This window comes from Macrotis lagotis, chromosome X (genome assembly GCF_037893015.1).
Source record: "Macrotis lagotis isolate mMagLag1 chromosome X, bilby.v1.9.chrom.fasta, whole genome shotgun sequence".
Taxonomy (NCBI): Eukaryota; Metazoa; Chordata; class Mammalia; order Peramelemorphia; family Peramelidae; genus Macrotis; species Macrotis lagotis.
Window position 1 is genome coordinate 111221733 of NC_133666.1, and position 72089 is coordinate 111293821.

General features: G+C 34.3%; 1 long non-coding RNA gene across 1 annotated transcript; it reads left to right on the forward strand.

Moving 5' to 3' along the window:
• Positions 1-8733: 8733 nt before the first annotated feature.
• LOC141499778 (uncharacterized) lies at positions 8734-36828 on the forward strand. Its single transcript, XR_012471763.1, has 4 exons — positions 8734-9246; positions 17130-17403; positions 19612-19794; positions 36644-36828. It is a non-coding gene; the product is annotated as an uncharacterized LOC141499778 (long non-coding RNA).
• Positions 36829-72089: the final 35261 nt, after the last annotated feature.

Here is a 72089-nt window from a genome sequence, read left to right on the forward strand (position 1 = left end):
TATAGATGCAAAAATCTTAAATAAAATTTTAACAAAATGACTACAACAAGTTATCACTAGGATAATACATTATGACCAAATAGGATTTATCCCAGGAATGCAATATTAGGAAAACTCAGTAGTGAATTATCTATAAATTATCTATAAATCTTTATATTTGTGAAATTTTGAATATTTGTGGAAATACAGAAATGAATCAATGGTGAGAGAGACATTGCATTAGATGTACTAAAATGATAAGCAAGACTTTAAAGAAGGTGAGAGGGCATGGGTAATATACAAGAGTATAGTTAGAGAGATTGATATTAATGATAGGTAAGGATAACCTGTGATAAGAGGTAAAGTGGAGAGAATAAATAAGGTTTCAGAGAAACTATCAATAGTGGGAGCTAAGGAAATTACTACTCAAATAAAATCATCTGTTCAAAGTTGTGGCAGTTGGGTTTTAAAAAAAAAGGAAAAAAGTTTACAATATTCATTGTGGTGAATTATATCAATAGCAAACCTATCAGAAATCATATGATTATATCAATAGATGCTGAAAAAGCTTTTGACAAAATACAACACTCATTCCTACTAAAAACACTAGAGAGCCTAGGAATAAATGGATTATTCCTTAGGATAATAAACAGTATCTATCTGAAACCATCAACAAGCATTATATGCAATTGGGATAGGCTAGAGGCATTCCCAATAAGATCGGGGTGAGACAAAGATGTCCACTATCACCACTACTGTTCGATATCATATTAGAATTGTTAGCTTCAGCAATAAGAGAAGAAAAAAGAAATTGAAAGAATTAGAATAGGAAAGGAAGAGACAAAACTCTCACTCTAAAAACTACTAGAAATAATTTGCAACTTTAGCAAAGTCACGGGATATAAAATAAACTCTCATAAATCCTCAACATTTCTATATATGTGACAAGCAATATGTAGCAGAAAGAGCTAGAGAGAGAGAAATCCCATTCAAAGTAACTTCAGACAATATAAAATACCTGGGAGTCTACCTGTCAAGGCAGACTCAGAAACTTTTTGAAAACAATTACAAAACACTTCTCACACAAATAAAATCAGACTTAAATAACTGGGCAAATATTAACTGCTTATGGATAGGCCAAGCGAATATAATAAAAATGACAATTCTACCAAAATTAACTACTTGTTTAGTGACATACCAACAAAAATTCCAATAAATTACTTTAATGAGTTAAAAAAAATTGTAAGTAAATTCATATGGATAAATAAAGTTGAGAATCTCCTGAGATTTAATGAAAAAAGTGCAAAAGAAGGTGACTTAGCCCTACCAGATCTAAAATTATAGTATAAAGTATCAATCATCAAAACTATCTGATATTGGCTAAGAAATAGAATGGTAGATAGTGGTGCAATAGCAGAAAATTATTAGAGTAACATGCTGTTTGATAAACCCAAAGAGTCCAGCTATTGGGATAAAAAGTCTCTCCTTGATAAAAAAAACTGTTGGGGGAAAAATGAAAGTTAGTGTGAAAGAAACTTAGATTAGACCAACACTTCACACCCTCTACCAAGATAAGATCAAAATGGATACAGGATCTAGACATAAAACAATATTATAAATAAGCTAGGAGACCAAGGAATAGTTTACTTGTCAGATCTATGGAAAGGGAAGCAATTTATGACCAAGGAAGAGATGGAGAAGACCATTAAAAATAAACTAGACAATTTTGATTGCATTAAATTAAAAAGCTTTTGCACAGACAAAATCACTATAACTAAGATCAAAAGAAAATGTAGTAAATTGGGAAACAATTTTTATGACTAGTATTTCTGACAAAGGACTCATCTCTAAAATATACAGGGAACTGAGTCAAATTAAAAAAAAAGACAAGCCATTCCCCAATTGATAAATGGTCAAAGGATATGCAAAGGTAATTTATACATGAGGAAATCAAAGCAATCCATAGTCATATGAAAAATTGCTCTAAATAATTACTTATTAGAGAAATACAAATTAAAACATCTCTGAGGTACCACCTCTCACCTCTCAGACTGACCAATATGACCAGAAAAGGACAATGATCGATGTTGGAAGGGATGGGAAATCTGGGACACTAATACATTGTTGGTGGAGCTGTGAACTCATCCAACCTTTCTGGAGAGTAATTTGGAATTATGACCAAAAGACAACAACAACAACAATGTGCACACCTTTTGATCCAGCAATAGCACTATTGGGTCTATAACCTGAAGAGATTATGAAAAAGGGTAAAAATGTCACCTGTACAAAAAGGTTCATAGAAGCTCTGTTTGTGGTGGCAAAGAAATGGAAACTGAGGGAATGTCCATCAATTGGGGAATGGTTGAACAAATTGCTCTATGTGTATGTCATAGGACACTATTGTTCTATTAGGAAACCAGGAGGGATGGGAATTCAGAGAAGCCTGGAAGGATTTGCATGAACTGATGCTGAGAGAGATGAGCAGAACCAGAAGAACATTGTACACTCTATCAGCAACATAGGAGTGATGATCAACTTTAATGGACTTTCTCATGCCAACAGGGCAACAATCAGGCACAATTTTGGGATATCTGATGGAGAATGCCATCTGTAACCTGAGAAGGAATTGTGGAATTTGAACAAAGACCAAAGACTTTCTATGTATCTTTAATTTTAAAAAAATTGTCTTATTATGTAATTCTGCTATATCTCATACTATATGTTTCTTCCTTAAGGATATGATTTCCTCTCTCATCACATTCAACTTAGATCAATGCATCCGATGGGAATGATGTAAAGACTAACAAACTTCCTTCTGTGGGGGGTGGGGTGGACAGAGGGAAGCAAGATGGGGGGGAATTGTAAAACTTAAACTAAATATAACTTTTCTGAAAAAAATAAATAAATGAGAATTTTCTTGTGAAAATACCCCCACAACTTCATAGATTATACCAATATGCAAAATAGTTGGATCTTTCTCATTTTCTCCAAATAGGGCATGGCAAACATTTTAAATGCCTCCTAAAGGGAAAGGCTAATTTGTGTGAGTGCAACCCTATTAAATTAATAGGGTAGTACAATAATACCAATGAATGAAATCTCAGGAAATGAGAATCTGCACTTGGGTAATTCCACAGAGGCACAAACCCTTCTATTTTGGTTATGAAGCACTCCTCCCTCTATAGCTGGAGAAATTTGATATTCTTTTTAATTTGTTCATCTCATTACAGTATCAATTACATCTACTTAATATCTACATTATCTCCATTGATTATTACTGGGGGGAGTCACCTAGGGAAGCATCATAATAATACATTGTAGAAACTAGGCAATGTACCTCACCCTCCAAAGCCTCTAGAATTGTCTTGAACAGTAAAATATACATGAAAATCTTTTTTATTATTTTTTATTTTTTGCTAGGCAGTGGGGTTAAGTGGCTTCCCCAAAGCCACACAGTTAGGTAATTATTAAGTGTCTGAGACCAGATTTGAACTCAGGTACTCCTGACTCCAAGGCCAGTGCTCTATCCACTGTGCCACCTAGCTGCCCAAAAGATACATGAAACTATTAATAAAGATTTAGAATTGGAAGGAAATTTAGAAATCATTTAGACCAAAGATGAACTGAGAACAAAGAAAAAAACCTAAAAAACTGAACCAGATTAAAATGTAATTGGGAAGCAAAATAAATAAAAATACAATAAAACAAGGATATTGTTAATGTCTTGTTTCCTGCAATCTTCTGCTGTATAGATACAACAAAGGGGAACCAGGGAAATGAGATCAATTGCCCAAGGTCAAATAGGTAAATTGACAAGTAGGATTTGAATGCAGGACTTTTAATTCTAAAAATCAGTACTTTTTCTAATGTACTACACTGTTTTTCTTTTTAATCTATAGGTTTGCTTATCCATTCCTTTCCCCTTCCTGTGGTTGTTGTTCAGTAAAGATTCTGGAATATGCCAATTTCTTCTCTAGTTCATTTTACAGATGAGAAAACTGAAACAAAGAGGAATAAATGACATCACCAAGTCACCCAACTAGTAAAGTGTCCAAGACTAGATTTGAATGAACTTAGGTGAATGATTCTCCTGATTCCAGCACTATCTACTGTGGCACAGAACTTCCCTTCCTACTTTGTATTAACCTGGTCATGCTCCTTCTTCTTGCCCTTGTCCTCATTCTCTATCCCCACCTCTCTACCCCCATGAGTTTTTCCCATGGAGGGAGCAAACGTTTTTGAAGTCAGAGACCCTGGATTCAAATTCTGCTCTGCTACACGGGCAAGTTGCTTCCCTTTCCTTTCCTTTCCTCAACTATAAGCTGATGTACTTGAATTTAATAACTTCTGTTACAGCTCTAATTGATTTTTTTCCAGAATGTTCTTGGATTCTTCCTGTAGGAAAGAGTGAGAGGGGGATTGAGAACCAGAGAAGGTGTAAATTCCAGTGAGCTCAATGCAAACCACATAATACAAAATAATAGTTTTGTTTATAGATTGTTTCTAGAGTGCTCAGAAATTACTAACTGTGCAGGACCAACTGCATCAACAGATTTAAAGGAATTTAGAAATGGTGCTGGCTTTGGCAGCAAATTTAGAAGCAAATTATGTTCTATTTAAAACACATATGAATGTACAACAAGAAAAAACCTACTAAAAATCCCCAAGTCTTTCAAGAAGGCTAGAATTTCAGGTTAAAATTATTATTATTATTATTCTTTCTTTGAAATGTCAATTCTGAATTTTAAAAGGCATCAAAAAAACTCATGCTGAGGCATACTCAATGCAGTTCTTTTTTCACAGTTCAATAGTAGAATGTGCCAAGAGTGATTTAAAAAAGGACACAGAAAGAAAAAAAATACCTCAAATTATTTCTTTTTGTTGCAGAAATGCCACAGGTTATTAAACTAACACCAGAAATGGATATAATCAGATCTCATCTATTATTAATGTGGTCTGCCTTAATGTGATCATTATAGGTATGGGTCTTACACCTAGCAGCTATCATCTAACATAATAACAACCTGGAATAATGAGTTGCCTGCATGATATTTTTCTTTTGTGATGGGCATATACCTATAGGGCTGTTTTTTTCATTTCTTATAAAATAGCAACAATAATAAAGTGTAATATTTTAGAAAGAGCAAAGTGTGTTTTATTTATAGTATAATTGTTGTTTAACACCTCTATAGCTAAGATTTGCTACTAAATTAACATAAAAATAATATTAAAATGTACTGTCACTCATTATGTAGATCCAAGTGACCTAAATAGATGGTCAAAAGTCATGCAGAATATGATCTTTTGAGTAGAAATTAGTTCATTTTTTGTATTTCTACTTGCCACTCAACTCTCACTTGTGGCTCCAAGAAACTGTAGCATGCACAGCAGTCACATTCCAGTAAAACCCTCTTGGCAGAGAGGCAAGAGACAGAAATAGAAGCAGGAAGGAAGATTAGAAGGGAAAGCTTTTATACCATATAGATTTGGCCTTAGAATTGTTAGTTATCTTCTCTCTTGCTTCTATTGGATTGGCACTGCCAGAATAACTCATGGAAATAACAGAAAGCAAAGTCAAAGTCTCAGTCATCTGCTGTAAGGTGCAGTACCTTGCAGTTCTTCTAAGCCAAGGCCATCTTGGTACATAACTGATATAGAATGGAGTTGGAAGTCATAGAAATTTAAGATTTAAAAGAATTGTGAAGATAAGGTATAAAAAAGCAATCGTAAATGTGAATGATGGAGTTTCTGAGGATAATGACAGAAAATGGGCTGGAGAAGACTGAATTGAGTCAAAATAAGATAAAATGACATGAAAATATCTAAGAAGAAGGTAGATAATAATGATAATTGGAAGAGGATGATAATGTCTTATTGCTTGAATTTCATAGGAAGAGAAATCATTGTGTGTATAGGAAAGAAAGAGTCTGAAAGAATTAATGGGAAGACAAGAATATGTCAGCTCTGTCTCTACATTCTGTGAGATAGGAAGAATGGGAAAAGAAGCAGCCAGTATTATGGAAGACAGCCAGAGATATTTGAGTTTTATGAGGAAATTAAAATTTTATTTATTTTTATTAATTTTTCCAAATTATATATAAAGATAGTTTCCAACATTCATTTGGTAATTTTCTCCTTCCTATCCTTCCCTTTCCCTGTCCTAAGATAGCAAATAATCTGTTATAGTCTATACATGCACGTTCATGGTACACATAATTCCACATTAGTTATACTATGAAAGAATCAGAATAAAAGAGAAAAACAATGAGAAAGAAAAACAAAAACCAAATTTATAAAAATGAAAGTAGTATGCTTTGATTTTCTTTCAGATTCTACAGTGTTTTCTCTATTTTCCATTATAATTCTTTTAGAATTGCCTTTCATCTTTATATTGTTGGGAAGAACTAAGTCATAGTTGATCATCATACAATGTTTCTATTAATGTGTACAATGTTCTACTATTTCCGTTTTACTTTATTGTATTCTGTTTCACTTACACTTCATGTAAGTGTTTCCAGGTTTTTCTGAAATCCACCTGCTCATAATTTCTTTTAGAATAATAATTACTACATCACAGTCATATGCCACAACTTGTTCAACCATTTCCCATTTGATGATTATATGTCACCACAAAAAGAGCTCTAGGATATTTTTATACATGTACGTCTTTCCCCCTTTTTATGATCTCTTTGGAATATAGACCAAATAGTGGTACTGCTGGATTAAAGAGTATATACAGATTTATAGCATTTTGAACATAATTCCAAATTACTCTCCAGAATGATTGTTACAGTTCACAGCTCCACCAATTATGTGGCTGTGTTCCAGTTTTCCACATCTCTTTCAATATTGGAAATTGAAGTGAAATGGAAAGAGCATGAAAGTTCTAACTCTTGGGGTGTTGGGGGCATGTAGTCTTCATTAAAAGAGATAATCAGTGAAACTGCATTTCACTAAAAAGTACTGTAGACAATGACATAATATCAAAACATTTTACAACCAGTTTCTTTGGCAAAGACTTAATTTTTCCAATATATAAGGAATTAAGTAAATATATATATATGAATAAAAGAACCGTTCACCTATTGATAAATGCTTAAAGGATATGAATAGGACAGAAGAAGAAATTTAAGTTGTCCATAGTACATCACTTAATCATGGATGATTTGAGACATGCAAATTAAAAAAACCCTCTGAAGTATCGCCTCACACCTTTTAGAAATGATATGCTAGAGGAGATGAGGAAAAACAGTTACTCTAAAAAACTGGTGAAGTTGTGAATTGGGTCCAACTATTCTGGAAAACAATTTGGAACTATGGCCAAGGGGCTATAAAACTGTGTACCCTTTGATCTGCAATACCACTGATGGTTCTGTATCTCAAGGAAGAATCAGAAAGAAAAAATGACCCATATGTACAAAAATTTTCATAGCAGCTCTTTTAGTAATGACTAAAAATTGAAAATTGAGGGAATACTCACCAATTGGGGAATGACTGAACAAATTGTGACATATGATTGTGATGGAATACTATTGTGCTACAAGAAATAAGGGACTGGTTTAAAAAATGGCAAAACCAATATTAATTGATGCAGAGTGTAATGAGAACTGGGTGATCATTGTGCACAGTAACAACAATTATGTAGTAATAATCAGTTGTGAAAGACAGTGATCAATTCAATGATCCAAGACAATTCTGAAGTACTCATGAAAAAATGCAATATACCTCCAGAGAAAAAACTGATGAACTCTGAATACAAATTGAATTATTTTATTTTTTGTATTTTTTGTGAACTTTAATTCTAATTGAGGAGACAACACATTTGGGGGAAGCAGTGGTTAGGGAAGGATATTTTCATTTGGAAAGTTTCAGAAATGAGGAATGGAAAAATAGAGGAGTAGATTGATTCACTCTTACCAGAAGCAATGCTAGAGAGGGTCTGTTCATGTTTCCAGAACTGAAAAGTGAGGGGTGAAGGGTACACATGGAGTACATGGCAGTTGGAACAGAAATGTCATGGGAGTGAAGTGAAGCAAGGTTGAAGCAGGGCCTAGATATAAAGGATGATTGAGGTGATTTACCAATCAGATCAGAGGCTCCCAGAATAAGAGAATGTGTAGGAAAAGATTTAGGTTCTTTGGAATTAAATTTCTAGTCTGAACAGTATGGCAGCTGGTGAAAATATGATCAGGAAGTGAATGAACTAACATTCTAAGGTAAGTGGAAAGCCTTATCAGTCCTGTTCCTTCAGAATGTTGATTCTGAGACTACTATCTGCTATGTGGCAAGTTCCCTACTGTAAGAACCAAGGACGATTTTTCAGTACTCCTATTGACCATGATCAATTGGACTTCTAGAAGCAGAATCCTTGAATTTATTCTTTTCTCAAACTGTCATGGAAACAAATGTTTATATGCTTCTGTTGTGAATTGTGACTACTTATACATGGGTGGGGGAGGGTCAGCAAAGATAAAGCCCTTGATTTCTCCTTGATGAATTTGACTGGATGCTTAAGACTGAAGGGAGTCATTAGATGCTTTTTATTGAGAAGCATTAAAAATAGTCTTGCTATTGTCACTTATCTAAATGTAACTCTCAGAGATAATTTCTTTATCATGTTGAGGGGAATAGGGTAAAATTGAGAGTAAAGGTAGAATTCAGTTAAAGTACTTCTGAATCTGTGAAAACTCTTAATCTTGCCAAGAAATTTTTTAGGGAAGGAATAAATAATCAATTCATAGGTAGACTTAAAGCCCTTGATTTCTCCTTGATGAATTTGACTGGATGCTTAAGACTGAAGGGAGTCATTAGAGATTCTTTAAGCTTCCTTCTCAACTATTTCAGAATGAGGTCAGAATCATTTTTATTTGGCCACCAGAGGAATGATTGATGTTCTAAATTGGGGGCAGGGAATATTCTGTCCACCGGCTTTATGGGCCCCAAAAATCATTTGGCCTGATGCTGCCAAGAAAACTGCAGGTGCGACTTGAAATTCAATAAATCCAGGAGCTTTTTAAAAAGTATAAATTAAATGTTTGACCAAATATAGAAGGCTAAGTTTTAAGTTGAAAATTTTGAATGGCCAACGAATGTATAATGATTTCTGCCTTCAAATAGCAGAAAGACATTCCCCATATGTTCTAAACCATATTTCTAAGTGAACTGTTCCCCCTCAGTTACCTTCACTGAATTGTCAACACCTTTTCAAAAATTTAAAGGTAATTTGAAGAACTTTTCCAGTTTGACCAATGGTTTACATATGTTTAGGTAAGTCCTTTATATTCTTTTATTAGGTTGTTTAGAAAAAACTTCAAAACAATCAAAAGCCTGCCCCCCCAAACAAAACAAAACCCTTAAACAAACTTCAAAAGGCAAGTCGGTTCAGTTCTGTGAACTAATCCTGGTAAATGAACATTGTTATTAACACTTTACTGGATTAAAGTAAAGGAACAGAATAACGAAGATGACAAATCAATTCAATTCTTCTCATTGTATCTTTTTTAATATTTAAAGTTGCTGGATACCAAGAACTTGGTTTTTATCAAGTACAAGTTAAGTGGATTACAAGTTCTTCATAATTCACATTTTCCATTTTGTAACTACATAAACTTCCACAACATTTCATGAGTAAGAGTTACAGACCCAATGTTATATATTCTGTTTGTATAGAGAGAGATACAGAGCATGGTTTTGTATGCTAACAACCTACTTAGCTAAATACCATCTGAGAGATCAAACTTTGTTTTGGGCTTGTACAAATATATTACCAGGCATAAGGAACTCCCAGGAGAGTTCTTGCCTATCTCTTTTGTATTGCCTTCTTCCCTACAGAAAATTATAAACAACAATAATAACAGTAACAAACAGTATTTACTCATGTTTTAAAGTGAATTTAAAGTGAATTAAAGTGAATAAAGTTGAAATAAAGTTAACTCTCTTTGATTTTGGCATTGAAAAATAAGTATATTTGACACTCTTGCAAATGAACATTGGAATATTCTCCAATCCATATGATTAGCTGACATTGCCATCATGCACAAGTAGGAGACACTTACTTTATTTCATGGAATGTGGTGTGATTTAGAGGAATCAAAAAAATCTGTGATTGCATCAGTTTGGACTGTCCTTCCAATAATACAAATGCCAACTCATTCATGTTTGTCCATTCTCCTGAATGATATTAAGGAAAATAAAGGATATTATTAGTGGTAAAGAAGGAATATATGGTAAGAGTATATTCAATATAACAAAAGCATGGAGGCAAGAATGAATGAGAATGAAATTTTATATTGAGATTTGGTAGAAGAAGAAGTTTAAGCTTGCTCATTTGGATGAATTAGAAGCACCATAAAAAAGGAAGAGAAAGAAGTGAGACAAGTGAAAATAGAAGGCATAAGAATCAGAAGAGATACATTTAGGAATATTTGAAGAAAATGTTTTTAAAAACTAGATCTCAAAGAATATGAAAACAAATTCAATAAATTTATTAATATTCCTTTTAAAAGTATTTCAACACTATTTAATATGCTTTCCACTAAAAGTACAGAACTCCCTGATTTGAGAACTCAACTGGGACATAATTTTACAATTTCCAGCTCTTCAGAGCTTCTCTAATACCTTACACTACATATAATGTGAGAAATTAATCTATTCCTTCAATTCTGAATATTTATTCATTAAGCAAACAACCTCAAAAAACAAAGAAATGAGTGGTGAAAGCATTGTTAATTTTCCCTCTAACATCAATGTGTTTTTCTTTGGATGACATAGTGATTTCAGGAGCCAGGTGAAGCAAGCTCCTTCTTAGTCCTTCTAACTTCAAAAAAAAAACAAAACAAAACAAACCGCGTTAACTGGCAATGAGTAACTTCAGATTAATTTATAAACTATGCATATGTCTAATGCCAAAGAACATGAGAGACTTTCAAAGGAGATAATAGGAGTTCTCATGTATGTGGAATAATTTTGCTGGAACAAGTCCTATTTAGTGTGCCTTCCTTTCATTCTGGTTGTGGAAGGTTTTGGTTGTAAGAAGAATGTGTGCTAGGGGCAGAGAGGAGACTTAGCAGTATGCTCCTCCTTGCATTTGAACTAGGAATTCACATTTTAGATGGGTCCCATACAAGTAGTTTTTAAATAAAGACTATAGCAGTATCCTTGCTAATATAAATTTTATAGGAAAAGAACTTATTTATGTCTTGTCATCCTTTGACCATGGTTAATTATTAAACTTTTGTTTTCTTGGAATATTGATGAAAAAATTTTGATGCAAAAGTAATTTAAAAATACAAGCAGAGTGACAATAGTAATATATCCAGAAAATAATTCAATATGGCTAGATCGTATCAAAAATGTAAGGATAATTCAATGTTAACAAAAAAAGTAGCTTAAAACAACCAAAAGAAAACCCACATGATTATTTAAATATATCCAGAAAAAGCCCTTGACAAATTTAGCTCTTTTTATGTAAAAAAATAGATTTGGAAGGACCTTTCTTTAATAGAATTAAAATTCAATTAATATGAGACAGAATTGTTTGAAATGTAAAAACACTAAAAGCTTTCCCAATACAAATAAAGGCACAACAAGAATTTAATGTAATTTAATGTAATTTTTGAATTATGAAAATAAAATATAAACATAACATTAACAAGAGAAAATAATCAAAGATATAAATGCTGGCAAAAAAGGAGATAAAATTAACTCTATTTTCAGATGAAATGGTATACTTAGAAAGCCCAGTGATGAAATCAATGAATAAAATAGCTTCAGTAAAAGAATTAGATAAAAAATAAATTCATAAAAATCAGTATTTCTGTGTAATACTAATAATAACAGGAAGAAATGGTAATAGGGAAAATTGTTTAAAATAACTATAGACTGTATCATATATTCAGTAACTTACTAATATATTCATACACAAGATCTTTTTTGTAATTTTATAACTAAAATTGTGGTCATAAATAAAACCACAAAAAACTTTTTATAGAGAAAAAGGAAAATAAATCAGTAAAGTGGCCATTCATGGTTGGTCTTGCAAATATAATAAAAAAGACAACACTATCTTTTAATTAATTTATAGACTTGATATTTATGCCAATCAAATTATCAGGGGAATGGGTTATAAAAAGATACAAAACAATAAGAAATACTTTGAAGGAAAAATGGTCTACAATCTTGAGGGAAATTTTTAAAAAGGCCTGAAGGAGACTTTGAAATATATTATGAAGTATTTATTATAAAATAGAAGTCATACCCACTATTCAATATTAGATGAGCCAAATAGACTATATAGAAAGAAATGAAAGTAGTAGAAAACAGTAGCCCAGTGTTTACTAATCCCTGGACAAATATGACCAGAGGAAGACTTCTTTTTTTGGTTGAGAACTGCTGACAAAAGTGGAAAGCAGTTTGGCATTAATTAGGTTGAGACCAAAACTTATTACCATATATGCCTAAAATAATATAGGATACTTTCTTTTCAATCTCCTTTTTTAATAATTTAAAAAACAAATTATAAATACATATATAAATAATATCAAGTTGTATATAAGGGATTTTCAATTTCATGTGCAATTTTTTTTATTCTATATTATGGGAATTCTTATTTTATCCCATAAATCAAAATGACCTTAATATATTTATTCCCTCATTTATCTTTCTTGTGTTATTGTATAATGCAATACAATAAATTATATATTATAGTATGATTTAGGTGATATAGACTTGGTTTCTTAATATGTAAAAATGAGGATAATAGTACCTATATACAAGGGTTGTTGTAAAGATCAAACAAAATATTTGTAAAGTGCTTTGCAAATCTTAAGTGTTATGCAGTGTGATTATTACTACTATTATTATTGCTATAGTTGGCAATTCTAGCAATATTAAAAAAAAACAGTAGTGATGATAATGGTTATCCCTGTTCTCAGAAATCCCTCTAGCTTATCTTCATTACATATAATGCTTTCTCTGATTTTTTTCCTACCTCATTTTCCCCAAGTTCCAGATCCTATTCTGAATCTAGGCAACACAAGTGCAGACTTGCTCCAATAGAGAGTTGCTGACCTAGCACTTCTTAGTTAGCTGGAAGGCTTTTCATATTAGAGTGATATGGAAGATGGAGAAAATGGACTGAATAGGCAATCTCTGCTCTGGGGTCAGAGTAACAATGCTGAAACTATAAGGTCTACCTCTGATCCGAGCTTAGGGCCTGAATTCATTATCTTTCACTGGAGTCAGTTTGCTAGAACTGCAGGCCTACTTCTGTTCATTTCTTAGTTCCTACACTGGTAGCTTGCTTGAGGTTTAAATTCATGATCTTTGCTGGAAAGAATAGCCTACTATATTTTTTCCTTGAATTTTTTTTTGTCATTATTGCATTTGGTGCTATTTTGGATCTTTGTTAGAATAGTTATATGGGAAATACATTGTATTGCTTTCTCCTACTTTATCATTTTTGCTGGTCTCCAAAACTAATACACTTTAGTGAATTAGACCAACTATTCCAAAAACCAATTTGGAATTATGTAAGAAAAAATGACCTATTGATTTTGCTACTGTGTGTCTGCCTCAAGGAGGTTTAAAGCAAACAAAAAGTTCCAATAAATAACAAAACTTTCACATCATCACTCTTTGTGGTAGGAAAGAACTGGAAACACAATAGGAAACAATCTACTCTCCCCACAGTTAATGATCTCTTTATTGCCAAATCTAAAGATTTTTTTTTCAATTATCATCCTTTTTGAGAATTGTAGTTGACCATTCTCTCCTCTTATGTATTCTCACTTTTCTGGATTTTTGTGTCACCATTCTTTCCTGGTTCTCCTCCTACCTCACTACTTCTCAGTCTTCTTTTTTTCATCATCATTCATGTCAGGTCTATCAACTTTGTGTATACTCTAAAGATTTGTTTTGGGCCTTTTTTCTTTCTACCCTTTTCACTTGGGAGCTTCATCATCACCTGTAGTTTCATTTATCATCTCAATGTAGATGCTCCCAGTTCTATTTATCTAGCCTGAGTCTTTCATCTAACATCCTAATACACCTTATTATCTTCTTGTTAAACACTGAGAAATGGATTTTTCATTGGCATTTCAAACTCAACTTATCCAAAGCCAAACTCAACATCCTTGCTCTCAAACCCTCTTTTCTTCTGAATTTCCTTATTGTCATCAAGGGTATCACCATCCTTCTAGTCATTCAGATTTTTCAGCCTTGGTGTCATCTTCAACTTCTCCTTTTCACTCACTCTGCACATCCAGTTACTACTCAGAGTCTGTCATTTTCAGGTCCACAGAAACTCTGTTTTACTTCTCTTTTCTCTGGACCTAATTCAGGCCCTCATTACTTCTCTCCTGTAATATTATTGTTATCTTTTTTGGTCTTCCTATATCATCTCTTCTGATTTAAAAAAAACCCAAGTAATATTCCTAAAGCACAGGTCTTATCTCTACACTCAGTAAATTCTAGTGTCTCCTTAGTGTCTTTAGGATCAAATATAAACTTTTATGTCTTTGCTAGCTCTTAAAAAAAATACCCCTTTCTACTTTTTTTAAACCTCCTTACAAATTGTTCTACTTATGCAATCACAAATTATCTATTGTGATAGGATCACACTTCTCTTTTGTACCCTAGATTTTTCCCCTGAAATCTTGATTGGCCCCAGAAGTGAGTAAAGATTCAAGTTGCGTCTGCCTTGATGGAATTTTCTGGTGACCGCTGGCTATATTAACATGGGTTCCTTGGTTACTTAGTACTCTTCAGACTTGGCCAATGCTTGAGGACCATGTGAGTCACCACATCCCACCTTCCCTAACAGAGACATTTCCATATAGAGACAAATCAACAAACAATTATAAAATATTATTATGTTTTAGGTACTGTACTAAGTGTTGGAGTCAAGAGGACCTCATTTTCTGAAGATAAGTATTGCTGTATTCTTGTTGAATAGCCTTGTTATACTGGGGCTAAGTATGCTTCCTTTTGCTAATGTTTCAGTGACCTATGAATACTTCATTTTATTCCATCATTGAAATGACTCTAAGTTGGTGCCAGCATCAAGTTTGTCTTTCACCTCCTTACTGGCCTATTTGATGTTCCTCACTCACTTTGCTTAATCTTACATCTCCATGCTTTTCTACTGACTGTCTTCATTGACTGGAAAAGTCTTTTTCCTCACTCTTCCCTTGTGTAATCCCTAGTCTCTTTTAGAACTCTGTTCAAGCAAGACCTTTAATAATACTTTGTTAGCTGCTATTCTTCTTTTCAAAATTGCCTTATATTCCTGGGGTAAAAGTTCTATCTATTCTTATACCCATCTAGGGAAACTTTTTCTGCCATGGACCATTTGCATATTTATAATATCATTTGTGAGCCATATGAAATTATTGATTTAAAAATTAGCCTGCTATATTTGGTTCAACATTTAATTAATTCATCCCTAAAAAGTTCGTAGATTTATTGAATTTTGAGTCCCACCTGTGGTTGCCTTGGCAGCACCAGACCAAATGATTATGCAGACCAGATTCAGTCTGTGGCTGGACATTCTTCATAGAATATATGTTCTAAAAGGGTAGGGGCTGTTTCAGTTTTGTCTTTTTATTCCTATAAATTAGCAAAATGCGTGGCACACAGATGACACTTAAAATGCTAATTCAGTAATTGATTGGCTCTAGAGAACAGATAATGTTTTATACCTCAGTCTTCACAGCAAAGAGATGAACAATTTCTAGAGTGCTATATACATTGTGAGATTCAGATGTGGTCATTGCATCAGATTTTTCTTGTCCTCTTTGTTTTAAGGAAAGTTCAATGGTGGTGGTGAGGTTGTTTTTCCAGAAATGATTGTGATATAAATACAAAAGTTATAAATAAAATACATACATGAAATAGCATTGTATTCCTTATCATTGGAAGTTTTTAAGTTGGTTGACCATTTATGGTAGGGTGGAAAAAATATTGGATTTGATGACTAAGGGTTTCACTTTGAATCCTGCTTTACTACCAGACTCTATGACTAATCTTAAGCAAATCCTTTTATTTCTCTGTTCCCAAGTTTTTCATCTGAAAAATGAAAGTCATTGGACTAATTGAACTCTAAAGTTTTTTCATTTCTGATTCTGTGATTCTGAGATCACTCCTCTCTAATCTTTTCCTCTACTAGCTTATTTTCCATAGTGTTTTCAGAGTAACCTTTCTAATATGTCATTTTTCATTTATTTCATTCTAATAAACTTTACTGGTGCTTACTATTTGAAAGGCATCATTGTAGATTAAAAGTAAAAATGACACAGTTCTGAAAACCTGAGACTTTTTTTAGAAACCCAATATATAAACTGTAACAGGTAGGAAGGAAGCTATGGAAGTTGAAGATTAGCTGGCATTTTCTATCAACATTTCATTAATTATAATGTAGACTTAGTATAGTGCCATAATTATTATCAGTTAATTATACCTTAAAATGTATCTTTGATAACACTACTGGCATTTAATCATGTAACAGGTAACGTATGAACATTATTAGGGGGACATATGACTACAGTGAAGCATAATTAAATTCCTTTTTGTTTCCTGATATCTTACTGATTGTGATAATAGTCTTGCAATTAATATACAGCTGACATGGAAGTGAAGGTAACATCAAATTAATAGTCTGTAAAACAATTACATATTTCAGCAAAATGTTTTAAAAGCTTATTAAAAAGAAGGCACAGAAAATAGTAGGTGATCCTTCCTGTTGTCATTTGGCATAGCTGTACAATAAATAAACTGTCTAGTTTTAAATCCATATTATACAATCTATGAAATGGTACCCAAGAGTGAATGCCAAGAACACTTTAGGAAATGAAAGCTAATTTCTACTCTTGGAAAATGGAGAGAAAAATCCCAATCAAAATAAATTTATACCTAAAAATGGCAGGTAAATGGAATGATATTTTAATTGAAATAAGCATTTGAATGAAATGCACAACATCACAGCTATAGTTAGAACCTTGGGAAATTAGGACTTTGTCCTACTAAATCAAAATTGAGAGGGTGCAAAGTTTAACACTTATATTTACTCTTCAGTTAAACAGAAGTCACTATATAAACTAATTTTCCCTCCCACCCAACTGAATTTATCTTAATTTCTTTCATTATTTTCACAGCATGACTTATGAACTTGATTTGATGAAGAATTTCAAGCTGCTTGTCCAAGTTTTGTTATGTATTGCTTGCCCCGGGTAACAAAATTACTAGTTATAGCTCAGCATGCTGAATCTTTTTATAAAGAGGAAGAGTTGTTATCTGTTATATGCCTCTCTCTGAATAATAGCTGGAATTCAGAAGAAAAACTTCGTATGCTATAGAATGCTTGGAAGAGTTCTTTGCACAGAGTGGATGTTCAATCAATATTTGTTGCCTGTTAAATGTATGAACATGGTAAATCCAATTTCTTCTGCCTTTGTTATCTAAGAAGACTTCGTCTATTAGAATATAAGCTCCATGAGAGAAGGAATTGTTTCATTCTGTGACTTCACTCTTTTATCATCTATACCCCACTGGAAACTTGGACTCCTTCCCTTGATTCCCAGTGTGGCTAAAAATCTCCCCTTTACCCATCCTTCTTGGAATTGGACCTTCATGTCAGTTCCTCAAGTCACCGCCATTTGTCCCCTGCAGCTATTTTTCCTACAGCTTTTCCAGAGCTCCTTTATAAGCTATCTTTTCTCATTAGAATGTTGAGGATGGGTATTGTCTTGTTTTTCTTGTTATTGTCTCTCAGCACTTAGCACACAGTATCTGGCATGTTGTTTATATGTGTGTATGTGTATGTATGTATGTATTTCTCTCTCTCTCGCTCTCTCTCTCTCTCTCTCTGACTCCCCCCATCTCCCACACTTCACTCCCCATTTCTCTCTCTCTCTCTGCATTGAGGCAAGAATGAATGAGAATGAAGTTTTATATTGAGATTTGGTAGAAGAAGTTTAAGCTTGCTCTTTGTTGTTCCTCTGTGTTCTCTGTGTCTCTCTTTGTCTCTGTCTACCTATCTGTGGGTCTGTCTGCTTGTCTCTGTCTCTGTATGTATGTCTCTCTGTTTCTTTTATCCAGCACAGTTTAATTTTTTGATTCTTTAGCTCCTGGTCCAATATTTGAAATTAACATGTGTTTAAGAAATATTTGTTGAAAAGAGTTTATTGAATTCCTTTAGAAACCAATTCAATATTCTTATATGTAAGGAACACCATAAGGATAATGGATTGGTGACTCTGAAAGTGCACTAAAAACCTTTTTGATATTATACCAGTTGAAAATTTTTGTATAACAGGAAAATTATTTTAATGATAATACTCAGTGAGTAAATGTACTTTTGATTTAAAATGAAACATTTTGAATTTGGGATTTATCTAAGACAGATTAATGCATTAGCATTCATTATTTCAGTTCTTGGTTCTATTTAATAAGACAAAAAATTAACTAAAGTTTCAATTACATTTCAATAACTGATGAAGAAACCTATTGTCAAGGCCTCTAGAAAAGAAATCATATAGATAAGGTTCATCTGTTAGAAACTGAAAGCATTCCACTTGTAAACATGATTTTCATTTTTTCTATTAGAATTAAAAGCAAATCCATTTTAAATCATCATGTTCTGATAATTTATCTTTGCCATTCCAACTACAGCTGATGGACAATGGCTTCCTTTTTTTTTTTTGGTGATACAAATGCCTCCTTGTTTTTTCTAAATTTCAACAACAGTCATATACAATATTAGAACACTCATGGAAGGGACTTAGTTTCCTGGCATGGCACTGGAAGACTGTCCAGGTTTCACAGGCATGCTACAGTGAGGTCAGCACAATGGTCTTGTAGACCTTCAATTTAGTAGGCAGGCTAATACCTCTCTCACATTTTTCTTTGGAGTCCCCTAAACACTGAGCTAGTTCTGATGCGTCAGCTTCATCATCTATGTGTACATCCCTGGAAAGTATACTGCCCAAAAAATTGAACTTAACACAGCATTCAAAATTTTTCCATTTGATATAACCAGTGTTTCCATATCTGGACGATGCTGACTAGTGAAGAATTCTACATAGTAAATTCATTTTGTTTCTCCTTGAGCACAAAGGGCAGTTATCATTAGAAAGTTCATATAAACTATGATGGAAAGGTACTAAACTCTTCACTTTTTTCTCCCCCAAACCAATAATATTTGGAGAGCAAAGCATTCTTTTGTTTTATAGATTACTTGACTTTAAGTCCTGGAATGGGTTGAGATATGATAATTATAATAACTGTGAAATTCCTCCCTATGAAGAAGGGAAGTATTAAATTAGCTTCATGAATAATTATAAAAAAGGATGATAAATTCAAGGAACAATGCTATAAAAAATAAATAAAAGATTTTGAGCATCCATAGATTTAAAATAAATTACTAACAAAGGTAGTACAGGAATGCATTTGAAGAATAGTAAAATGTAGGATCATTAATATATCTGTGGCATGAATAGCAAAAGGCCCAGGGCATGGGAATAATCTAGATTTTCTGTACTTAGTTTATCTGTGGCTGCATAGGTGTCTTTTACCTGGCTATGTATAGTAAGTTCTGCCATCATACCTTTAATTCTGCCCTTATCATTGTTCTCCAAGGGAACCTCTGAGTTAAACAAGTACAAATGAAGTGTAATTTGAGATCGAAGAAGATAAAATTCCTTTTGTCTGATGAGATGGAGGAGGTGGTCTTTGACCTGGAGTTTGACCTTGGAAGATGAAAAGACTTCAACAGAAAGAAGTTGGAAATAGAGACATGAAAGAGATGGGAAAGGTAGAGAGGTAAGAGAGCATAGGAGAGAGCATAGAAGTGGGGATATACAAGGTGTTGAATGGATTAGCTTGGTGGAATTCTGCATATATATGGCAGTTTAGTGGGTGGAGTGGCACCAGGAGTTAGTGCAAATCTTGTCTCATTTACTAACCCTATGATCTGGGTCAAGTCACTATCTTAGCCTCAGTTTCCTTCTTTGTAAAAGAGGACCAATAATAGTGCCTTCTCTACTAGGGTTGTTTTGGTGATCAAATGAAATATCACATAAAATACTTTGTGAACCATAAAGTTCTATATAAATGCTATTATTAGCCAAAGAGGAATGAATTGAACCTGAGGAGTAGGATTAATATAGCTAATCTATCTAACCAGAGATTGTAGTGTAGGACAAGATCATAAGGATTTATATCTTATATCTTGGTTAGTAAAACTGGACAATAAGAATTAGAAAACTAACAGGATAGGGTAATAACCGGATTTGCTTGTTAGCAGTAGGGGAGGGCCTTAGAATAAAAAGAATTTAGACAGTAAAGGGACTTGCTACCATATATTCGCTTAATGGATTGTTTCCCTACTGATAGCAGTTGTGCATTTTTCAGGGACATTTTGATGGTGACTGGCCTCTCCTGAGAAGAAAGGAATGAAGGTAGTAAAATGCCTCTTCTACAGCATAAATCTACTTTAATTTGATTTAGAGGCAACCTAGAAAATAACAAAATTAGGAATACCCGTGATTTAATCCTGCCCCAGACACTTACTAGCTGTGTTACCCCAGGAAAATTACCTAACTTTTCTGGACCTCATCTGAAAAATAAAGACATTAGATGTGATAACTTCTAATGTTTTTTTCCACATCTGAATATATGATCCTATGAGAAATTGGTCCATCTAGCTGTGCCTGAGTTGGTTTATTTTCCTCTGACTCTGCCTCTCTGTAAAAAGATCAAATCCAGGATTATTTCTGTAAAAAGACAGAAAATTTTAGAAGATGGGGGATTAAATCCTGAAGGAAACCTAGCACCCAGAAGTGCCTAGAATCTTGACTTTCAAGCTTCTCAGACTTTTAATAACTCCCTAATTGGTAGAGATATCTCATTAAGTAGTGATTAATGGATTTTTATTACTCTTTTGGATACCTGAACTACAGTTACTAGAGATTGTTGCAATATGCAATTTTAATTGAATTGGTAATATTTATTAATATAGGTAGCCGATAAATCTAAGCTATTTTATTAACATGCAAATTGTTTGACCTTCAGGGAATACTGGAAAACCACAGTGAAAGCTTTACTAGACAGTCATAATTGAACCAGGTTTTATAAACAGCCAATTGAGTAAAATATAAAATAACAAGAGAATTGTTTTAGGTCTGGCTTTAATTGTCCTGTCTGGAAGACCTTAGAAAAGTCACAACTATTGTCTGTTCTTTATCTCTAAAATAATGTATATAAAAGACTATGAAAACTTTATAGCACAATATGAATACCAGTTAATAGTGATGATGTTTATTATTAAATTATCAAATAAGGAGTTTGGACTAAATAATCTTTTAACATTCCAGGCTTTATGAACTATATGAACCTATATGAACTAGGTAGAGGCAGGAAAAAAGAATTAAAGCCTTTCTTTTCCTGTTTAAGAAGTGGTTGCTGCCACCTAGCTTCAATGATGTGACATTAAATTCCATGAATATTATCTTTCCTTAACCCCAAACATGCATTTATATACATTAACAATGGCATGAATATAAAAAACTGTAGTCCAGAGGCCACTGAAAGTAATTCATTTCAGAGGAAATCACACATAATTTGGCTCAATTAAACTTGTCTTTAATCTTTTACTTTGATTTATGTGATTAAGACACTGAAAGAAGTGGTTTTCAAAAGCATGATTGAAATACTTTGAGGAGGTGCAGTGAAAAGAGCACTGTCCCTGGAGTCAGGAGGACCTGAGTTCAAATATGGCCTCAGACACTTAATGGTTACCTAGCTGTGTGACCTTGGGCAAGTCAGTTAACCTCATTGCCTTACAAAAAAAATAACCCTAAAAAAATCACTTTGAGGAAAAAATGTTTGACTTCAAGTACCCAGTAGGTATTTTTTCAAGTGTGTGTCCTTCTTTATCAAAATAGAAAATAGAGGAACACTGACTTTTAAGAATTCTCTTAGATTTTGGCAAGGGACTGGAGTCCAGAAGCATAAAAGTTAAAATTCTAGCAGATTTCTTTCATTTTAAAAATTAACAACCCAAGAGATCTAAGTAAAGACAATCATGGTCACATACAAAGTAAAAGAAAATTGTGTATATAAATCATTTTTAAAATGTGTAATAAATTTAGCATGAGAACTCTAGAACTGTCCTACCTGTCTTTTTGAACTTTCATCTCTTAAATTTCTATATTTTATGAATATTTCATTGACATTCTTTTAGGTGTACAGTGGATAGAATACCAAGCCTGAAGTTAGGAAGATGTCAGTTAAAATCTAACCTCAGACACTTAATAGCTTAATAACCTGGGAAAATCACTTAACCTCTTTTTGCCTAATTTTATTCATCTGTAAAATGGGGATGATAACGAGGGCACATACCTCCTGAGGTTGTTGTATTGATCAAATGAGATAAAAATTATGAAGCATTTAGCACATTTCCTGGCATGTAGTAAACACTTTAATATAATTATTGCTATTATTGTTATTATTGTCATCATTATCACTACCTTCCCTTTCCATTCCCCCTCATCCTAATAATAAATTCTTTCTTCTGTACAAATAAATTTAATCAGTAATAAGTGATCAATTAATTGGTTGTGCCTGAAAATATATATCTCATTCTTCACCTCTAGTTCATCACTTCTATGCCAAGAGGTTAGAATTATCTTTCATTATCTATCTTCTGGAGTTATGGTTATTTATTCTATTTAGCTTAAAACCTTTTAAAGTTTTTTCCTTTACAATACAATACAGAGTATATATAGTTATACTTATTCTGCTTTCTTCAAACTGAATCAGTTCATATCTTTCCAAATTTCTTTGAGTCCATTCATTACAATATTTTCTAAGGTACAGTATTGTATTACATTCAGATATCATTATTTGTTCATTCATTACCTAACTGAGGCAAGGACTCTTCTCTCAGGTAGAAGTTTAGTAGTAGTTTCATTGGGTCAAGGAGTATAAACATTTAATGGATTTCTTTTTATTATTGTTCCAAATTTCTCTCTAGTATAATTGAAACATTTCACAGATCTGTCATTAGCACATTAGTGCAATTTTCTCCCACAGACCTTCTAAAAATTTTCATTTTCTTTTTTTTGTTCATCTTTGGCAAAACCGAATGGGTATAAGGTGGAGCCCTAAAGTTGTTGAATATAAATTTCTCTTATTACTAAGGATTTGGAGCACTTTTTCATTTGGATGTTGATTAGCTTCCATTTTTTCTCCTGGGAACTGTTTCTTATCCTTTGACCCTGTATCTATTCAGAAACGCTCTATGTATAAATTAATTTTCTAAATTTTTAAAATCTACATTAAAATATATGAAATATAGCTTAAACTTTTAAGCTTTCTATTCATGGTTGCATATACAAAACCTTTTTAAGTTAATATAATCAAAATTATCCATTTTGCATTTTGTAATTTATTTGGACATATATTCCTCCCTTCTCCATAGATCTGACAGGTAAGCTATTCCTTCTGATTTGCTTATGGTATCACCCTTTATTTTAAATCTTATACCAATTTTGACCTTATTTTGGTATAGGGTATGAAATGTTGGTCTATAAGTGAAATGATTTCTGATAATTTTCTTTATTTCCTTTAATTTGTTGTGCATTCTCCTTTTTCATTTTGTTAGTCATCATATATTGTTATTCATTTTGCTGTCATATTTATTTTGTTATTAGCTATCCTTTCTTTTTTTTAGGTTTTTTTTTTTTTTTGCAAGGCAAGCAGGGTTAAGTGGCTTGCCCAAGGCCACACAGCCAGGTAATTATTAAGTATCTGAGACCGGATTTGAAGCCAGGTACTCCTGACTCCAAGGCCAGTGCTTTATCCACTATGGCACCTAGCCGCCCCTGTCCTTTTTTTTAAGGATCAGATTAACTAATGGTATATTTAATTATTTTTTAAACAGCTTATTGTTTTATTTACTAATTTAATCTTTTAAAGGTCTTTAATTTTGTTTATATTTTCTTTAATTTTAAGTTTTTTTTAATTGAGGGATTTTCCCTACACTGCATAAAGAAATAGTTAATTTTTTTTCTCTTTTCTTTAAGGAAGTGTTTAAATATATAAAGTTTAACCTGAGAGCTGTTTTGATTTTATGCTCAAATTTTAGTATGTTATATAATTATTATTTTCAATGATGAAATCACCTATTTTTTCTATAATTTAACCTAATTCAGTCTACCAAATTATTTAGGAGTAAATTATTTTTGTTTATAATAAATCTCCTTTATTGATTATTGATTATCACTTATTGCATTGTGCTCAATTAAGAGTGTGCTTAATATTTCTACTTTTTAGCATTTGTTTATGAGATTTTATTCCCCAGAAAATGATTAGTTTTTATAATGGTATCATTCAGGGAGGGGAAGGAAGGGAGAAGTGAAGGGAAGGAAAAAGACATTTATGGCACCTACTTGTGTGCTAAATATTGTGCTAAACCCTAGAAATATCATTGATTTTTTAGAAAAAAATTAATAAGATTGGTGATGTTATTAACACCATTTTACAGTTGAGGAAATAGAAAAGAAGTCCAATAGATTTCTGAGGCTGGATGTGAAGGTTTTCCTCACTCCAGGCTTAGGGCTCTATCCACCAGGTCAAGTAGCTTGCGGAGATAAGAAATATGTCAAGGAAAGAATGAAAGAGAGAAGGTGAAAGATGAAGAGAAGAGAAAATGAAGAGTCAACACGTATTTATTAAGTTTATTTCATGCACTATGTATGATAAGTACTGAGGATACAACTACAAAAAGAAATTTAGTCCATATCCTAAAGAAGTTTGCATTTTTATGGAGGAAGACAATATGTAGAAGGCTTTTGAAAAGGTAGGAGTGGTAAGTGGATGAAGTTACCTTATATTGAAAAATCTAGAGAATCTGGAGTGCAGTGTGAAGAAGAATGAAGACTTGGCTGGCCTTGGCATCCTCTTTAGAATGGAAGTTTTAGGAGGATCTGATTAGTGAAGGCAAAGGCCACAGGCCAAGAAGCTCAATATGAGAAAGTGGAATAAACTCCTAGGTTGAAGAGGCTTGCTGTGGTTCAGCCATTTCGGTTGTCTTATTCTTTGTGACCCCATTTGGGATTTTCTTGGCAAAGATATTAGAATGTTTTGCCATTTCCTGCTCTACCTCATTTTATAGATGAGGAAACTAAAGCAGAGTTAAGTGACTTGACCAGGGTTAAACAGTTAGTAATGAATTTGAACTTAGGTCTTCCTGACTCCAGGCATAGCATTCTATCCACTGTGTGAGGTTACCATGACATAAGAGAGAAATTCTGGAAAGGCTGGAGTGCAACCTAGAGAGGAGTGAAGATATGGTCAATAAGTCTATTACTTTCTCCCATTTTTTTAATTGTTAGAAATCAGTCATCTTTAAATTTTCTAAAATGCTATTCAGATCCCTAACTTATCCTTCCAGATCCTTGCTTATAATTTAATTGTATTTATCTAGTTCTGAAAAGGTCATATTTGTGTTCCCAATTATTGGAATTTTGTTATTTATCTTTGTAATTCAGCTAGCTTTCATTTGAGTACTTAGATGCTTATGCCATTTTATTGCAAGTACATACAATTAAGTTTTGATGTTACATTAGTGAGTATTAGCACATTAGAAATATTGATCTTCTCTATCTAGCATAAGATAGCTACCCTACCATCTTAATTATTAATTTTAATGTGGTTTTATCTAAAATCAAGATTGCTATCCCTATTTTTTAACTTACCTAAAGCATAATTTGATTCTGCTCCAACTCCTAATTTTAAATATATGAATCTTTGTGTTTCATATTTATTTTTTTGTAGACAATATATTGTTTGTAATTTTTCTTGCTTTCCCCCGTTTAATGGGTAAGTTCCTCCCATTCACATTTAGTTATAACTATTATTTATGTGTTTTCCCCAGCATATCTTCTTACACATTTCCCCTCTCTTTCTCCACTTCTTTTTGTAAGTAAAAAGATGGAAAGTATCTGATTGATACTAATTTTTTTAGTTGAAATTTTCTGTTTCTCTTCCTCTGCTCTGATCACTTCCTTCATCAGTAGTGATTGTATGTCCTCTATTTTATGAAAGATCTATTTTCTCCCTATAACATTTTACTCAGATTTATAGAATAAATTGCTCTTGGTAATAAGCCTTTATCTTTTGAAATATTATTTTCCAAAATATACATTCTGGTTTTTTTCTTTCTTATGTAGTTGCATCATAGTCTTGTGTGACATTTGTTGGTGGCTTCCTGCTACTGGAACTTCTTTTTCTTTTAAAGAAAACCCTAGTGTGGTCACAGAAAATTGGACATGACTGAAACAATACAACAACAGTGACCATAAGAATATCTGGAATTTGACTGTGCCAATCCTTGGTTAATGCACATGTTATTCTTTTCTATATAGCTATGCTTGTATTTACTGTATAATTACAGAAGGATTTTTTGCCTGGAGTCACCTTTTGAGTTTTCCTCCTTTCTCCTTCCTCCTCCTTCTTCATTGCTTGAAGACTTAAGGTCAACTTCCCATGTCTTGTCAAGGAGAGAGTTTTTGTCTTTTGTTCTGGAAGAAGACCATGACATCAGGGATGTGATATCATGACAAGCACAGGTATTTGATTTCATAAAAGAATGCTATGCTATGCTAAGTCACTAGTCTCACTTTCTCTGCCCTGTGAGTCCAGTGAAGAGATATAAATCAGGACAACTGGAGATGGCCCTGGATGCGAGGCAATCAGAGTGAAGTGACTTGCCCATGATTGAACAGTTAGTAAATGTTAAGTGTCTGAGGCTGAATTCAAACTCCTATCCTCCTCATTCCAAAGTTAGTGTTCTATCCACTGTACCACCTAGCTGTCCTGTGCTGGCACAGGAAGCATATATGGCAAAAGTAGAATGGTACAAAGAAGATGAGTGAGGCATCTGCCCTAGTCAAGTAGCATTGATCACAGCCCACAGATTCTGAAGCCTTCCTTCCTTTTCTTGTACTAGTTTCTATGGAATGAACCCTTGTTCACCTTTTGTTAAATTCTAGCCAACTTTTTGTTTAGTTTTTAGCTTGATAGAGAAGGTTACTTCTATTACTCTTTAGTATTCTTTTGTTGATATATTTGTTGGAATCCTGGGTTCATCTACAACCTCTATATTTTCTTTTTAGCTATACTTGGGAGATAATGGACTAATGATCTCAGTTCTAGTCTGAGTCTTTTTTTTTGGGGGGGTTGCTAGGTGAGGGAAGGAAAGGAGTAGGAAGTTGACTGGTACATTTTTGCCCTCTTCTCTTGTGACTCATGGGCATCTAGTGAGTGGAAATGAGATAGCAGCAGAAATTTGCGTCTTCAGTCACAACATAGTTGTTTCTGATACCTCTTGTGGTAGCTTCTTCATAGATTCCGTGTAATTTCTCTTTCACTTAAAAAATGCTTGTTGACTGCTTTACTGTTTTCCTTGTTTTCTGAAACACTACTGCCATTAGACATACTATCATGGATGTATAATTAGACATGACCTTAGAAGTCATTTACCTAAGCTCTTTATTTTATAGATTAGGAAAATGACACTCAGGGAGTTTAAGTTATTTATTCAAGGATGTCTTCAGTGAGTTTCAATAAGTGAAATTCTAAAAAAAAAGGTGCCTCAAAACAAAATTAATTTTAAAAAATAATTCATGTCATATCACATTTGAGGGTGTGTGTGTGTGTGTGTGTGTGTGTGTGTGTGAGAGAGAGAGAGAGAGAGAGAGAGAGAGAGAGAAACAGAGAGGAGAAAGACAATCTTAAAATGTGTCACAAAAATTCACCTATCCATCACCAATATATTTTCTGTAAATGATATTCCTTTTGTCTTTTATTTGTTATTATTTAAACTTTAAATTTTGTCACCTTTTGTTATTGCTCTAGTATTTAGAGGTAGCATAGTACAGTGGAAAGAACTGGTTTGGAGGCTGGCTCTGTAGCCACTTCACAGCAGTCCCAGTGCAAACCTTTAAAGGTTGACTGTCTTTGCTCTGAATTTTTTTTCTTTGCACACTTTCTTGGAAATAAGAGTCTTTTTTGTCTCTGTCCTACAGCACTTTATATATTAGCAAAAAGGGAGTGAGTAGGTTGAGCTTGATCCATTCAGGATTACAGCTCACTGAGTAGTGATTAACATTTAAAATGTGTGCTATCTTGCCTCCTAATTAAAGTCGAATAATATAAGTCTTTTGAACCTATTCAATGCCTTTGGAAATAATCAGAGATAGAGGTTTCATGTCATGAAAAAGTCATTATAGTCAATGATCAAACTCCCTTCCCCTCCTACTTTGGAGCTACCTAAAATTATTCTCCAGTGAGGGCCTTTGCAATTGGGGCACAGAGTAGACAAATTTCTTGTAGTAACTTCAATTGGTATGTAAATTAACTTGGATACAGAAGAATTAAAATCACCTTGTTCCTATCAGAACTGAACCTCTAGTATAATCTTGACCTGAGGTGGTGGGAGATTATAGTAGACATTCTAAGGGGTTCATGGTTCTGCAGAACCAGAAGAGACTTAGATGTTTGATTTCTAAAGAGATCATGTGGTAAATGGTGAAACAAAGGTTATTTGAATAGGGAACACTGGTCTTCTCTGCTTGGCTCCTTCCTTTATACTTCCCTCCTCCTCATCTTTAATATCTGCTGTCATACCATTAAAACGAGTGCTTGTTAAATTAGTTTTAATTATATTGTCAATCACATCATGCCCTCTATGTTCAATTGAGGTATAAGTAGTGTGTCTCACACTATTAAAAGGAAAGCTTTTAAATAGGTGTTATCTTTGACACTCCCCCTCCCCCTTTCAATTTAGGATAAATATACTTCAATGATTAATTTATTCAGCACATATGCCTACAGGGTATTGAATGCCTGTGCTAGGCCCCAGGGAAAATACAAAGTTTTGAAAAGACATAGTTCCTGATCTTGTGTGTAATAATAATAATAACAATTTTTATTAATGTCAGCCAGCATTTATATAGTGATTTAAGGTTTGCTAAGCATTTCACAACAGTGCTGGGAGTAAGGTATTATTATTATTATTAGCATCTGAAGAAATTGAGGATAATAAAGGTTATAATTTGCCCAAGATCACAAAACTAGTAAGACTTCCAGGACCAGTATTCTATTCAATGCCTCATGGAGCCTATAGTCTTGCAGGGGGGGACTGTGAATACAAACATAAATTGCAATAATATCTCACCGTACATAAGAGTATTCGAGATGGAAACCAAATAAAGAATTATGTACCTGAAAAAGGCCAGAAGGAGTAGAGATTAGGGAAGACTTGATGAAGTCCATGGCATTTGAATTGGGCTTTAAAGAGTTAGTAGAAGTGAAACAGGTGAAGAAGGAGAGGAAGGACATTCCAGACTTAGGAGATAATGTGAGCATGATTGTTGTTCTAGAGTGACTTTCTGTTCTTTAAGGCTCTACTGGGTAGCAAGCACAAACTCTGGAAGGTCCTTTGAATAAGGACTGGGTCTGGATTTTATGTCCATTTTAGTTGTTTTAAAAAGCTCATTTATTAAAAAAAAGACTGACATTCAAGTGATATATATATATATATACATATATATGTATATATATGCATATATATACATATATATGTATATATATATATATATATATATATATATATATATATATATATATATAGTAAAATTTATGGTAGTTACTTTAATTGGTGTATAAATTTCATTTCTTGGCAAAGATAGGTTTGCCATTTCCTTCTCCAATGGCAGCCCATGTTACAGATAAGGAAATGGGCAGACACTGAGAGGTCCAGGGTCACATAGTGTGAAGGGTTCTTCCAAAAAATGAGAAAGGGTCCTCACTGAATTTTGACCTTAAAATAATAATTAGATTAAATATGAGATAATCTCCAGAGTTTATCCTAATAAAGGACAAAAGTCAACTTCAAGCTTGATCTTGAAAGAACAAAGCAGAATTAGGTTATTATCAAATGTATTAATTAATGTTTTTCTAAGTTTGCAGATTACAAAATCATTCATGAGCAAATCTGTCTAGAGAACTCCAACCCCACCCCCCCAATGGAACCTTACAATGGGGATTTTTGAATATCAAAAGGTGGGATCTGAAATGTCACCTCATACTTATCCAATCAAAGAAGAGTATGGCCCTCTGACCTAAGTAAAGGTGGGGCAACTCAGAATGATGGACAGTAAAATGAGTACCCTTATCAGTTAGCCTAAGGATTTCAAATCAATGGAGATAGCTACCTGGGACTATTTTAATGGGATTTAGGAAGGCAAGCCTTTGTTTATAAGTTGACATTCATACATTCAAACTTGTATCTTTTTTTCTGTTTTTACAAGGCAATGCAGTTAGTGTCTTGCTCAAGGTCACACAGCTAAGTAAGTATTAAGTGTTAGGCCAGTGCTATCCATTGTGCCACTTAACTGCTCCTTGTATCTCTTCTTAAAGACAAGATTTATATTTTATAGTTGATCTGATTATCAGGAGCCTTTGTATGTGAAAGGTGACTTTAAAAAAAACAAACAAACCACTTTTGACTCCAGGTTAGGCACTTGTATTTACTGTGCCACCTAGATGCATCATGGATCTTTTGGTGGATTATAATATGGATAATAATATCAGTACTTTAAAATTTGCAATGCATTTTAAATGCATTTTCTCATATTGAGTCATATAATAACCTTGTGAAATAAGTATCATTATCATCTTTATGTTATAGATGTGGAAACTAGACTGAATAAAATTAAGTGACTTTTTTAGGGTTGGACTGTTAATAAATACCATATTTTCCCATGTAGAAGACTCACTGTTTTTCAAAAAAAAATTGGTATCTAAAAACTGGGAATGTCTTATACAGTGGTTGTAGATTTTTTACTTGCACTTTCCACTTTTTCACACTTGTTGTCTTTGTGCTCATTGCTTCTCATTTGTTAGTGGTATATTAGGTTATGTTTTGCCACATTCTGCCCAGAAATGTCTCAGAAGAGATTTTTATACAATTCTGAATTCAAATTCAAAGTGATCCAGTTTGCAAAAGTGAATGGGCATTATGCTGCTGAACTTCAGTTTAGTTTTCCTCCAACTGAGAAAACAATCCTAGACTAAGGGAAGAAGAAATCTTACTGAAAATGCCTGGCAGAAGAAGACCACGAAAGAGGCAAGTCAGCAAAATGTCCTGAGTTAGAGAGGGAATTGAAAAGATAGCTTGAAGAGCAAAGGACCATTGGAACTCCTGTGTCCACAAAGGACACAGCAGGAGGCAAGAAGAACTGCTGATGAAAAAGAAGTGATTGGTTTCAAAGGAGGACACAATTGGTGCTTCAGGTTCATGAAACAGAATGGACCAAAGCATGTGTATATGTACCAGGCTTGCTCCCAAAATGTCTGAAAGCTATGAGCAGAAGGTCCTTGAATTTCATGATGAATAAAACTTGAGTTCAATAACTTTATATAATACATTCCCCCCCCCCCCAAATGTTGGGCATCTTATACATGGGGAAATATGATATTTCAAGTAGGATTTGTACTCAGGTCTTCCTGACTTCAGGTCCAACATTCAGTATATCACCTATCTGGTTAGAAGACTTCATACAAAGTGGGGGATTAAAACTTTAAATTATAGGTTTGGGTTGCTTTAGAACATGAATGAAATTATGGAAGTTTTTCGAAAAGGTGTGTTGTGTGATGAAGGAAGTATGAAGCAATGGAAATATTTAAGGAGTGAAGGTATATGTTTAGACCATACCATGGTAGAGAATTCTCTTTTAACCTCTTGGGAGAGGCATATTCATTAGGGAGTGTTTGTTGACTGTGGGTCAAAGACAGGTCAAATTGAAAGTAATTCAATTAGGATTAGGAATCTGTTCACACTGTTAGCAAATTCATAATTCCTAAGATTCAGATTTGGTTTTTATAATCCTTACAACCCATTTATAATACACAGTCCACTGGGAGCATTCTGTGGAAACAGATTAGAAAAGTAAAAATATTTTACCCAGTCAAGAGAGAAAAAAGGTAGTATTTGCTCTGCAAATGGGAGAATTATTATCAAAATAAGAAAATATTCCCTATTCAAAGTCAGAAGATGAGGGGAAGAGAGCAAATCTTTTACAATTGTGAAAACAATCTTTTTAGAGAAAAAAACCAGGGTCTTTTATCTAAGGTTAATAAATAGTTATTACAACAGTGAATAACAACATTTAATTACCATACTCTTGTATAGGGTTTTAGAATTTTCTTATAACAGTCCACCAAGTAGTTGGAGAATTTCTGTGCCATTAATCTCTTAAACTGTTGTGAAATGATTATGTTTCTCATCATCCCTCTCCCACCCCATGTTCCCACTGCACTCTACTCAACAATACAATTAGGATTGGAAATTTATTAAATATGAGGGAAAAAGTGATGGAAAAAAAGAGACAGATTAAGAGATAGAGAGAGAGAAAGAGAGAGAGAAACAGAGAAAGAATTATGGGAGAGAAAGAGTGAGAATTAGGGAACCTTCATATTCAGGCAAAAAGTTATCTCAAAATTATATATTTCATCTATATATCTCAATATATTTATGCCTCTGATTTATGCCTATATATTATATATATATATATGCCTCTGATTTCAGTAGTGAATTGTAAATAACTCTCACCTTCCAAAACAGATCAATATACTTAGAATTTGCAGTCTTTAGAAAGACATTATATACTTGTGAAAATAAAATAATATTTTTCAAGAGCTTTTCAAATCATAAAATGCTATATAAACACTAGTTGTTTATTATTATTGCTATGGGTAATAGTTATTTTCCAGGGTTGGGTTTAGAACCCAGTTTTTCCTGACTCCGAGATCAACTATTTATCCCCTGTGCCAATTCTGCCTTTCTTCAGAATGTAAGCCACATGTATTAGTTGGATAATAAACTTGTTACAAAAAACATCTTACTATGGGAGAGATTTGATTGTATTTTCAGTTACATCATGCCCTCTGTATATGTAGTAATATATAAATGGTGCATTTCTCTTGTAATTACAAGGAAAGTTTGTAAGTGGAGTGTTATACTTTCCTTTAACACCTTGGGATCCTAATGAAATAGTTATCTCTTAACTTTAGCACTTTTATTCCCATTGCCATTTTTTCCTGTGAGATCTAAAAAAATTTTTTTTGCAAGGCAAATGGGGTTAAGTGGCTTGCCCAAGGCCACACAGATAGTTAATTATTAAGTGTCTGAGACCAGATTTGAACCCAGCTACTCCTGACTACACCAGGGCTGGTGCTTTATCCACTGCGCCACCTAGCCGTGCCTTGTGATATCTAATTCAATTCAAAAAACATGTATTAAATACCTATTTAATACATGTAAAGTTCTATATGAGGTACTAAAAATACCAAAATTAAAAAGACATAGTTCTGATTCTTAAAGAATTTATAGTATTAACAGAGGGGGAGTGATAAGTACATAATGTGATATGAGTATGATTAATTCAGATGAATAGGCAATAGAATAGCATCACAATGTCAAGATAGATCTTGAATGTCAAACAAAGAAATTAGGGTAGAGATAAACAGGAATTAAGATTCAGCGGGAATGGATATGGTGATTTTCATTTTGCTTGTAAAGAATGCTAAGCATAGGAAAGGTTCACCACTTTATCTATAGTGGTCATTCTGTGGCTAGTTTTGAATTTGAACTTTAGATCCCTAACCTCTAACTCATGATTCTTTCTTCTAGAATATTTATTCTAGGTGACTAAATGTCTCATTTCTAGAGGGATACTATGTATGCTTTTCAGATTGATATCTTTTTTAGAATATCATTTATCTTTATTTAAAACAAATCAATTAAAGAAATAGAAGCATCCTGAAGAGAGAAAATAGCAGAGAATCACCTTTAAGGGAAGGGAAAGAGACCTTGGAAGATGCAAACATAGCTTGAGAGACACTAGACTGGAGATGAGAGAATATATATTCTGAGAGAAAAGATCAGATATAGAGACAGGGAAAGGTTCAGAAGGAAAACCTAGGTCCAGAAAAAGATCATGTCTTTAAACAAGAGGAAAAGTCCTCTTTCTCTCCTTTCCCCTTCCTTTTTCCTCCTGTTCCTCCCCCTTATACTTTTTCTTCTTTTCCCCCTTTTCCTCTTTGTCCTGTTCCTCCTCTTATTTCTCTCCTTTCTTTTTTCTTCTAATGCTCCTTCTCCTTTTTCTACTCTTAATTTTCTTTCTCATTCTCTATTACAATTATTTAAATAAATTACTCTATCAAGGTATGATACTTTGCTTTCATTATTGTTTAGTATTTTCTTTATTTTAAGAACCGGCTTACTGCTTCTGGAGTAGAAAGAATAGATCAAATACTGGAAAGCTGATACTCTAGCTAAATAAGTAAATGGTAAGAGAGTACTAAATTGTCCTGGATGATTTCAGGTTCCCTGGTCTAAGGTATTGATTGATAGGATTAATGTGATTTCCAAGCCTCTGTCAGTGACATTTGTAATATGAAAAAACAGGAGAGATTTCATAAGACTGGAAAATAATTTTCATGTCCCAATTTCAAAATAGACAAGCAAACAATCTGCAAACTGTAGTTCAATTTTTCACAGAGCCCTAGATTGTAAATGTGGTTTTAAACACTAGCTAATAGTTCTTTTTATCAGTTAATCATGTGGTTAATATCTGGACCTATGATATCAATCTGAGAGAGGAATTCTGGTATGAAAATTCCATCCACCAATGCACATCAGCAGCTCATCTGTAATTTATAATCTTCCTTGGGACTACTGAGAACTTATGTGACCTGATAATGATCACACAATGCATGTCAAAGGCAATAGGATTTAAATCTAGGTTTTCATATCTTAAAAGCTAATCTTCTATGCACTATGCATAATGTCCTTTCTTTAAAAAATTTGAGATTCTAGATGGAAATAAAAATTGAATACTTTTATTATTCAGGATTTGACTAAATAACTTTACAAATTATTCATCTTTTGGAGTTCTATTTATTTCTGCTTTTGTTTATTTTTAAGATATCTCATTGAACTACCAAGGTCAAAATCAAAGAACAAGAGCTAAGTTTAATTTTTAGTTTCAAGAAGTACACAGTTGGTGTGATAATGAAGCCTTAGCAATATTACAATTCTGTGAAAAGTTTGGAGATATATTTGAAAATTTAAAATTAAAATATTATTTTTGTGTCAATCATCTGTCTAAATGACTAAGATTTAGTTTTCAGAATGCTTTGGAAATCAAAACATTAATTTAACAATATTTATCATAAGTATATATAAAAATGCAGCAAATATAATTAAATATAATTTTCTGTTTATTAAGCATTTTGATTTATAAAGAATATTGGCATAATTCAAGTCTAGGAACATTCCTTTGTACAGTGAATATTTTATTAGTTGATTCTCTTTCTTGTTATCTATGTTATTTCTTGTTTTAATTAAATACTTTTGCTATTGGATTTATGTGTCTTTTGTAGCTCTAGCAATAACACAGATGAAAAGCAATTCATCATATAGGAGCTTGGTCCATGTGTTGAATAATTATTACCTAAAATGACTGTGTTGAACCTGGGAGTAGCTAAGAGGGAGTGCTACATGATTAATAACTGTAAACTTTAAATAACAAAAAATATTGGAACAATATATGCATGTATATCCAATCAATATATATTGAATAAAAATCAATAAATATACAAAATAAAACCCTTTTGTTTGTTTGAATTCTTCTCTGCCTCCTCAGTTATTACAATATTTTTTAGCAGGAAGGGGGTAAATGACCATATGTTTTAATAACCCAGGATAGAATTGGGGAGGAACTGAGAGCAACAGAACTTATGTAGCTGATTTTCTTACAACCAAAGGCAAATTATTTAGTAAGCAACTTCATTAATTAAAGGCAATATATCCAGTAAACCCCAAGTAAATAATTTTAATTATTACTAATTAATTTCACTAATACAGACAATGAAAAGTAAAAGCTTAGACTGTGAAGCTCCATGATTATCAAGATCATGTGTCCTTTGGAATCACAGTGAACCCCTCAGAACTAAGACATAGAAAGCAAAGTTCAATTGCCTCTCCTGTTTCTTCCTGCATATACAAATTATAATTGCATTTTTCCATGAATCTATTGTAGTACCTCAATAGAATGCAAGTTTCTTAAAGATAGGTGCTGTTTCATTTTTTCTTTTTATCTATTGTACCTAGAATTTAAATGCTTATTGAATTGAACAATGCCTTTTAGGGCCTTTCTGGCATTACTACTTTTTTGTTTACTTTTGTACTATTCCCTAGACTCTGAACTATCATATTTGGAGAGGTGAGGTTGCTTTAGCTAGTCCCCGACTTTAAATAGTGCTTCAGAGTTTACAAAGTGTTTTCCTTTAGGCAGCTATGTGGTAGAGTGGTCTTGAAGTCAGATAGACCTGAATTCATATCCAACAGCACATACTTACAAGATGGGTGACCCTGGGCAAGTCACTTACCCTCTCAGTTTCTTCTGCTTTCATCTGCTTCATTGGGTTATTGTGAGAAACAAATGAGAAAATAATTGTAAGATACATATCATAGGACCTTGTACATAATAGATGCTTAATTACATTATGTGTCTTTCCTTTCTTCCTTCCACACCAGGACGAGGTGATCCCTGAGCTTGGACAAGCACCTGTAGTTCCCATGTTCCAGTCATGAAGTCCTGTTGTGAATCAAACTTGTTTCACTGTTGTTACCCTTCACTGTCAGGACTACAGCTCACTAAAGTAGGCATATGTATCTAGTTTCCCTCTTCCAACAGAATAAAGAAAATTTTTTACTTATGATCACTGTTATCTCTGTTTTTTTTTCAGAGATAACTGTGGTTATAATAACTTGTGTGAACTGTTTGGTATTTTTAGAGTTAATAGTGGTTGCAAAACCTCTTTGGTCAAATGACAGGGTAGACAATATACATTTTTTTTTTTCCCTAAGTGCATTCTTTCACTTCATCTTTCTAGCAAAATTTACATAGTGACTGACCAGATTTAGTGGAAAAGCCACTCAAATCGACCTCTTTTTGGTTTTTGTAAGAGTCAGATCTTTTCCTTTTTTGGCCTTTTTCTTTATTGTCAGCTTTTGTCCTGAATTCTTTCAGTTTCCATCTGATGCTGGCTGCTGTTGCTATTTATATAGGATAAATAGCACAATATTAGCAAATATGATGCAACAGACAATGTTTTGGATTTGGAGAAAGGTTCTATTACATTATCTTGGGCAGATTATTTCAACTCTCTGGGACTAAGTTATCTTCTTTGAAAGATGAGGTTTGTCTAGATTATCTCTAAGAACCTATAATCTCCACATCTGTTAACCTAAGACTACTATCCATGTAATTTTCAAAAAAGGAATAATATTAACCCCAGTGGTACAATAGACAGAGTGCTGAACCTGGAGCCAGGAAGACTTGACTATTTACTAGATATATGACCCTGGATAAGTTAATTAATCTCTCGATCTCAATTTCCTCATTTTTTAAAAAAGTGGAAATAATAATAGCACCTACCTCCCAGGGTTGTTGTAAAGATCAAGTGATAAAAAACATGTAAACATGTGTTTGCATATATTATATGTTATATATAAAACAGCACCTGACATAACAGGTATTTAATATCTTTTCTGATACTTCTGAGTTTAAGGACTGGGAGTTTCAGGGAAACTAATGAGACAATCAGGAGAGATTTCCTGGCCTATGACATTACATACAGTGTGAAAAATTAGCCTAGATTCTACTAATTCTTTCCTTATACAGAAAATTGTCACTTATTTTTGTGGGATTCCTTGCAGTCTTTGGGGTAAAAAGTTGTTTCTTCATGGACCTAAACAGCAGTGGCTGTTAGGACACATTGAATTGTATAGTGAAAAACTTTTATTTTGTAAAATGGAAAGAAAATGAACATAGTATCTATAAATGTAATTTCTAAAAAGTCATTTTTCTGATTTCACCTTTACTTTGATTATTATCATGCAGTGTTGGCAAACTAAGTGAGGGAGCAATTATTTGCCATCAGATTATGGGTTTTGGAGAGAAATGATGTGTATTGTGTGCATAATTTTTATATCATTAAAAATTAAATCCCATAAGTATAATGATTCAGGCATCAATCCCCTTCAGTATACAAAGATGATAATTGCTAGGTAACGTTGCCATATTTTCTATATCTGGGCAGATTTTCTGGGGAAAAAGACATAAAAGGTTTTATAGCATTGATAGTATGGTTTAGAGAGGCAGCTTGAATAGTCAAATTCAAGTCCCATACTTTCTGATTTTGTGACTTTGGGCAAGGCACTTAACTTGGCAGTGTCTGAGGGAACTCTAAGATTACAAATTGATGAACAGTTGCTAACTGGTAGAAAGAGTTTCTTCATCCACAGTTCCCTATACCAATGATCATTAAACTTTTTGACCTCAGAATCTCATTATGCTTTTAAAAATTAATAAAGACTGAAAGAGGTCTTATGAAGATGGTATTGTTATTTTTAAGTCAATTGATCATGTCTGACTCTTCTTGGCCCCATTTTGATTTTATTGGCTAAAACACTGGAGTGGCTTGCTATTTCCTTCACCAGCTCATTTTACAGATGAGGAAAGTGAGGCAAAGAGGATCAAGTGACTTGCCCAGGGTCACACAGCTAAAAAAAATGTCTGAATCCAGATTTTAATTCAATTCTTCCTGATTCCTAGTTTGTTCTCTATCCAGTGAGCCACCTAGTTGCCTTATTTGGATTTAAGTATCAACATTTACAATATTAGTAATTAAATTGTCTTAGTATTATTATGAAAATTATTTTAACATTGTTGAATCCCTGACAGAGTTGTGGGGATTCCAAGAGGGCTTTAATCTGCACTCACAAACCCCATTCCTACACCAGTTCAATCAGGGGGCCACACCAAAAAAAATTTTAAATCAATTGATCCCAGAACTAGGAGCAATGGGCAAAAGTTTTGAGGAGACTAAGATAACTATGTGGTACAATGGATTGAGCTTTGTTATTAAGTTGTTTTTTGGTCATATTCAACTTTTTTTGTGACCGTATTTGAGATTTTCTTGGCAAAGATACTGGAATTTCCTTCTTTAGCACATCTTAGAGTTGAGGAAATTGAGACAAACAAAAATAAATGACTTGCCTAGTGTCTGAGGCCAAATTTGAATTCATGAAGATAAGCCTTCCTGCCTTTGTCTCTGTGCTACTTAGCTGCCTATGGATTGAGTTACCAGGTTATTTGGTTAGGAAGACCAGAGTTCAAATCTGTCAATAGTTACTTAATAACTATGTGACCTTGGGCAAATCATTTAATCTCTCTGCCAGAATTTCTTCAATAATAAAATGGAGATAAAGATAGTACTTTCCTCTCACAGTTGTTGTTAGGATCAAATGAGATAATAAATACAAAGCACTTAGTTCAGTGACTGTCACATAGGTAGCACCATATAAATTTTCCTTAGTATTATTTGTAGCATAGTATTTTGTGACTTTGCTTGGCTCAAATCATAAAGCCAAGATAATATAAAAAGTGACAAAGATCTGGGTCATAAATGATTTAGGATATTGTTTAGTAGGCATTCTAGGAATTATAATCTCTTTCATGCTGGGGCCTGTCCATGAATCCATTTCATTTTTGCATTAATGAAGAAAAAAGTAGCAGGAATGATTAGAGTCAAGCACATGAATAAACAATTGGATATCAAAATTAAAGGTTCCTGCAGCATCCTTCCCACCCCTACTTGGGTGGTTTAAAGGACCTGGACAGAAAAACAGGGAGTTTTAGATTTTACTTATTATAGTTGCATACCCAATTCATTCATCTCCTCTTTCTCTATTTATTCATAAAAGAATTTAGAGATGTAAAATTTCCCCTAAAAACTGCTTTGGCTGCATCCCACAAATTTTGGTATGATGTCTCATTGTTATCATTTTCTTGAATGAAATGACTGATTATTTCTATAATTTGTTGTTTGACCCACTCATTATTTAAAATTGTTATTTAGTTTCCAATTAATTTTTGATTTATCTTTCCATGGCCCTTTATTATATGTAATTCTTATTGAAGCATGATATGAAAAAGTTTGCATTTATTATTTCTGCCTTTCTCCATTTGCTTATAAGGTTTTTATGCCCTAGTACATGGTCAATTTTGATATAGGTGCCATGTACTGTAGAGAAAAAGGAATATTATTTTCTATCCCATTCAGTTTTCTTCAGAGGTTTATCATATCTAAGTTTTCTCAGATTTTGTTCACTTTCTTAACCTCCTTCTTGTTTATTTTGTGGGTTAGATTTATCTAATCTAAGCCCCACATTAGTATGGTATTGCTATAATTCATTCAGTTTCTCCTCAAAGAATTTGGATACTATAGCACTAGGTGCATATATGTTTAATAATGATTATAACTTCATTGCCTATGGTGCCTTTTAAGGAGATATAGTTTCTTTACTTATCCCTTTAAATGAGATCTATTTTTGCTTTTGCTTTGTCTGAGGTCAGGAACACTACCCCTGATTTTTTTTTACTTCAGCTCCAGACTTTTTATCTTAACTTTATATGTATCTCTCTGCTTCAAATGTGTTTCTAGTAAAGAACATATTGTAGGATTCTGGTTTTTTAATCCATTCTGCTATCCACTTCCATTTTATGGAAGAGTTCATCCACATTTACAGTTAAGATTATTAATTCTTTATTTCCCTCCATGTTATCTTTCCCCATTTTTACTTCTCATTCCTTTCCTCTTATTCCTCCTCACCAATGTTTTGCTCCCTTCCCCCCTTTCAATTTTCTTTTAAGTTTTAACTTTCAATTTACTTATACCTTCATCTTCCCTTTTTTCTTTTTTCTTTTTTTCTTTTTTTTAGTTTTTGCAAGGAAATGGGGTTAAATGGCTTGCCCAAGGCCACACAACTAGGTAATTACTAAGTGTCTGAGGCCGAATTTGAACTCAGATATTCCTGACTCCAGGGCTGGTGCTCTATCCACTGTGCCACCTAGCGGCCCCTTCATCTTCCCTTTTATCAGTCCTTTCTTCCCTTATCTTTCCCTTCCCCAGCCCCCTACCCTCACCCCCATTCCTTGAAGACTAGGAGAGATTGTTAAACCCCATTGGGAATGTATCTTATTCCCTCTCTGGTCCAAATCTATTGAACAGGATTTACTCAGTTCTCATACACTCCCTTCTCTTCCTCTACTATATTAGGCCTTTGTGCCTCTTCACCTGATATTATTTATCAAGCAATGCTGAGCTTTCTCCTACTTTTTATGTTTTTATTGTTTTCAAAGTACTATTAATCAAACTTCAATCAAAGGTTGATTGCTTGATTATTGATTAGCAGCATTGTCTCATAGTCACTAAGTAACTTCCCCTCTTCTGTATCATTAGAAATACACTTTTTAAGAGTGATGAATCATATCAAATTATAATCACTTTATACCTTACCCCCCCCTTTTCCGGTAATTCTCATGAGCCAAAGCATCATAAAGTCAAATTATTTCATGAATCATTTGTACCCTCCCCCAGCATACTCTTTCCTCCAATCCCCCCCTTTAGCTCTCCAACCAGGGTACTTAAACTCAAGTGTGGATTAAGATAAAATCACTTCCTAATCTTTTTATTTCTAACTCTTCTAAGTAAATCCCATCTCTAAGTTTCTAGTAAATTAAAGTCACTTCTGTTTTAATTAAACATAAAGCCTCTCAGTATACTAAGTGCTGGGACACTTTGAAGGTCTCTCTTAAGAACTTTGCAATTGACTGCAAGGTATGACACAGCACCACCCAGCATAGGATACCCTTATCAGAGAAAGTGCTGAGTTTTATGAATAAGACAGAACTAAATTAGATCAAAGAAAGCATGAAGCAATAAGTTTAAACACTCCAGTTTTTCACCTGGACTATTTGTACATGACCTGTGGTTGAGCATTTTATATTTGTATTGATCTGATCAGCCATAGACAGATATAGAGTAATTTGTCTCAAACATAGTGATGTTATTTTGGTCTTCAATAGAGGAACAAGAAGCAACTCTCTTCATTTATATTCCGTCCTTTAACTATCCTAAGAGAAACACAATTCTCAAGAGTTACAAGTGTTATCTTCCCTTATGGAGGGAAGATTTAATGTTTTTGCCTAATGTTTTGTTTTGTTTTTGTTTTGTTTTCTTTCCTTTCCTTTTTAATGAATCTTTTGAGTCTTGTAGTTGAAGACTGAATTTTCTGTTCAGTTCTGGTCTTTTTATCAGGAAAATTTGAAAGTCCTCTATTTCACTGAACATCCATCATTTCCCCTGACAGAATATGCTTAATTTTGCAGGGTAGTAAATTCTTCGTTGTAATCCAAGGTCTTTTGCCCTCAGAAATACTATATTCCAGTTCCTCCAGTCCTTCAATGTTGAAGCTGGAAAGTCTTGTGTAGGTTTGATTGTGCTTCCTTTGTATTTAAATTGCTTCTTTTTGGCTGCTTGCAATACTTTCTCTTTTATTTGAGTATTCAAATTTGGCTGTGATAGTCCTTGGAGTTTTTATCTTGGGGTCTCTTTCTGGAAGAGTTCTATGTATTCTTTCAAAGGCAATTTTCATTTTCTTGATCTTGCAGATTTGGACAGTTTTCTTTGATAATTTCCTGAAATATATTTTCCAGCCTCTTTTTTTTGATCTAGGCTTTCTGGTAGATCAATAATTTGTAAATTATCTCTCTCTTTTTTTTTTTTTGGTTTTTGCAAGGCAAATGAGGTTAAGTGGCTTGCCCAAAGGCCACACAGCTAGGTAATTATTAAGTGTTTGAACCTAGGTACTCCTGACTCCAAGGCCGGTGCTTTATTCACTACACCACCTAGCCACCCCAAAATATCTCTTCTTGATCTATTTTCCAGGTTGTTTGTTTTTCCTAAAAGGTACTTTATGTTTTCTTCAATTTTTTTCAGGCTTTTTACTTTGAGGGAATCTTGGTGTCTCATAGATTCATTGACTTCTATTTATCCAATTCTTATTTTTAGTCTTTTATTTTATTCAGTTAGCTTTTGTGTTTCCTTTTCCAGTTGGTTAATTTTACTTTTTGCTGAACTGTATTCCCTTTCCAATTGGTTGTTTTGAGTTTTAGATGAGTTACCTTTTTCCAGTTGGTCAAATTTTATTTTTTGAAGAATTGAATTCTTTTTCATTTAGTTATTTTTACTTTTAAAGAAGTTGATTTCTTTAGTCAATTTTTCATAGTTTTCCTGCATGACTCATTTCTCTCTGCATAGTAGCTTTCAATGATTAGTGCTCCTTTTGGATTTTTGGTCATTTTGATTGGTTGAATTCTGCTCCTGGGGTATAGGGAGTATATGCCCAAACTTTTTGTGCTGGTACTGGGATCTGATTCCTGGCCTATCACTGGTCAAGATGTTGCCTATGCAGCCAAGGCATTGCCTATGTAGTGGTTTGTTCCCAACCCAATCCTCTTTTGTACCAACATTCCCAGGGTTCAGACTTTATTTGGGGTTGGACCCTCCCTTCAGGCTTGCTATCTAGCTGCTGGAACCTATGCCATTGTCTAGCTGCTGGGATCTGGACTTAACTATGGCTCATAACCTACCACTGTAGCTATTGATCTGTTTCTTGGGTTTGGTTCTGCCCCATGGAAGAATCTCAAATCGGACTCAGGAATGCAGGTTTGGAAAGAAAATAGAAATTTATTAAAGAAAATTACTGCATATTAAGATAGGGATAGAAAGTTAGAAAGAGTTTAAGAAAAGACTATGTGGATTGCTGATTGAACTGGCCAGGCCAACTGGCCAGGGTTCAGCAGGAAACTGGAAGGTCAAAGGGGCTCAAGCCCCTCCATCCTTCTTCTTAAATTCTCTCCCAGAGTCCATGTGAGGGGGTAGTGACCTGGAAATGACTCAAGTCCCTCATTGGAGATTTTGCCTTTTGGGGACCTGTGTTCCCTGTTTGCCCCACCAAAAAACAATGTGATCCAAGTCAGGTGGAAGGCCAGAGGAAGATTCCCTTTACAATTTGAACAAAAGATTTACAAAGTTTGTCTCCAACTGATCTCACCACTCCCTTGCCCAGTTTTCTCTGCATCACCACTAGCTTACCCAATCTCCTGCTTAACTGGGCTTTACTTCCCCTTCTCTTCCCCCCCCCCCCCCACCAAGAGCTAGATCTTTACTGAAGATTCCATGATATGTACAGTTGAAAACTTGTTTTGATCTTATCTTTTTTTTGGTGGGATCTGTAGCTCTGATGTCTGTGTAGAGGTTTCATTTAATGTTATGTAGGGAAAAGCTCAGGAACTTCTGGGTCAGAGCCAAGATGGCCACATGTACCTAACAAACTTCTGGAGCTCTTCCCTACCAAAGAAGTTTTCAATGGTAGACATCATAGAAAATCTTCAGTAGAGGTCTGTTTCTTTGAGGGGAAAAGGGGAAGTAAAGCCCAACTCTGCTGAAGAGTAAGAAAGCCAGTGGGAGGCTTTTAGCCACTGTGTAGTCCAGGTCCTGACACCTTGACAACAGCAGAGGTCCCAACAACTAGATAGCAAGCCAACAGGTATGTTCCCAACCCTAAACAAAGTCTGAAACCCAGGAACACAGGGGCAAAAGACAAGACAGGGTTGGGAACAAATCACTAAGTCAAAACCTGGAAACAAAGGAGGAAATAAACCTCTGCAAAGGCAAGGCCTGGACTGCATAGGCAACAGTTTGACCAATGGCAAGCCAGGGATCAGACCCCAGCCCCAGCAAAATAAAAGCTTGAATCTCTACAACAAAGATGAACAAAAAAGCTAAAAGAGCACTCATTATAGAAAACTACTTTGCAGATAAAGATGATAACAATGCCATGTCTGAAGAAGAAAAAGTGAAAAATCACTCATGGAGTAGTCTCAAAACAGTCTATGAATTGGACTCATATCCAAAGCTCATAGAAGATGTTAAAAAGAATTTAAAAACCAAGAAAGAGAGAAAGAAGAAATACAGAAAAAAGAAATGAGAGGCATGCAGGAAAATTATGAAAAATTGACCAGAGAATGCAACACCTTTAAAAAGAAAACACAAAAGGTAATTGAATAGAATTCAACAAATAGAAACCACTGAATCCATGAGACTACCAGATTTCATCAAACAAAACAAGAAGGCTGAAAAAAAATTGGTGAAAATGTAAAAGTACCTTTTAGGAAAAATAAACGACCTGGAAAACAGATCTAGGAGAGATGATCTATGAATCATTGAACTACTAGAAAACCTAGAACAAAAAAAGAACCTGGAAAACATCATGCAGGAAATCATTATCTGATGACCTGAATACCATACATTGGAGGGCAAAGGATTTGGGATTACAAGAATTTTCCACCCTGCAAAATTCAGCATATATTGTCAGAGGAAAAGATGAATGTTCAATGATATAGAGGACTTCTAGAATTTCCTAACACAAAGAAATGAGAGAATTCAATTGCCAAATCCACAACTGAAGACATCCATAAAAAGGTAAATGAAAAGGGGAAGGAAAAAACCCCAAACAAAACAAATGTCAGTCAAGACCATCAAATTGTATACAACTCCAAAAGAGAAGATATAACATTTCTAACTCTAGAGAATTTTACTCCTCTTAGGATAATTAAAGGGTCAAATATAATTGAAGAGATTGAATTTATAGGTTATGAGTATAGTTGGGTCTTGTCACTCCCCTGAAGAGGTCCAGGCTGATTTCACTATGTTTGAGTTAAAAAAACTCTGATGAAGAGCAGGGGTGTTAACTCTAAACTTAAATGTATCAGTATCCTTTGACCCACTTCAATTCTACTGTGCTGACAAAGCTTAGTTCCCTTTCTCTGTTGAGGGTATTATAAGCTGGGAAGTCCTGAGAGAGTCTCCTGTAATTTACAACCAAGTGAGATCTTCAGAGCTTCCCAGTACTTAGAGCTCTTTAATATTCCCAGAGTTAGTTAAATCTGGGTTTGACTTAATCCTTACTTCACTTAACAAGAGGTTAAGTACCATAGGTGGGAAAGGCGGGGGTAAAGTGTGAGAGAAAATTGGATGGGGGAAGTGGTACAAACACTTCATGAAATGATTTGGCTTTGGATGATACTTTGACTCATGAGGATTATGTGTCTTTGGAGAGTACTTGAATATCAGGGAAACTAATAAAAAATGTAGTTCAACCAGACCTAAAACTATACTATAAAGCAGCAGTTATCATAACTGCCTGGTATTGGTTAAGAAATGGAGTAATGGCTCAGTGGATCAGGAGAGATTCAAAAGAAACAGTAGTAAATGACTACAGTAATCTACTGTTTGACAAATCCAAAGACATCAACTTCTGGGATAAGAACTCACTATTTTACAAAAATTGTTGGGAAAACTGGAAAATAGTATGGCAAAAAACTAGGCATAGACCCACATCTCACACTATATACCAAAATAATGTCAAAATGGATATAAGATTTAGACAGAAAAGGCAACACCATAGATAAACTAATAGACCAAAAAAAAACCCCCTCTATTTAATCTATGGAAAGGTTACAAATTTATGATGAAACAAGAAATAGAGTATATTATAAACTGCAAAATGAGTGATTTTGACTATGTTAAATTAAAAAGTTTTTGCTCTAATAAAATCAATGCTGCCAAAATTTGAAGGAGAGCATAATACTAGGAAGCAATCTTCACCACTGGGAATTCTGATAAAAATTTCATTTCTAAAATGCATAGAGAACTGCATCAAATTTATAAGGTTGCAAGTTATTCCCCAATTCATAAATGGTTGAATAGACAGTTTCAAATGAAGAAATTAAAACTATATATAATAATATGAAAAAATATTCCAAATCTTTATTGTTTAGAGAAATGTAAATTAAAATAACTCTGAGGTATCACCTCATACCTATCAGATTGGCTAAGATGACAGAAAGGGAAATGATCAATGTTGGATCAGTTGAGGGAGAATTGGGACATTAATGCATTGCTGGTGGAGCTGTGAATGGATCCAACCATTCTGGCTTTGACTCCATAATTCCAATTCTAGGAATATACCCAGAAGAAATCATAAAAAAAAGGGAAAAGTTATACATGTTCCAAAACATTCATAGCAGCTCTTTTAGTAGTGGCAAAGAATTGGAAATTGGGGGGATGCCTGTCAATTGGGGAATGGCTAAATAAATTATAGTATATGAATAATATGGAGTGTCATTGTTCTATAAGAAACCACAATTGGTTGGACTCTAGAGAAGCATGAGATCTGATGCTGAGTGAAAGGAGAAGAACCAAGAGAACAATGTACACATTATCAACAACATTGTGCATCCTGATGGAAGCAGCTCCTCTCTGCAGTTCAGAGAGCTAGGACATCCCTATTTGACCAAATGTGGACAATGCTAACCCCATCCAGAGAAAGAAAAACAAAACAAATCAAAAATCCTTCAGAAACTGAGGAACACTATTAGCACTTTAAAAAATACCTCTTATGTATTTCTCTTATTCCTAATTCCTCATAACAAAAATGGCTAATGTGTAAACATGCTTAACACAATTATGTTAGTACAATATTAACCTGACTTTGCAGCCAAGGGGAGGGGGGGGGGTGGGGTGGGAAGGAAGGATGGAAGGAAATTTTATAACTTAGAAATCTATGTAGGTGTATGAATGAATTTTTTTTTAAACTTTTCATAACATTGTTGAGAGCTACACGAGCAAGTTTGGGTCAGAGGTCAACTATGATTAAATGTCCTAAACTTTGGTGACCCTTGAGCTGAAGGTTTTCCATGGAACTCTGATTTGATAGCACAACTGCATCATTCGTGGCCTCACTTGTTGATAGCCCTGTTCCTGAACTTCTTGACCTGAGTTACATTCTGCTATAGGATATCATGTGCAAGTTAGAGTTATATCATTTTTTATCCTGTTATGTTAATTTTGTGGTTTTCTTCTATAAGAACTATTTGATACTTTCAATAAGTACTGGCTCTGCTAGTTGTCCTGCTAGTACCCCAACCTGAGTGTATGCACATTTCTTTTCTTTTTCTCTCCTTAGCTGAATGAATCCCCTGGTAGACAAGGGAAACTCAACATTATATATATATATATGTTTGGGAAAGTAAAACATCAATTAAAAAATTAAAAAACAAAAGAAAAGCTCCAAGAGCACTTTAACTTCATATGGCCATCTTTGGTTCCTCCCTCCCCCACCCAGTTGTTATTTTACTTATAGTCATGCATCACTTTCTCTGAACTTAACAAATTATCAGACCTCTGTGTTCCTCAGTTTTTCTCACTATGATCTTTGTACTATTTAGCTTCTTTCTAAGGTAGGACATATAATGTTGAAGATATAAGTAGCATTAAATTATTGGGCAAAAATGTTATACTACTCTAAAAATAATTATTATCAGATGACTTTGTCATCTTTCCATAGATCTTTGGTGAAAGCTTATAAATATGTAAAAATAATAAGATAAGGCCTAGATTTGTGATTTCATTTATAGGTAACTCCCATAGGAGGATATTTGCTTTAGTATTGAACTTTGGTACCTGCTCTGCAGCTTACAGACTTGATTTTGTGGATGTTTCCTAAATAATTTATGATTTTTAAAAAATTATAAAAGTAAAATGGGAAGATTAGATTAGAGGATTTCTAAGTTTCTCTCAGTTCCATCATTCCTGAAACATAAAAACAATTAGAACAAGTCCTGAAAAAAAGAAATATTCATGAAACAAGTCAAGTTTTTATTTTTAATAATTAATTGTCCAAATAACCATCAGCATAAATTTTAAATGGAACTTTAAAGAAATGAGAATTAGGAATTGTTATGAAAGATGGATAATTTTTTTAAGAAATGGAGAGTAGATGGGGCAGGAAATCAGAGATTAAAGATGCAAGTGAAAATTTTGGTGAGTTTATGGCCAATTTTTGTTTTTGTTGCTATTTATGTTGTTTTGTAAATAAGAGAAATGGAAAAGTCACCCATTCATAATAAAAAATCATTGAATTTTCATTTGCATTAATGAACACTAGGATTTGTCAGATTTTTAAGTTTGTTTAAATGAACTTACTGAGCACCATGATGAATAGTAAATGAGTACTTAATTATTTATGAAAGATGATTAAAAGTGATAAAAAGAATTTTGGTTTTGAAATTTTTATTTTATATTTTAATGAAGAAAATGGAAAAGAAAGGGAATATCTACCTGTAGTAGCAACTGGGATATTTTAAAGGGACAGGAAGAACAATAAGAAAAATAGACAATTAAAATAATAAGTATTGAAAGTGCGATATTATGGAATTTAATACAAAAACTAAAATGTTGCTTTACAAATATACTGGACAGGGAATGCATTTGGATGTGGTCTATGAAGGGAATATGAGAAAATTATATGCAATTATATGACTATAGGGACAATTATGTTAAAAAGATATGGATAAATTTTTAAAATGAATTAAATTTTAAGGAGATAATAGAAATGTAATGTGATTACTGAGCAAAGGTAGATAACTGCTGAAGAAAATGTAGTTTTGGGGGGATTAGGGAAAAATAGCATACTCAAGGAAAGGAAGACAGGATCTGTGAAGAAAACTGAAATAGCAAAAGTTTTGAAAGGATTAAATATACAGAAGTAAATATGAATAAAAAACAGAGATAAAACATTTGATAGGTGTATGAAGAAAGGGAGAGTGAGACAAAGTTCTTTTCTAAACAGGTTTTGAAACATATCTTTAAAAGAACAGCATATATGATAGTTAAAAATGATGAAAAAAGATTCTTTTACATCAAAACCTCAGTAATATGGATTGATTGTTTGAAGAAAACAAGCCAGTAAGTACGAATTACATACTTGATTACAAATAAATATTATTTTAATACTTTTAGGTATATACAGCAATCCTGGGTATCCTATCAAAATGATATCTAGTAATGAGGATCCTTAGGAGAAGAAGTAAGAATGGTGCAAAGAACCCTCTCTTAAAATGAGAAATCCTGACTGAGTTACTTCTGCCGCTTCTTAGCTTAGACAGTTACTACCTTTCTGAACTTCAATTTTACTTATCTGCACAACTCTCTTTGATAGAATGTTGGACTTGGTATCAAGAAGACCCAAGGGGCGGCTAGGTGGCACAGTGGATAGAGCACCAGCCCTGGAGTCAGGAGTACCTGAGTTCAAATCTGGCCTCAGACACTTAATAATTACCTAGCTGTGTGGCTTTGGGCAAGCCACTTAACTCCATTGCCTTGCAAAAACTAAAAAAAAATTCTGCTATAGATCTGGTACAGATCCTTACCATCTGTGTGATCAATACCATAGGTCACAGAGCTAGTAAGTATCTGATGTTGATCTGAACTTAAGATTAGTCTTTCTGATTCCAGGTCTGGTACTTTATCCACTGTGCCACTTAGCTTCCCTTAAAAATAAAATGATGCAATTATTGTATGAAAATTTAAAAATATGAAAAGACTTATGAAACAGTGCCTTATACAAAACCAGAATCAAGTCAGAAGCCACACATAAGAACAAAAATGAATAGGAAAGAATGGAAAATAGAAAATCCTAATGAATACAGAGGAAGTGACTGGAGTTATAACATGTTACTTATTGAAATTTCTTGATTTTAATGTAAATAGTTATAGAGCAAGTTTAATTGTTTACAATAATGTTAATATTAAGTTTATAACAAATCATTTAAAAAAGAAAATTCCCATGAAAAGGAAAGCCAACTGAAATTAAGAAGGGGAAACAAACAAACAAACAAAAAGCTTGTGGGGATGACAATTCCTGGTTAACAATAAAAAATGCAGAAAATAAGTGAGACAGATGACCAGATTGAGGAAAAATAAACCTTGCCATTAAAAACTAATTAAATATTTGCATTTCAGCATCAAGTTTCTGCTCAAAAGTTTGGTGAGCAGCAGGGTGACAGTGAAGATTATTGACTGTAATTTGCTGAAGTTTTAAAACTAAATTAGTTGTCTGCTTTATATTGGAGGTTTATCCAGCTCTGCTTACCCAGAAGCTGCTTTATTATTCTTTTAAAGTGAGTCATTTATAACTGTTCTCAGAGATCTTTTATCAGCCACTTATCTCCTTTAGCTGGACTTGTGATGCAGTGGGATACAATGAATTGCTGCCTAATATTGTGAGAATTAATCAGACCACAACAGCAGGAGAGTAATGATTTACTTACAGTTAGATATTTGCATTTGGCAGTAAAATTGCAACCAAAAAAATAAGGAAGTTTAATCTTTGTTTCTGAGTTAAACATTGAAACATGTTGATAATTCAGGAAAAGAAAAGCCCAGGAAGTTTATGCTGCATATTTTAATTTGGGTTGTTAACTAAACAGAGCTATTTATTCTGCAATAAAAGAGCCTATTTGATCATTTTATTTAACAATATCTCAGATGCAAACTATGTTTTTTTAGATTTTTTATTAGATATTGATAAAGTACTTTTTTAAAAAAATTCAGATTTTTTCTTTGGCTTTTGTTTGTGACAGAGTCAGCAAGAACCAGGGTGTAGGGTTCAGTAGGGATCACCCAGGACTATTGTGGTTAATATTGCTGATAATACTATGTCATTTAACTTATCTTTGGACTCAGTATTCTCATTTATAATATAAAGAGGTTGGACTATATATGATCAAACTCTCCTTTTTTTCAAGAGTATTGATAGATGATGCATATTTATTTATTTACAAATGTTTTGTTTTTATTTTTTCTCAAATGGTGGGGTAAGGGGAGAATGGACTAGAGTGAAAATTTATTTATATTCCTTAAAATTAATTTTAAAAAATCTCTAATATAATCCTATGAAATTGAACCTTGAAAAGACAAGTATTGATAGATTTCTATGGATGCTACAGCAAAAGATCACAGAGTAAAGGCTTTCAGAGGCCTGTATAATTTTTTTTGTTTCAAAATTATCTAGTTAATTGACTTATGTTTCTTTTTTCTATGGGGGGATTCCAGTGGAGAAGACCAAATCTACAACTACATTAGTTTAGAGGTTCTTAACCTGGGATCATAATTAAGAAAAATATTTTGATAACTATATTTACATAAAATTGGCTTCTTTTATAAAACTCTGTATTTCATTTTATGAATTTTATAGTATTATTCTGAGAAGAATTATACAGAGTCCCCAAGATTGCCAAGAGGTCCAAGAAACAAAAGAAGTTAAGACACTGACTAATAATGTCCACAGCAGAAACTCTCCCTACTCATGAAGTTTAGGCAACTGTGTAACAAAATTCTAGTCTATAAAAGATACATAGAATCAGGAGTATCCTATGTTTTTTCTTTTTGCAAGGCAAAGGGGTTAAATGACTTACCCAAGGTCACACAACTAGGTAATTATTAAATATTTGAGCTTTGAACTCAGGTCCTCCTGACTTTAAGGCTAGTGCTCTTTCCATTGTGCCACCTAGCTGCCTTTATAATCAGGAGTAATTCTAAAGTTAGATCTAAATGTCTTGAGAGAGACAAGTGTAAAATTTTTAATTTGAGTATTTTCACCTCAGAATCCAATTATAGATATAAACCAGGGCCTAATTTATTGTTTTGTTAATTGTTTAGATTTTGGAAAGTGTTATTAGTGCAGGTCAAACTTGAAAGTGTGTTTACACATTTCCAAAGTAAGAGAATTTACAAGCAGGCATCTTAGATGGCCACAGTAGATAGAGCACTGGCCCTGGAGTCAGGAGGACCTGAGTTCAGATCCAGCCTCAGACACTTAATAATTACCCAGCTGTGTGACCTTGGGTTAGTCATTTAACCCCATGGCCTTGCAAAAACCAAAAAAAAGAATTTACAGGTTCCTCCTTTTTCTCCTCTCCAGTTTTGCTCAGCTTTTTAGTTCTTCCGAGTTGAATCACCCAACCCAAATGTGTCAAGGGCCATATACAGAATTTAATATTTATTTATGACTACAATGTAATCCATATTGCCAATAAATATAATAATGAAATGTAATAATGCTGCTTTAATGGGCTTTGAGGGCCCTGGTCTTACATCTGATCTTTAAATATTTCTTGAGTTCTTTGGGAAGACCTTTGATGACTCAGAATGATGTTATCACCAATACAGAGATCTGGTGACTGGAGTCTAATAGATAATTATAATTCATCCTTTGTTTTTCAGAAAGGACCATCATAGGATGATGTCTTGACTTGTATGTGAACTGAATTTAAGCGAGGCAGAGTTGCTCAGTTACTTTCTTTTCCACAGTTATTGAAGTCCATTGATAAGACAAAATGCAGGATGACTAGCAATGGTTTGGGATACAGCAGATGAACTTGCAACTTTGACCAAGATCAAGCTCTAAGCATTCTACAATGCCTGCAAAGGCCATTGGAACAAGTTGTTCTGGTCCACTCATTCCACTCAGGAGTCTTTATTTACTTGGAATAGGTATTCCCCTAACTCACCTTTAGGTTTAAGGTCTGTTGGTTACCCTTAACCTTGTTTAGGCTATCTGTCCAGAAAGTTTAACTGGGAAGTGATTACTGCACATCGTACAGCTTCTTTTTTTTCAAACAAAAGAATTTATCATATTCACATCAGATTATGATAATATTCACTAAAGTATGGTTTTATTTGTACCACTATAGAACATATAGCTATACATATATATGTATACATATATGTATATCACAGTATCATAGATTTAGAGCTGGAAGAGACTTCAGAGGCCATATATATAGTCCAATCTTCTCATTTTACAGAAGAGGAAACTGAGGACCAAGGAGAGTAAATAACTTGCCCAAAGTCACACTGGTAGTGTTAGTGTCACAAGCCAGATCTGAACCCAGCAGTAGGCACTATTTTCACCTTATACAGGTAACATATCAATTTATCTTAGCCTTAGCTTATCCCAAATCAACTTAAGATTTACAATTTTAGGACAGAACAAGGGGAAATAGGTGTTGGTTATTGTATAAAGTACTCAACTAAGAGAAAAAAAATTCACTTTTGGTAAAGTTGGTTACACATTGATGTGAAGAATACAAGAAAAATATTTCCTCTGAAAGATGAGGGAATGATTATAAAATGGCTTCTTATGGTCTTTTCCAGCTCAATAATTCTATGTTCTTCAGATTAATGACCCAACATTTTTCAAATCAAAAAGTTCACACAAATTCTTCCAAACTCTTTGCAAAACAAACTTAATTAAACACGGCTGAGGGAAAGATTTGAGTTGAGGTCCTTGAGAACAGGCACTGTTTTTTCTTTTTTTGAGTTTTGGTCTTTTCTTTGTATCACCAGCACTGAGTACAGTGCCTCACACATACATTAGGTGCTTAAAAAAATAAAGTTTTTTGACTTGATTTGATTTCAGTAAAGACTCTGAGGCCATCTGTGGATGGATCCTGAAAACACTCTTGGGAAAAGGATTATGATCATATCAAAGTTTTGTCCTTGAATATGATTTGAAGATCCCAAACTCTAATCTCTTTTTCCCTAGCATCTGGCACTTGCCTTTCCTTTGGAGAGATTCTCACCCTGTTCCCTCTTGCTGATTGTACAGCTTCTTGGAGTCACACATGAGAGTTGAGTGAAGGCAGATACCCAGGTGGATGAGCAAGCCCTCATCCCAGAGGGGCTAGTCTTCCTCAACTCCAAACAGTCTGCCTAATAAATAACAGCAACAACAACCACCATAATAATAACAGTATGATTATAATGACAGTGACAGAGAGGACAACAATGATGATAATTCCTTTAAAGTTAGCAAAATACTTTTTTCATCCACTTGAGCATTAAGTGACTAGCCTGAGGCTCCATAGGCCCCATGAACCAAGGTCTTCCCGACTCTGAGACCTATCCCCTCCACTATTCATGGGGTGAGATATTTCTCCTATAGTCCCAGACAGAAGGAACTTCAGTACCTCCATCTTGTCAAACAGCCACAAAGACAGACTTGATTGATTGTGAAAGAGACCTTTCTCAAATCAAAAGGTGAAGCCCTTGTGACCTATAGAAGTCTTTCTTGCAGTCAAGCAAATATATGTTCTCCTTATAAACTAAGCTATTGTTTGGGAGGGAGGGGAAATATGGGGTTAGGATTTTAAATGGTTTTGATAATATCTTTGCCTCCTTCTATTCCCCACCCCTATCCTTGCTATGCCTCACTATTCTGTCCTATAACTCCTTAGGACCTTTGACCTTTTTCTAGACTTCTGTTGAATTATAGTGATACTCTACAAGCCAGTCAGCTAGTTCAAGAGATTTAGCTAAAGTCATCTAGGATCATTTTCCCCTCCCACACAAAAAGATAAGCAAAAGCTTAAAAGCCAGTCTGAAATGTAAGAAAAAAAAATAGTGCCCCTCAGCTAATGATGTGAACTTCAATGGGCAATAATTCCTCCACAGCTAGCATTTTGTTACTCTTGTCTAAAGGAACTTAAAGTGGTTATTTTCTATAGCTGTGGGGCATTTATCTTCTCAGTAAACTTCCCACAGTGCAATGTATATCATATGTTTGGTAGATTAATCACATTTTACCTTAGTGCCTTTACCCTGAGCACTCATACAAAAGACAGGAATGGAAATAATTTACTCTGGGACATTTTTTTCAGAGACTTATCTTAGTATTTAGAACTGGAAGGGACCTTAGAGATCATCTATCCCAATCTTTTAACTTTACATTGGCAAAAACTGGGAACCAAAGAGGTTGAGTCTTTCCCAAGATCCAGAGGTAGTAAATAGAGGAATTGAGATTATGAACACAGGTTTTCAGACTCTAAATCCAGTATTCTTTCAACTTTATATGCTTTTAAAACATTTAGGCATTTGCTTTATTTTTTCCTCCTATGTCTGACATTATTTAAAATCTTGGGGGTGGCTAGGTGGCGTAGTGGATAAAGCACTGGCCCTGGAGTCAGGAGCACCTGGGTTCAAATCCAGTCTCAGACACTTAATAATTGCCTAGCCGTGAGGCCTTGGGCAAGTCACTTAACCCTGTTTGCCTTGCAAAAACCTAAAAAAAAAATAAAATCTTGTAAAAATATCACTAGAACTAGCATTTATTCAAGACTTACAAAATGCTTTAAAATATTATTTTATTTTCATAACTTCAGAAGGCAGTCATTTTTATCTCCATTTTATAGATGAGGAAACCATAATTTACCTAGGGTCATACAGCTAATAAGTAATTTGAGGCTAAATGTGAACTCAGATCTTCTTGACTCCAGGTCCAATGTTCACTCCTTAGTAATGTTTTTGTAATATTCCAGATATTTTAATTTCTTTTTGAGCCCATTTTAAGGAAAGTTAGAGAGAGATACATTGCTAAACACCATTTTATGGATATGTATATATATGCATATATATATATATATATATATATATATATACATGTACATATATATGTACATATATATACATTCAGGTCAGGTTGAATCCAAGATTCCTTGGCTCAATCATTTTGGATACCATTCAATCACACTTTTTCTGTGCTTGAATTGTGGATGTATAAGTAAACCAAAAATTCCCTCAACACCCCCCTCAACTTATCATTAAATGAAAATTTCCTCAAAGCCTATGAAATATACAACCAACTTGATTCTAAAATGCTTCTGAAGTTAAAAAAAATCCCTGAGGCCTGTGGCCTGGGATATTGCTATGCTATGCTAGGTATAGACTTTATTTATATTCTTAATGTCTTCCTTTACCCTCTAGGATGAAATCCTCAGTCTAACATTTAAGCCTTTGAAAATTTGGCTTACTTTCTGGTCTTATTTCATATTACTTTCCTAATATTCTCTGTTGTATTTAAATTGGTTTGCTGGATATTTCCCATATTACCTTTCATTTCCCATCCCTGTCTTTGCATAATTGATTCCCATATCTGGAATATGCTCTCTTTTCACCTCTACACTGTAATACTTAATTCCTTTACAGCCCAGCTCTGGGTGACATTTCATTCCTGAGGCCTTTCATTCACACACACACACACACACACACACACACACACACACACACACACACACACACAAACACACACACACCCTCTTGAAGTTGCTTTGTTTTTAAGCTTCATGTGGTATGGATACACTGGGGAGTCCCATATTCACCTTGAAAGTCTGCACAAAACCAGTAGGGATAGAAGTTCTGATTAAAGGCATTTTTCTTTGTAATTACCATAAAGTCCAGTCCTCCTATGCCTCACTTCCATTTCTTTCTATGGGGGTAGCTCCAGGGATTTGAAGATCTATCCAGTGGAATGAACTAATGAACTAAGGGTTTTTTATTTTTATTTCTCATACTGTTTTTAATCTTCACTATTTGCCCAAATAAAAGTCTGATTTCTGCACTTAATAACATTTCTCCCCCCCGCCTCCAGATATCTAAGACCAAGAGGAATACCTGTCCTACTGCATTTCACTTCACATGGAATCTCTTGTTCCACTTCTCTGTTTGTGAGTCCCAGGTCCAAAATTCCTCCAGAGTTTCTGCCTCTACAATCAATGTTCACCCAGGGCCCCTGGGTCCTCCTGAAGTGTGAGCTGGACATAATAGAGAAACTTGTTTTGAGTTTTTCTTTTTACTTTATTTGCTCAATCATAGTTACATACAATTAAATGTTTTTTTTTGCAAGGCAATGGGATTAAGTGACTTGCCCAGGGTCACACAGCTAGGTAATTATTAAGTGTTTGAGGCCACATTTGAACTCATGTCCCCCTGACTCTAGTGCTGGTGTTCTATCCACTGTGCCACCAAGCCACCCCTAATTAAATGTTTTAAAGTGAACTAAGTTCTTAACCACTGCCAAGTCGGACTTCTATTGTGAATTTCTTGCATTTGAATCACATGACTTTGGTATGATATTGTTGATTTTCTGCAAAACAGAAAATGCTTAGGTAGTACATATATATTAAATATATATGTTATATATATAATATATATATATTATATATATATATATATATATATATATATAGTTGGTAGTGTACACAAACACACATAAACAGTTGGCTTTTATTTTTAGCCTTGATACAAGAATAAGCAAACAGTATTTAATAATAGAGGAAAATACATCCTAATAATAAAATATCTACCAGGTATTATGAGCCTACCATTCTCCAAACACATCATTTGGAGCTCAGGAATTCTAGGATAATTCTCTTTTTTGTTTTTTTTTTCCTGTAGCTATACCCATTGTGATTGAGCAAAGAAATAAAAAGAAAAACTCAAAACCAGTTTCCCTATTATGTCCAGCTCATACTTCAGGAGGACCCAGGGTCCCTGGGTTGAACACTAATTGTAGAGGCAGAAACTCTGGAGGAATTTTGGATCTGAGACTTATACACAGAGAAGTAGAACAAGAGATTTCATGTAAAGTGAAATTCAGTAGGAAAGGTACATCTCTTGGTCTTAGATAGCTGGTGGAGGATGCAAAGATGACCTAAGTATTTCCAGCCTTCATCACACCATAATGGAATAGAATGGCTGGATTAAATAATCAAACCCAAGTGAAGAACAATGCTGCTATTATCCTAGTGGTCCCCCCACCCCCAACTCCATCCCTCTTGATTCTGACTTTCCATGATTTTCCTCTGCCACAATTACATTTCTACCCTACTTACTATTCCCTGAGGAGCAGAGGGACAGGTAGAATGGAAGGGGCACAATGTTTCTTTTTCGTATTTGCTTAAAGGTTAAATAGGGCAGTTGGGTAGAGTAGTGGATAGAGCACTGGCCTTGGAGTCAGGAGGACCTGAATTCAAATTTGACCTCAGACATTTAATAATTACCTATGTATGACCTTGGGCAAGTCACTTAACCCTGATTGCCCCACATCCAGGATCATCTGTAGTCATCCTGATTCATATCTGGCCATTGGACCCATATGGCTCTGGAGGAGAAAGTGAGGGTGGTGACAAGTCACAGCAGCCCCTCACTCAAATCCAGTTCAAATGCATTTGATGGTATCACCCCTCTGATGTTGTGGTCTTCTTTGAAAATGAAGGGCAAAACCATTATTACTTATGTGTGTATCATATCTCCTTAATATATTCCTTGAAAGGAAGAACTATTTGTTTGCCTGTAACCCCAATGTTTACTGCAATGACTTGCAAATAGTAGGTGCTTGATAGATGTTGAAATAAATTGAACAAAGTCCATGCCTATACCTGCTACCAACCCAACCTAGGACATCAAAAGAAAGAAGTAAAAGGTTTAGATAAATTTAAGAATTTTTAATTTCCCATAATTTAGGTTTATGGGAGTATTTCTTTTTCTTTTTTTGCTTTTAGGTTTTTGCAAGGCAAACGGGGGTTAAGTGGCTTGCCCAAGGCCACACAGCTAGGTAATTATTAAGTGTCTGAGACTGGATTTGAACCCAGGTACTCCTGACTCCAAGGCCGGTGCTTTATCCACTACGCCACCTAGCCGCCCCAATGGGAATATTTCTAAATTTCTTTTCATGGAAGGCAATTCATTAACTCCTTTGTTAGAAAATATGAGGCAGGATGGGCTATGGATTTTGCACAAGTGACAATTAGACACTCACATGAAGACATTTGATACAAGTAAAGTCCATTTGAGTAGGTACAAAGTCCTATTCTTACATAGATGGAGTCTATAGAAACTGACACACTTGGGGAGGGAAAAGAAGCATTGTTCATTTTTATAGTAGTAAAACATTGAGTATTCTTCAAAACTCTTGGTTTGATCAGATGTTTATCCCTTTTTTTCCCCATGAAGACATACAGAAAAACTTTAGGATTTAGACTAGGTCTGTGTTCACATATACTGGTATTATATATTCATAGATAAGAGTCTGACTCCCAACATTTTCACTCTCATTATGCTACTCTCCCCTCCCTTCCACCTTGTGTTTTTTATAACCAGGTTTAGGAATTCTACCTCCTGGCCCTGTCTCCTTTCTTCTTTTTTTTGGTGAATCCTTAAAATGTTCTGGGTGACCTATAATAGAGAGCTGTTTCATGGAGTCCTAGATCACTTCTAGTGAGATAAATTGGACCCACATAAGAATGCATTAAAAACAGGGACATCTGCACAGCTTCCCCCAGTGCTTTATAACTGGGCTCTTCCTTTTAATTCACATCTGTTATATGGCTCCCAAGTAAATGGCACACATTTTGCTTAAAGACAGGACAGACTGTAAGGACTAAATTTTATTTTCTCTGACCATCAGTGCTTGCCATCAAGCAGATTGTGAACACACACAAATTTTAGGACATTAAGCAACCATTCTGTATGCAACCCCACAAAGAGAATGCCATCAACTCATTCCTGTTTTAAATGTATATCTATATATATGTGTGTTTGGGGAGTGAGTATGGGGAAACACTTGTTCATTCAGTAGAGGATTTGAAATTTATAACAAGAGAAGGGAGGGAACAAACTGTGAATTTTCTAAAGGTTGGATGATTTAAAGGAGCATTTTTTTGTTAACTGTGTATTTTTTGAAGCCAAAGTAAAATCTGCTTCTATGTGCCCCGTCCAAAACAGAATGTTTAAAAGTCCATATTTGATTCAATATAAAATTTTTCCAGATTAGTCATGATTATTATGGTGAAAAATAAAATGAGAACAATCACTAATCCTGTTGGCAACAAGTGTTCTGTAGTGTTATAATCTGACTAGAATATGAGCAGTTTAGAGTTATTTACTTTAATTGTAAATTCCAAGGAAGGAATGAAAAAAAAATCTCTAAGATTTGTAAGATTTGGCTATACAGTTCCTGAGAAAGGAATTTTAGTGAATCAAAAACTTAATATTGATTCAGGGAGAGAATTATGGATGTAGCAGAAATAAAAGCTGTAATCTTAAAATGCTGTTAAATCTTGTGGAGGTTCTCTAGTCGAGATGTAAACTGATCCCCTGCCTCCCCTTGACACTGTTGTTTGTGTCTTGTCCCCCATTTTCCCCTTCACTTAACCCTGGCCTAGATGCTGGCATCATAGGAAAAGGCATGTTGAACTTGGGGGTTGAGCATCTTGGGTCAAGAAGGACCAGTATGTAGCTTGCCACTGGAAGATAGCTGGCCAAAGGTGTAAGACCCCACCCCAAGTGCCACTCTCTGTCCAACCTACCATAGAAGGGTATTTAATTGGAAGCACTGCCCCTTCAAGGTCTTTTTGCTTCTTCCAGCCTCCCACTGGGGCTTGCTCTGGCCCTTCCTTAACCCATGTGGAGCGCTGGGCTTCTCACCATGTGGTCAGGTTAAGCCAAGCCTCAGGGCTTCCTGCCCCCCCCCCCCCCTTCAGACTTCACCTGGCCTGTCCTTAGGGTGCTTACTGCTTTTCTTACTAATTTTGGAATATGTACTTTGTAATAATATTTTGCTGTAATAAAATCCTGAGCAGTTTTAACATCTCAGAGAGCTGCAAATTCCTTCTCCTTTTAAGTGGTCTTAAATCTTCTGCCTTCAATCTCTAAATCTTTAATAATTGGCAACAATATGAATCAAAAAACTTGGTGGGACCTTAGGTTGTATTAAGACAGGCAAGGTGTTCATTTACAATGCCTTATTCACAACATACATGGAGCATTATATTCAGTTTTGAAGACTAAATTTCAGGAAGGACATTGACAAGGTGAAGAATGTCCAGAGGACGGTAAAAAGGTTGGTGAAGGAGTTTTGAGACCATTCTGGAAGAGGGTTGGTAGAATGAATGCATTTTTATCTTAGAGAAATGAAGATAGGATAGTTGTTCTAATACAGACTTAATATAGTATTTTGGAAGATCTGTTCTAGTTGTCTCTAGGGGCCAGCTTGGTGACACAGTGGATGGAATCAGGAAGACCTGAGTTCAAATCTAGCCTTGGATACTTAATGGCTATATGACACTAGGCAAATCACTAAACCCTTTTGATCCCAGTTTTTTCCATTTGCAGAGTGAACTGAAGAAAGAAAAGGTATATTACTCCATTAACTTTTGCAAGGAAACTCCAAATAGGGTCATGAATAATTAGATTGAAATGATAGATTAGTTTACTTTAGAAGAACACAATAGGAACAAAAGGTAGAAATTTCAGAGAGGTGAATTTTGTCTTAATGTAAGGAAAAATTTCCCCACAGAGCTATTGGAAAATAAATGGATTACCTTGGAAGTTAGTGAGTTCTTTATTATTAAAGGTCTTCAAGCTAAGGTTAAAAGAAAACTTCTCTGTGAATAATGTTGAATAGATTCACATTCATATGTGGGATGAATTATATGGCTTCTGATATCCCTTCTAAATATGAGATTTTGGCATTATGTTTCCCAGCTTACTACCAGGTACTATTTATATTATTTGAAGCAGTTTATGTAACTTCTCTGAGATTCAATGTCTTCATTTATAAAATGAAAAAGCTGGACTAGATAAATGGTTTCTATTTTCCCTGGGGATTTGCAACCAATAGTTTCCTGTGACTCATTCTCAAAATGCTTTAATGGCACCTTAATCAGCAAAATCATGAGTAGTACATTTAATTACTTGGATATTCAGAATACAGTTTTTTTTTACTTGAAAGTAAAAATGTCTAAAGATTCATTGAGCTAGATGACCTCTAAGGTCCTTCTTAGCTCTAAATCCTGTGTTCAAACTTTTCTAAGGACCACATTTATTTAAATAAAAGAAAAACATAAAAGGATTTGCAACTATTGTGTATTATCTAACTGTATTAATTATTATTTTCTCATAAGTGATATACTCATGAATTTCCAATTCTTTATTCTTGCTCATCACATTTTCTTCTCCTTGTCTATTCTTAGTCAATGGAGCTATCTTATACTATTAGTTTTGCATTCTGCAATTTTTTACTTTAATTTTCTAATCCTTGCACAGTTTCTTGCATCATAGTAGGTACTCAATAAAATATTTGTGGAATTGGATTAATCCTAGCTCTTAAATTTGATATTCAAATCTAATGAAATTCTAGATTTCCAATTGTTTTGAAAAAATTATTATATGTTTATGTGTATTTTTTCAGTTTTTTTTACATTGTGAAGTATTATTGACATTCAAATTTCTGTAAATTCTTAATTTTTTGGTCACTTCCATAGGAAAGTGTGGTCATTGAATCAGTTATAAAGTGCCTTCTCCTTTAGTTCTTCCAGTTGTGATTAACTTTCTATAGTTCCCAGAAAGGTCACCTTCACCTTAAGTAATGAATATCTTTGTTTTTATGCTCTCTAATGTCAGTTTTAGAGGCAGACAGCTGGGTTACAATCTATCATACTAACTGATTTCTCTCTTCTTGATGTGTATTCTAAAGAGTACCATAAGCTACCATCAATCTCCCCTCTTCATTTTATATATCTTTATCCAAATATTGTTTTCCATTAATCTCCTACTTACTTTATACTCCATGTTTATTCTTCCTCTCACTGAGGGGGGTGGGGAAGAGAGAGAGAGAGAGAGAGAGAGAGAGAGAGAGAGAGAGAGAGCAAGCTTTGAGAATAGAAACTTCCTTCCCATTGCTGATGTTATATAACTTAAAATATTAAAGAATCAACTCAGGCTATGAAATTTTAAGTTCAAGATCATAATCTGCAGGTATCTGAGACAATCTTCCTAGTGATATTTTAAATTAATTTTTTATTTTCCCCCAGTTACATGTACAGACAATTTTTAACATCATTTAAACAAATTTGAGTTCCAAATTTTCTCCATCTCTCACCTTTTCCTTCTGCAATTTGATATAGGTTTGATCATGTTCAATTATGTAAAACATATTACCATATTAGTAATATTGTGAAAGAAGACACAGACTCAAAGGGAAAAAACATGAATAAAAATGCAGAAAGTAAAAAAAATAGTATGTTTCAATCTTTATTTAGACTCCATCAGTAATTTCTTTAGAGGTGGATAGCATTTTTTACCACGAATTCTTTGGAATTATCTTGGATCATCACTACAATATTGTTGTTGCTATGTACAAAGTTCTACTGGTTCTGATCAGTTCACTTTGTGTGAGTTCATATAAGTTTTTACAGGTTTTTCTGAAACCATCTTATTCCTCATTTCTTATAGGACAATAATATTCCAACACAATAATTTCCCACTTTTTTAACTGTTCCCTAGTTGATAGGCATCCTTTCAGTTTCCAGTTTTTTTTCATCACAAAAAGGGCTACTATAAATATTTTTGTAAAAATAAGTCCTTTGGGGGGGGTGGTGGTGCAGCCAAGATGGTGGAGTGAAGGCAGGAAATTCTGTTAGCTCTCACCCAGACTTCAAATATCTCTAAACAACTCTAACCAAATTCTAGAGTGGTGGACCCCAGACTGAGTAAAACAAATTTCTAGCTCAAGACAACTTGGAAGATCCATGGGAAAGGTCTGTTACACCAGGGTTAGAAAGATTCACATTGTAGCCTGGTCATGTCAGGGCAAACTGCCTCCAGTCATTCAGGATCAGTCAGTGGGTGTTTGGTCCCTAGTGGCACCTGGGTCCATGGGTAGTGGCAGCCCAGGGATTGTCAAGGACACCTTGGAAGGTCAATGGGGAAAACTCTGCCACACCAGAGTAAGAGGGGACCCAATTCAGCACAGACCTCATTGCAGACCTGTCCCTGGGAAGCAGGAGCATGTGGAGTCATCGAGCAGGAAGCCACCTGGCAGCTGCTTCCAGAGGGCTTAACCCACAGATGGTAAGGTGGTTGGAGGAAACTGTAGAGGTCTCTCTGCTATCTATCCCTGAGGCAGGATCTGTTGCTTTGCCCACATTCAATTCAGGTCATAGCCTGGACCCCAATCTCAGGAAAAAGAACTTTACTGCCATAGCAGAATAGGGACCCTCCTCACAGAGCGGAATGTTTGTGGTTATCCACAGACCAGAGTACAGACCAGGAGAGCAGTCAGAGCCTCCCATAAGACCTTGAAGGAATTGAGGTCTTTGAGGGGTATCCCTGAAAATAGCTGCAAAAACCAAAGGCTTGGGAAATTGTGTCCTCACCCTGGAAGCAGAGCCCCATTTTAACAAGGAATTAAAAATCAAGTCATAGACTGGGGAAATGAGTTAAACAATAGGAGAATAAAAATTCCCATCATAGACAATCACTTTGATTCTATGGAGGATTGAAATACCTAAGTCAAAGTTTCTGTATCCAAAGCCTCCAAGAAAAATATGAATTGGTCTCAGGCTATGGTAGAGCTCAAAAAAATTTGAAAGTAAGTAAGGGAGGTAGAGGAAAACTTGAGAAGAGAAATGAGAATGCTGTAGGAAGATCATGAAAACCAAGTCACCAGCTTGGTGAAATAATTACAAAAAAATGCTGAAGAAAATATCATCTTAAAAACCAGTTTAGGTCAAATGGAAAAAGCCATCCAAAAGATCAATGAGGAGAATGCCTTAAAAAGCAGAATTGGCCAGACAGAAAAGGAGACACAAAAGTTCTCTGAGGGGGCAGCTAGGTGGTGCAGTGGATAGAGCACCAGCCCTGGAGAGAACCTGAGTTCAAATCCAGCCTCAGGAACTTAATAATTATCTAGCTGTGTGACTTTGGGCAAGTCACTCAACCCCATTGCTTTGTTAAAAAAAAACCCCAAAAGTTCTCTGAAGGAAATAATTTCTTTAAATGAAGAATGGAGCTGTATTCCTGCATGGGGAAGATGATACTGAAAAGTATCATCTTCTCATTTATTAGGGCAGTTAGGAGTATAAATAGACAAGACATAGGAGGGAACTGAATATGGAGTTATATTATAAAAATGGAATCAATGGGCAAGAAAGGAATGTACTGGGGGAAAAAGAAAGAAGAGGTAGAATGGGTTAAGATATTTGACATAAAAGAGATAAGAAAAAGCTTTTGCAATGAAGTAAAAGGGGGGGAGAAGTGAGGGAGAATGAGTAAGCCTTCATTCTCATCAGAAGGGACTCAGAGAAGAAATAACATACACACTTAACTGGGTATAAAATCTATTTTACCCTAAAAAAAATAAGAGAAGAAAGGATGGGAGAAAGGGGACAGGGAAGGGAAGGGGGGAAGGTGTAGGTGATAGAAGAGAGGGAAGATCATGAGAGAGAGTGTATTCAGATATGACAGACTTTTGATGATGAACAGAGAAAAAAAGAAAGAATAGGAGGAAAATACAACTAGTAATAACAACTGTGGGGAAAAAGCAAATTCTCTGATGGACTTATGATAAAAGAATGCTTTCCATCCAAAAGACAGAGATGATGGTATCCGAATACAGACTGAAGCAAAAAGAAAGTCTTTTTTCCCTTTTCTTTGATTGTTCCTGTATACAGACTTAGAAGTAGTATTGCTGGATCATAGAGTATGATTGCCTTTTGGGCCTAGTTTCAAATTTCTCTCCAGAATGTTTGGATCAGTCCACAACAACACCAGTATTGCATTAGTTTTCCCTGAAACATTTGTCATTTTTCTTTTCTGATATATTATCCAATATGAAAGGTATGAGGTGGTACCTGAGAGGTTTTAATTTGCATTTCCTTAATCAATAGTGATTTAGAGAATTTTTTTCATTTGACTATTAGATTCATCTGAAAACTATTCATATCCTTTGACTATCAATTGGAAAATGACTTGCATTCTTATAAATTTGAATCATTTCTCTATGTATTTAAGAGATGAGGTTTTTATCAGAGATATTTGCTGTGAAGATTGTTTTCCAGATTTATGCTTTCCTTTTAATTTTGTTGAATTAATTTTTCTTGTGCAAAACTTTTTAAACTTAATAGAATCAAAATTGTTCATTACATATATTAATGCTCTATGTCTTTTGTTTGATCACAAATTCTTCCCTTTTCCAAAGATCTGACAGGTAAATTATTCCTTGATTTCCTAATTTACTTAAATTTTACTTATACTATCACTCTTTACTTATGATATCACACATAGTATAAACCATGTACCCAATTTGATTTTATCTTGAAATATGGTCTATACCTAGTTTCTGACATACTATTATCTAGTTTTTCAAGCAGATTTTTGTTAAATAGTGAGTTCTTGTCCCCCAAAACTGACATCTTTGAGTTTATCAAACACTAGACTACTATGGTCATTTAATTCTGAGTCGTTTACTATTTTTGTTATATTTTTGATGGCCACTGGCCCCATCTTTTTCTTTAATTCATTGAAAGTTTCATAATAAAGGTCTATTATTTTATTAAATACTGTGAAAACTTCTCCAAATTCTAAAGCCTATGTTAGTGTCTTTCATATCATTTGAATAGTATATTTCACAGGGAATATATTTTGTAAATCCTTTTTGTAAACAGCAATAACAAAATTAAGTCTGGGTTGGACCATTGAGAGTTGAAAAAATTAGAATCCTAAGTAAAAGGGATTATAGAGTATATACTCATACTTACAATTACAGATCAAAGACACTATTTAAGAACCAAGAAGTACTTGTCCTAGTTGGAAACTTTGAACTGAAAAAAGGGTGAAAGAAAAGGAAACTGATTTTCCTAATGTGGTTTGGGTTTCTGAAGTATAAAAGAGACACCGGTGGTGATAGGGCTTGTTGGTTATTCATTAGAAGTTGCCAAGCTTTTTGAAGAGGGAAAATACGGTATGATCACCATCTCCTTCCCCCATTATAAAATGTGTCTTATAATGGAAACAAATACTCAAACTCAGTGAATTTGCTCAGTGAATTCTCTTACAGAGAAATTTGTCAAACTAAGTACTCACTTTGCAGATGCTCTTTAAGCTCTTCTTAATTACAGATATTAGCATCATGCTGAGCTAAAAAGCACCACTCTTGCCAATTTCAACACAGGGCATAAGTTTTTCTAATAAATATTATTCAACTCTAATGATTGGAAACTTAGAGCAAACCTGGCCTCTCCCATTCAACACAGTGCACTTTAAAGTTGATTTTTATCTTGAAAGCAATGCTGTTTGGTCAGGGATTATCTTTTATCTCTGTGTGTGAAACAGCTGGAGGTGCAGCCACTGAGATTTGATATTTGTCTTCCTGCACTTTACTGCCAAAGAAAACTCAACCTGCAATCAACTGAATGTGCTTTTATAAATTAGCATACAACATAGATACCTTTGAAAAACTGAATCCACAATGCTGGTCTTCTGGCATAGCATGTAACAGAGAATATAGTAATTCCTTTATATGTACACCTATATCCATTTTTTGGGATTAAAAAAAAAGTCATATTTTCTTCTTTTATTGCTAAAAATGAGATATTCTCCTGTTGAAAAGGTGACTCATTCATCTAGCTATGAGAATCAGATTTGTGATATGGAGAGTCGGAATTAACCAAGCTCATCATATTTGTGCTAGTGAAATCACTGAAGCAAATGTTTCTACTTCATTCTGGTATTTGAGGATCAACTAGGTAAAAGAGCAAAATGTAATCTCAAGTTGCTGAAAATGCCAAATTAAAATATTGCATGAAAATTTGAACTTTTAGTTGCTTCTTTTTCCTCTCCATGTGAATAACCAAGTGCATAAACTTCTAATTTATTGGAGACAAACTGGGGATACATGTAGGTTGCTGCTAAATTACCTTTCAAGGTGTGAATAAAAATGATAGGAACACAACTGAGGAAGGTAGGACAGTTATGCTCTGAGAAAAGATAGCAGCTTCAGGCATTAATAGCCCTCCCTCTCCTACTCTGTGATTTCCTAGAGATATGAAATAAAGCAGTCTGAGTCAGCAAGGACAAGATGGTCTCATATACTTTGCTTGCATAGTTAGCTGTCCTATTTTCAGAGTTCCTTGATGTAAGGGACCATCTGGCAATTTTTAGTTACTTTCTCTGTGTTTCCTTAAGTTTTGACATTCCTTAGTTACTTTCCCTGGAAAATTACAATCTTCAAGTACTCCTATATTAAGGATGATCTGTGGATAGACCAAAGTGGTGGAATGCTGAGAGCTGACCAAGGTCCTAGATTAGATCAATGAGAGACTTCAATAGTGATAAATCTCTGTCACAAACTATGACTTTGTCAACATTTTCTGAACTCTTCCCTTATCTTTCTTTTCATCAGTTTGAGAAACCAATTTAATGAGAATGGAAGACTGATCTTAAGGTTAATTATAAAAAGGACAATTGAAAGAGGAGAAAAAGATGATACAGTAGCTTTTGGTATCTCTCACTTTGGTTAAAAACTAATAATAATTATCATTTATATATCACTATGTTATCTCATTTTTTGCTCACAAGAACCTTGTGAGTTTTATTATTATCCTTGTGTGTGTGTGTGTGTGTGTGTGTGTGTGTGTGTGTGTTAGGTTTTTGCAAGGCAAATGGGGTTAAGTGACTTGTCCAAGGTCACACAGCTAGGTAATTATTAAGTGTCTGAGACCAGATTTGAACCCAGGTACTCCTGACTCTAAGGCCGGTGCTTTATCTACTACACCACCTAGCTGTCCCCTATTATCCTTATTTTAAAGAAGGAAAATCCTAAATTGAAGAAGGTAAAGTTACTTTCACAAGGTCACACAACTATTAAATGCTTGAGACTAGATTGAACTCAGGTCTTCTTGCTTGACACACATCATGCTACCTAGTTATCTAGTTTGAGACACTTTGGAATTTAGATAGCTGATAAAATACAGAATAAAGAAAATTTTTTTTTTATAACAGACTCTTAAAGCCTTTAATTGTAAGGATTACACTGGTCCATTATATGCAAGACTGCAACTTCTTTGTAAAATATAATATTGCATCACAAATTTATTATAAACTAGATAAGTGCCATATAACAGAAAGAAAAGAGCAAAAGTCTGGGCATTAAAAATCAGGTTTCATATGTAAAGGAGAAATTCTAATGACTCAGGGGGATAGCAAAGTTATTAGTGCTGTAGTAGATATTCCAGAATAACAAATGTACAGGTGAAAAAAATATTTTAGTATAGTAGTGCTGGTGTCCCTGGTTCCTTTCAAGTCCCAGATAAAATTCCACCTTCTACAAGAAAGTTTTCCTGATAGTATCTTTCTTCTGATGATTATGTGTAATTTTTTCTGTATATAGCTGATTTGTACTTTATTGCTTGCATGTTGTCTCTATTATTATAGAGATCTTTCAAATTAGGGTTGGATTTTTTTTTTTACTTTTCTGTGTATTTCTAGCATGTAGCGCATGTAGTTCTTCAGGAAGATAATGACATCAGGGAGGTGTTGTCATGACATGCACATGAGTTGGATTTGAGTGGGGGGATGCTATTTACCATCCTCACTTTTTCCTCTAGTGTTATCTGGGTCCAATGACCAGATATGAATCAGGACAACTGGAGATGACCTGGAACAGAGAAAATCAGGGTTAAGTGACTTGCCCTAGGTCACACAACTTGTAGGTGTCAAGTATCTGAGGCTAAATTTGAATTTAGGTCCTCCTGACTCTAGGGTTGGCATTCTATCCACTGAGTCACGTAACTGCCCTTTAAAGTGCCTAGCTGGCACATAGTAGATACTAAATTAATGTACTTTGCCTGATTAAGTGTGTAGAGTTCTTCAATGTCCAATACAGCTTGAGGTTAAACCTTGTCTTATCTCCCCTTTCTCATTGCAAAATTAAATCTTAGATTTTTAGGCATTTTTTTTCTTTAATACACATCTCCATTTTTGGATAGAGACTGAAAAAAATTCACTTTTCAGAAAGTCATTTTATATGAGCTATTAAACATTATTTGTTGTATTAAATTATGAGGGGACTTTTCCCTCTCTCCAATCTGGAAGTACTTCTCCTCATTAATTGTTGGAAATATTTCACAGTCTTTGGATCTATCAATAAGTACATTTTCAAACATTATGGAACAAGGGAAAAGTAGAAATAATACATGGAAAGCCATTTGGAAATTCTAGAGCATTGCTCTCTGATGAATGGTTCTTACTTGGCCCTCCCCTTCTCTGAGACTGATCAGCTTCACAACAGGAGCATAGGTCAATCCATCAATAACCGTTCAGATATTTCCTTCTGTTTCCTGTCACTTAGGATCAATCAAATGCACAAATATAAGATAAAGAAGTGACTAGACAGCAGTTCATGTGAAAAAGATCTGGAAGTTTTAGTGTCCACAATATAATATGGTAGCCAAAAGAAGGTAGCATAAATTTAGGTTGCATTAAAAGGCAGGCTGTCAAGAATGAGGGGGTATTGTCTCCTCCCCTGGTTGGAGTTATATCTGGAGCACTGGGTTTAGTTTTAGTTACAGTCTAATAGTAAAGGCAGTGATAACTTGGAGCATGTCTATAAGATGATCTTAAGATGAGAAGGCTGAAGACTTTGCTCTAGGAAGAATGGTTAAAGGTACCAGAATGGGGTGGCTAGGTGGCCTAGTGGATAAAACACCGGCCTTGGAGTCAGGAGTACCTGAGTTCAAATCCGGTCTCATACACTTAATAATTACCTAGCTGTGTGGCCTTGGGCAAGCCACTTAACCCTGTTTGCCTTGCAAAAAAAAAAAAACTTAAAAAAGGTACCAGAATAAAGAAGTTGTTGATCCTAGAAAATAGAAAGCTTTGGTGGTTGGTGGAGCATGATGACTGCTTTCAAATATTAAAGATAGATAATGGCTCTTGCTTGGTTCTTAAAGATGCATCATGGTTCTTGGTTAGTTCTTATCCTTCATTATTGAAGAAGACTAAAATGACAACATTATGTTGGAGACAAATTACAGTATGTCTGTCTGTGACTGATCAGTTTGGAATGCTCTACTACAGGTCAGACACATTTGAACACCTGGTATATTTACTCTAAACTTATGAATCTCACATTTCCTTTGAGTTGCTTCAATTTTGTTTTGCTCATAGAATGAAACACCCTCTCTGAAGAGGGCCTACCATGCTGAGTGTCCTGTGCCAGTGTCTCCCATGTTGCATAATAAATTCTAAAGTTCTTAAGAAGGACCTTCAGGGTGTCACAGTATCACTTCTTCTGATCTTCTTGTAAGCACTTACCCTTAGTGAGTTCTTCATAAAATAGTCTTTTTGTGCTCTCTGTAGTAATGTTTGAATGTTTGGCAGTTTAACTCAAGACAGGACTCCAGTATCTTCTTGTAGAATCTTCCTAAGACAATTTAAATGGAAGCAATTCAATTTCTTGAAATGGTGCTGCTAGACTGTCCAGATTTCTAAGGCATATAGCAATGAGGTCAGCACAACTATAGACCATCAATTTGGTAGTCTTTTCTCCC